Source organism: Zingiber officinale, chromosome 6B, assembly GCF_018446385.1.
Source record: "Zingiber officinale cultivar Zhangliang chromosome 6B, Zo_v1.1, whole genome shotgun sequence".
NCBI classification, from domain to species: domain Eukaryota; kingdom Viridiplantae; phylum Streptophyta; class Magnoliopsida; order Zingiberales; family Zingiberaceae; genus Zingiber; species Zingiber officinale.
The window spans coordinates 50,608,688-50,680,776 of record NC_055996.1 but is presented as its reverse complement, the minus strand read 5'-3'; the positions used below and the strand labels follow the sequence as shown (position 1 = coordinate 50,680,776).

At 38.3% G+C, this 72,089-nt stretch overlaps 1 protein-coding gene and 1 long non-coding RNA gene across 4 annotated transcripts; both read right to left on the bottom strand.

Moving 5' to 3' along the window:
- Window positions 1-22,311: 22,311 nt before the first annotated feature.
- Window positions 22,312-25,175, bottom strand: LOC121992420 (annexin-like protein RJ4). Of its 2 annotated transcripts, none has more exons than XM_042546774.1 (6): window positions 24,989-25,175; window positions 23,783-23,928; window positions 23,269-23,484; window positions 22,979-23,191; window positions 22,795-22,896; window positions 22,312-22,699 (listed from the first exon to the last, which is right to left on the bottom strand). In XM_042546774.1, the coding sequence occupies exons 1-6, from the start codon at window positions 25,062-25,064 to the stop codon at window positions 22,508-22,510; spliced, it is 945 nt and encodes a 314-aa protein (XP_042402708.1). In that variant the 5' UTR covers window positions 25,065-25,175; the 3' UTR covers window positions 22,312-22,507. The 2 variants fall into 2 exon arrangements, with proteins under 2 accessions (XP_042402708.1, XP_042402709.1); XM_042546775.1 differs by having other exon boundaries at window positions 22,795-22,884; window positions 24,989-25,174.
- A 34,368-nt stretch (window positions 25,176-59,543) lies between these two features.
- On the bottom strand, window positions 59,544-63,322 carry LOC121990152. Of its 2 annotated transcripts, none has more exons than XR_006114482.1 (4): window positions 63,093-63,322; window positions 62,920-63,024; window positions 62,485-62,545; window positions 59,544-59,692 (listed from the first exon to the last, which is right to left on the bottom strand). It is a non-coding gene; the product is annotated as an uncharacterized LOC121990152 (long non-coding RNA). The 2 variants fall into 2 exon arrangements; XR_006114483.1 differs by having other exon boundaries at window positions 62,920-63,009.
- Between the last annotated feature and the right edge of the window lie 8,767 nt (window positions 63,323-72,089).

Here is a 72,089-nt window from a genome sequence, read left to right as displayed (position 1 = left end):
TATTGTTGAGAACGTCGCTGGCTACATGACCTGCACACAACGTGACCACTGCATGGGTAGTGGCATAACACTCAGGGTGTGTATGGCAGTTTGCTCTGTCAGACTCCGTTGGTTCGCTCATGGGTAGTGTGACAGCGTGGTAGCGGGCAGGGATCCCTCCTCTGGATTGTCTCAGGGAGATGAGAGCATTGCGCTCCCTCACTATGTTTGAGGTAGGAGGATAGGTGTACTCTGACAGTATCCCATCCATTCGGTCACTCAGGATTAGTGATGACAGAGTGCACGGTTGTCATAGCCCTACCCACTTAGTCTCACCATCGCATGTGAGACGGTTGACTAGAGTCAGGGGTGACCATGTCATATTGCATCATATGCACAGATTGCATTTATTGTATCTGATTGTTGCATATTGGATGTTGATTTTGGTGACTACATATGATTGACATGCATACATGATACATTCTTATTTGGACTGACTAACTTTACCTGTTGTATGTTCACAATCATTTGCTCAGATAGGACTTGCTGGTGAGTACAGTTTATTCAGTTATGCATTTCTTATTAATATTGCAGAGGACTGTATTACATTGCTTATTGCTTGTTACTAAAGTTTATTCAGTTATGCATTCCTTTATATTGTTTAGGAGACTGTACTATAGGTTATTGCTGATAGTTATATGTTACTATACATATCTATAGGTTACCTGCAGAGTTCATTGAACTCACCCTGTGAGTTTATTTTTCTATTTCAGGTTGAGGCTGTAAGGAGATTCTGGTCGCTAGCCCCCTTGTCATGTTGGATTTTAGATTTTAGATTTTATAGTTCCTTGTTGAGATTTATTATACTATAGACTGTGTGGTTGTAATTGTGGACTTTATGTCAAGCATTTGGTTTTGCTACTCTTGTTTTCCGCTGCGGTATTTACATTACGTCATGGAGTTTATTTTCCTCGTTGTAGTGGAGTAGGTTATCTGTGATGATTTATATATTGTTGTGTTATTTTAGTAATATCTGTTGTCAGCCGAAGGCTGCATTATAAACTGCGTAGATTATTTTCTTATTATGTATTGTATTGTTCCGACCGTGTGGGCCGAGTGTATGGATATATGTATGTATCTCAAGATTCATATTGTCACTGGTACAGGGGAGATTTTGCCGGATTTTCATCTGGCGAGGACTTCTTGGGGCGTGACAATATTTTTGGTATCAGAGCTAGGTTTACGATACCTGTTTTCCGTGTTATGGATTTTTTGAGTTAATCTAATACCAATATTTTGGGGATCAGAGCCCAGTTTTACGAGTTTTGCGAGTTTAACTGGGTATTTTTGGATTGTATGGATTTTCGTCGATTTTTTTATTTGGAATTCCGAGGTATATTTGACGAGATTCTATTTGGGGACTAGGCGACAAGGCATCTTCAGACGACAAATAGGTAAATTAGGTAATTTTATAGTTCTCATACCTGTAATGATATTTGGGTAACATTTTTTTTTTAACAGATATGACACATACACGTGTTCTAGTACCGAGACGTGGACAACCACGTAAGAGGGCGATAGACTCCGATGACAGAGTTTCTAGAGATGTCTGCTCGGGTCGAGCCTGTCAGTCAGGGACAGACTCCTCAGGCTATTGTGGGCATATCGGGTTATCAGACCTCGACAGTTCTGACTTCAGAGGTACCTACCTCGATAGTACCACCAGTGGTACCACCGTCGGTATATCCGACGCCTCCCCATCAACAATATCTGCGGCATACCCAGCACCCCCTCTAGCCGTGTCTGCTACTGCGCACTCGGTACCATAAATACCTATGCAGTTACTACATACTCGGCACCCGTACTAGTAGTACCGGTTGTTTCTTACCCGGTACCGCCCATCGTACCTTCAATTGCCCCTACTTATGTCTATTCTGTAGTTCCACCAGTAGTACCTACCCCGATTTATGCAACAGCATCAGGGATACCTCTTCCGATCTATCTAGTAGTACCACCCATAGGATCAGTTTTAGTGGTTCTGCCCAGTTCCGCCGTGATCCCTACCGATATGGTTGTGGCATGAGCACAGATCCCGGCCTTGGCAGAGTCAGTGAAAAACCGATTCACATTGTTCCGCGGGGAGACTGATCTGAGCATAGCTTATTCTTGGATAGAGACTATGGAGCAGACATTCTTTTATATGGCTTGCTCCGAGTGGGAGAAGGCTGACTGGCTGCTTTTCACTTACAAGACGAGGCAAAAATCTGGTGGGACACGCAGCGCTCGATTATAGGCGAGCATCATATTACATGGGTGAGATTTAGGGAGGCATTTGAGAGTCAGTATTTTCCCCGTGCGTATCAGATGATACGTCGGTAAGATTTTCTGAGTCTTCGGTAGAATAACCGCTCAGTAATGGAATATAATGCCGAATTTAATCGGTTGGTCAGATTTTGTCTTGAGTTGGTTACCGAGGACAGATCTCGTATGCTTCAGTTTGTTCAGGGACTGGACGGGCATTTTCAGGTGAAGATTGCCGGTTTTGGTACTTCATCATACACAGAGCCATTGGATAGAGCTCTTATGATTGAGTCAGCTCAGCAAAGAGTGAATATTGATAAGAAAAGAAAGCAGACAGATTGGAATTCCGGACAGATCTAGCATCCATAGGCTACCGGACAACAACAGAGCATGAAGGGCGTTGGAATTCCGTTCTGTTTAAATTTCCCCGTACAAAAATTATACAAGTATAGAACTATTCCAAGCAACCCGCATGTTTGATCAGATATGTGTTTGATCAATCAAGCATGTTCTTGACAGATCAAAACACATCTTGATCGAAGTATAAGATCGCTGGCCTCTTGTGTTTGTATTCAAAATCGATACAAAGAAAACTTGACTAATTACGCAGCAGAATTAAAAAACTAATCCTACCTTTCTTCATAGCTAAAGACCTCTTGATCTTTTACCGTATTCCTCTCCTCTTCTTGGACGTCGTGTGGGCGACGATCTACCAAGACAACACCACCCTCCTTCTCTTCTCGATTTCCAAACCGTCGGCTACAAAAGGAGGCTCTAGGATGGGGCACCTTCTTCTCTTCTTCCTTCTCCTCTTCTCCTCTTCTTCTTCTTCTCCACTTCTTCCTCTTCTTCCTTTTCTTCAAGCCGCTGCCCACCAAGGTACAGGAGGGGGGCGCCGACCCTAGTTGTGGAGGAGGAGGGGCGCCAGCCACAAGGAAGAGATGTGGCCGACCCTAGGTGGAGATGTGGGGCGTCGACCCTAGGCAAGGGGGAAGGGGACACCGACCACAAGGAGGAGAAGAGGTGAGGGAAAAAAAAATAGGTTTTAGGAGCCACCACCTACTCTTTTTTATAGGCTTGCCGTCGGTTACAAAGAAAGAAAAATAACAGAATTCTGTTTAGAAAAAATCTCTCTTTCTATAACCGAATTCTGTTTAGAAAAAATCTCTCTTTCTATAACCAAGTTAAACCAAACCAAGTTAAGTTAAACCAAACCAAGTTAAACCAAATCCAGTTAAACCAAACCAAGTTATGGATGGGTGGATGCGAGGCTTTATATAGAGGCTACAACAGGGACCTAGAGGAGGAATTGGTTTAGGCCTCCTGATGGGCTTGGGCTTCCTGTGTTCAGCTCGAACACCCAACCCAAGTCCATCAATAATAACCCATACCACTAAAGGGTTATTATTGAACTATCGCATCAATCCCATATTATAATATGGGCTCCTTCTTATCATGAGTGCATTAATCTCTATGTGTTTAGGATATCGTATGTTCATTAATTAATTAAGTTACTGACAACCCAATTAATTAACGTATGATTCTAAGAGTAGTACCACTCAACTTTATTATCATGCCGGACTAAGTCCACCTGTAGTGTTTACATGATAATCCTCATGAACTCCTCAAGGGAATATGATCAACCTAAATAATTAGGACACAGATTCTTTCTATAATCAACAACACACCATATAAATAATATTATCTCTCAACTCATCGGGCCTATTGATTTAATGAATAAATCTCACTCATTGATAAGTTAAAAAAATAAATACTAAGTATACATGCTTGTTATTATATAGGGATTAAGAGGATGCACATCCATAATAACAGAGGTTCTGTTTTTTTATGTAGTCAGTACAAATCGAATAACCTCAAACGGTCCTGCTCAATACACACAAAGTGTACTAGTGTAATTTTATAATTAAGACAGATTAATATCAAATTACACTACAACTGTTCCAATGGTTTGTCCCAATCCATCTTGGTTGTGAGCTACTATTTATAATTTATAAGGAACCGATAACATGATCTTCTGTGTGACACCACACACCATGTTATCTACAATATAAATCAAATAGACAACTGCATTGACATATATAGAAATATAAAATGCAAACATTTGACCAAAGTGATTCTCATTTCAAAATATTTCTAAACAGATGTTCATACAAAAGCTAGGCTTATAGTATACATCCTAACAGAGCAATCACACTCAGTCGGGTCAGGGTATTTTTGGGTCATCTGGCCGACCTCAGAAGTCAGGACGATCTTCATCAAGACGTTCCCGGTCTTCTCAGCAAAATCGGAAACAATCCACCGGTGACCCTCACTACACCAGATGCGGATCCCGAGATTACATCACCTCTGCATGCTCCCTGGGACAGTCAGTTTGCTATTATTGCAAACTGCTTGGGCATATGAGCCGAGACTGTTCGCTGAAGACTCAGCATGTAACTTCTGGGGTTTCTGTTCCGGGAGGACAGTTTAGTCAGTCCGGAACTCAGCGAGGGGGCCGAAAGCCCAATCTTTGCATTGTCAACAGAGGACAGCTCCCCCTGTAGCAACTGCATATGGTATGCATGGACAGGAGCATTCCGGTGTCCTTATGGAGTCCCAGAGTTGATTCCAGAAACTGCGCCAACATCGAAAGCTCCTTATCGTATGACACCAAAAAAGTTAGACGAATTAAAGGTTCAACTCCAGGAGTTATTGGATTGGGGATTTATTCACCCTAGTGTATCTCCGTGGGGTTCTCTGGTATTGTTCGTCAAGAAGAAGGATGATACTCTGAGGTTGTTCATTGATTATAGGCAGCTGAATGCAGTGACTATCAGAAAAAAGTACCCCTTGCCATGGATTGATGATTTGTTTGATCAGCTCAAAGATACATCAGTGTATTCTAAGATTGATCTGCAGTCCGGATATCATCAGTTAAGAGTCAAAGATTTTGATATTCAGAAGACAACATTCCGCACCAAATACGGATATTACGAGTTTTTTGGTAATGCCATTTGGGCTTACCAATACTCCCACAGTATTTATGAATTTGATGAACCGTATTTTTTTGGAGTATCTAGATGAGTTTGTTATTGTGTTTATCGATGACATATTGATCTACTTGTGTTCCGAGGAGGAACATGCGCAGCATCTTCGCATAGTCTTGGAGACTCTTCGACGACATCATCTGTATGCGAAGTTCAGCAAGTGTGCTTTTTGGCTACCCTCAGTTGGTTTTCTGGGACACGTGGTTTCAAGATGAGGTATTTCGGTAGATCCTCAGAAGATCGAGGCTATCACTAGCTGGGAGCAGCCGAAGTCAGTTTTGGAGATTTGTAGTTTCTTAGGACTGGTCGGATATTACAGACGGTTCGTTGAGGGTTTCTCGCGCATTGCTATGCTCCTGACACCTTTGACCAAGAAAGGAGTGAAATTCACTTGGTCAGAAGTCTGTGAGACCAACTTTCAGGAGCTGAAGCGGAGATTAGTATCAGCACCAATTTTGGTTTTACCTTTTGGAGAGGACGGATTCATACTCTACACCGACGCATCTCTATAGGGGTTGGGCGTTGTTTTGATGCAGCACGGTAGGGTAGTCTCCTATGCTTCTCGTCAGTTGAAGGAGCGTGAGAAGAACTACCCAGTACATGATTTAGAGCTAGCCACTATTATCTTTGCTTTGAAGATTTGACGACATCATCTTTATGGTATTATTTTTGAGATTCTTATTGATCATAAGAGTCTCAAATATATTTTCACTCAGAAGAAACTTAATCTCCGATAAGAGATGGATGGAGTTCCTGAAGGATTATGATTATACTATTAGCTATCACCCGGGTAAAGCTAATGTGATTTTCGATGCACTTAGCAGGAAGTCTAGAGGGACTTTAGCTTGCTACCGAGTTTTAGTCATGGACTTGATTCAGGGGTTCTCCGAGTTGGGCCTTGAGGAGCAGGGATGGGCAGAGCAGAGTATTCTTGTTACCATGGCTACTTAGTCGTCGATTAGGATGAGGATTCGAGAGGCCCAGGTCAGAGATCAGCATTTACAGTTCATTAGCAGCTAGATAGCTTCCGGGTAGCAGACCAAGTTTACACAAGATGACGAGGGTATTGTTTATTTTCGAGGCAGATTATGTGTGCCTCAGTCTCACCTGGTCATGAAGGAGTTACTTCAGGAGGCTCATCGCTCTAGATTTGCTATCCACCCAGGTGGAACTCGTATGTATCGCGATTTGAGGAGTTCCTATTGGTGGAATGCTAGGAAGAAAGACATCACAGAATTTATGGTTAGATGTCTCGTCTATCAACAGGTGAAGGCTGAGCACCAGAGACCTGCTGGATTACTTCAGATGATTCCTATTCCAGAGTGGAAATGAGAGCACATTACTATGGATTTTGTGGTAGGATTGCCTAGGACTCAACAAGGCCATGATGCGATTTGGGTAATCATTGATCGATTAACCAAATCCGCACACTTTTTAGCGATCCGGAAGATTGATTCTCTGGATCGATTAGAAGAGCTATATTGTCAAGAGGTTATCAGATTGTATGGTATTCCTTTGAGCATTATATCGGATAGAGACTTACGGTTCACGTCCCGATTCTAGCAGAGTTTGCAGTAGACCTTGAGCACACAGCTCCATTTCAGTACGACATTTCATCCGTAGACAGATGGACAGTCAGAGCGGACCATTCAGACTTTGGAAGATTTGCTGAGATCTTGCGTTATGGATTTCGGAGGCAACTGGGAGGACCACCTACCATTAATGGAGTTTGCCTACAACAACAGCTATCATTCGACTATCCAGATAGCACCATTTGAAGCGTTGTATGGTAGACCTTGTCGGTATTATTCCATTTCACACAAACTTTTAAGCTTACTATATTTAAAAGTCTAAAATAGGTGACATACTAGGAAAATTTTTAATTATGCTTGGATTCTAAGTTTCATACTAATGCTTTTATTTTATCCCGTTTTTTATTCTTGCAGGTATTAATTTTAGTTACACAGTTTTTTTAAAAATATTTTCAAAAGTGGTTTCAAAATTTCCTATCCTTAAAATATTTTTATCTTGAAACACATTTTCAAAATTTTTATCCTTCAAAATCACTTCGAAGTTGTTGAATTTTCTTTAATATTAGTTTTAAAATTTTCAAGAGAAGTATCAATTAAGGGGGAGGAATTTCATATCATTATTTTTTTTTATAAAAAGTGTTTGAAAAAATACTCTTAAATTATTTAGGGGTTTACAAAGAACACTACTTATTTTTTATATATGTCAAAGGGGAAGAAAAAGAAGGTTAAAAGTTAAGTATTTTTAAAAAGTAAAGTTTTTTTAAAAAGTAAAGTTATATCTAAAAAGTATAGCTAAATTCCTTAAGTATTTAGCTAAGTATTTTTTTAAAGAAATTTTTTTTAAAGCTAAGTATTTAACTAAGTATTTTTCAAAGAAATTCTTTTCAAAGTTAAGTATTTAGCTAAGTATTGCTCAAAAAAATTCTCTTCAAAGCTAACTATTCAGCTAATTATGTTTTCAAAAAAAAGAGAAAAGCTAAGTAATTTTTTGAAAAGAAAATGAAGTGCTATTTTTCAGTGGGAATTTAAAGTCAAAGATTTTTGAAATCTTAACTTAGAAATATTTATAATTTTTGTTTCTATACTTAGAAAATTCTTACTTTGAAAAAGTAGTTTTCCATACTTTAAAAATATCTTACTTATGAAATTAGTTGTTTGGTACTTAACGTGTTAGAATATTATCTTTATGCTTAACTTAACTTTGAACCGTGTTACCATAATAAAAAAGAGAGAGATTATTAGTGCAGAGACCACCAGATGATCGAACTTGAGTTTTGATATTGGTAAAAGGTTTAAAGTTAAGTCTTATTATTGTACTGATAAGTTTGACTAAGTCTGCAGGAAAGTCCTAAGTGATCTTAGGCAAAGTGAAAGTCCTAGTTGAGGCTAGGAAAAGAAGTCCTAGACGACATTAGGTAGCTGGAAAGTCCTAGTTGCGGCTAGGCAAGGAAGTCTTAGTCTGAGAGATTGGGTAAAGTCTTGATAGGTCAAGGACATTGGACAAAAATCCTAGAGTTGAGGACACTAGGTGAAAGTCCTGGGGGTCATGACCACTAGGCAGAAGACTAGACGGGTTGGGGTTCGAAAGTACCGCAGAAAGTTCTAAGGACTCAGATGTTGATCAAAAGTCCAAATGGTTTGGAGGATCGGTTTGGCAAAAGGTAAACTCTCCTGAAAGGAGTAGGTGAGGACGTTCTCCCTATAGATGGAACAGTAGGCGTTGGTCTAACCTAGAGTTTCAGCAAAACTCAAAGTCAGGACTAGGAAGTTTGAAGATTGTCAAATATTACTTTGCTTTACATATTATTGCTTGTTAGACTAACTCTATATTGTAAAAAATCAAAGGCTAGAAAAAGAGCTCTAGGTGCCTGGAGGTGCTCCAGGTGCTCGGATAGGTGGATAGGCACCCAGAAGATGGGCTGCAGTGGTATGCTTCGATTGGACAACCCACGTCAGCAGTCCAAGTGCTCGAAAGTGGATTAAGTTTACGAGATAAACATTCAATAAGGTGCAGTCACGTCAGTACACTCTAGGTGCCCTAGGGTGGTTCTAGGTGCCCGGAGAGGTTCTTTATAAAGGCCTTTGAGCAGCAGCTTCAACACATCAATTTGAACAACTTCTGTTCTTGTACATTACTTTGAAAAGGTCTTGACAATGCCCGAATGCTGCCCTGATGATGAGTACGCACGAAGCTCTGATTTTAAAGTCGTCAGGAACTTTAATTTTAATTCTTGTAATCTTTACTTAAATAGTTCTTGTACTAAATTTGTAAATCTATTTAGATCTATTAATGGATTGCCAAAGAAAGCGAGAAACTATCGTGGGCATTAGAGAGTAGGAGTCATCACAGACTCCGAACCAAGTAAAACAAACTTGTTAGTATTGTTTTATTTTCTGTCTCTTTCTTTCCTCTACACTTTCTCTTTACTCGATTGTATTTTTGAAAAATGTGAAAAAGCCACGAGCCCTATTTACCCCCTCTAACGTTTTCGATCTGACAGACTTGTTTGGTCGCTTGGTTGATTCTCTAGCTTCTAGAGTTGAGCTTACCCAAGTCTAACTTTGATTTTCTCTTAAGTAGTCTTCCTCCCTGGTTTCTCATTCCTCAAAAGTGCCGCGTGCGTCATTCTCATTCGCGGTGTATTCTTCTGCAACTCTTTATCCCTTGGATGCATTAAACACATTGTCTCAGTTCCCATGTCCTCCTTCTTGCCAGTTGTGTCTTCCGCTCGACTTCTTGTGTTCCTAAGTCCCTACACACTTAGATATAAGGGATCAAAACGACAGAACCTAACTTAACTCGGTTGATCACATCAAAACTAACCTCAAGTACTTAAAATCTCCTCCTTTTTGATGTGCATTAACTCAAGTTAAGTTAAGGTAAAATAAATAATTTATTCAAAATGAAATAATTTTAAAATTTAGTAGAAATAGTAAATTTTTAATAAATATAAGAAAAATTATATACCTCCTTAGTAACTTAATCCTTAATTTCTGCCCCTTTGATCACATAAAAAATGTTAGGAAAAATATAAAAAATTTATAAAAATATTGAAAAAAATTTCTAGGGGTTTTAAACAAACTATGAGCATGACTTTTTTTTTTTTTAATTATTTTTCAAAGACAGTGATTTTTACCAATTAATTCTCTATTTTGATAAAAAATAATTTAAAAATTATTTATAAGCTTCAGAAAAATTTGTTTTTTTTTATCACGGTCAAATAGAAACAGTCAGATTAGGATAAAATTTTTCACAAAAACACTAATTTTAACAAAAATAAATATTTTTAATAGAAATAATCATTTTCAAAATTAAAAGAATAAAAATAGAGTTTTTATTTAAAAATCATATTGATTTTTCTAACCATCTAAAATATAACGATTTTTAGCTAAAAAAAAAATTAGGTTTTTTAAAATTAATTTTTGAAAAATTTAAATGTATATTTTTGATAAAAATTTCATAAGAAATTATATAATAGTAAATAAAATTTTAAATTGTTTTTTAGTAGATAATAACTTTGTTTTTTACAAATAAAATTTAAATAGAAAATATTAAGGGAAGGTTTACAGAATAATTAATTTTTCTAATAATATTAAAATTAAACCAAATTAACTTTAAACATGCAAATAAAATTAATTTAATTGTTTAGAACAGATTTAAGAACCCAAAATAAATTTCTACCTACTGAATTTATCAAAAAAAAATTTTGGAATATAATTTCTAGGTATGTTTACAATTTGACCCTATGAGTTCTAATATACCGATTTAGCCCTCTAGTATTTCTAAAATTTGAAATTGGTAAAGAATTGGAGCATGTATAATCCTTTTTCAATAAGTCTATTTGTTCTTTTAATTTTGAATTTCCTATTTGAATTTAATCAAAATGTTTTAATGAATATACATTAGCTAAGTTTATTTTTTAACTCATTGTTATCTTTTTTGTTTTCAGATTCATACATTTAGTTCATAGTAGATAGCATTTTCACTACTTCATAAAGATGATCTGAACCTCACTTACCATGTCAGACTCATAATTCGAAGATTCCCTTTTATCGATGCTCTCAATGTTTATCTCAGATGAGGTGTCATCCTCTTCTTCTTCTTGGTGACTTGCCATTAGTGCAAGTCCAGCGTATGCTTCAACTTCGGATTTTGATGATGTTTCGTCCTACATATCTTTCAAGTTTTTGTGCTTCGATTGTCTTGGCTCTTTGTCTTTTTCCTTGCTTTGAGTTTTGGGTAGTTGTTCTTGATATACCTTTCTTCTTGGTAGTTGTAGCATCTGACTTTCCTCTTTGCCCAAAGAATCTTGCTGGCTTTTCTCTTACTAAAGTTATTAGACTTAAAGAACTTTGAAAACTTCCTTACCATAAAAGCTGCCTCATCTTCGTCGATCAATGATTCAGAATCCAGCTCGATCTTGTTGGCTTGTAGTGCTAAACCATGATTTTGCTCTTTTTGTTGTTTTGTACATTGAGACTCATGTAACTCAAAGATATAGAATAAATTTTCTAAACTATTTACCTTGAGTTCCTTAGAAATATAGTAGGAATCTACTATAGATGTCTATTCTGGTATTCTTGGAAATGCATTTAACTCATACCTTAGTGAATCTCAATTTGTTACAGATTCTTCGAGTTTCATGAGTCTAATGATCAGCTCCTTAATACTTGTGTGTAGATGAGCTACTATTTATTCCTTTTCCATCAAAAGGTTGTTGACTCTGAGGTTCCTTCATGAAGATCCATGAATTTCTCCCAGAGTTTCTTAGCAGAGTCATAAGCATCGATTTAGTTGACTTCTTATGGCGGTAGAAAGCTCAACAAATGAAATTCCTCATTATCATTTGCCACAAATTAGCCTGCTCCTTCTTGCTCTATAGATGTTCCTCTTTTTCTTCTCCGTGCTAATCTTTGGGTACTACAAAATCATATTTTATTGTTAAAAGAATTTCAAAGTCTGTTTTGAAAAATATCTCTATTCTCTTTTTTCAAATTATGAAACTCTCCTTGAACTTTGGTGGGTGAATGCTTGATCTGGCCATTTCTTTGTTACTTTAGTTGGCAGTTAGTCCTTCTAAAGTGAACCTTGCTCTGATACCACTTGTAGGTCTGGTGAGACTAGCAAGAGGGGGGGTGAATAGTCTACAATTAAAATTAGAACAATTCTCTTACTATTTGAACTTAGTAAGGATAAAACACACATTAATTAAAATAAAAGAAATGCATAAAATAAAGTCAGAGAAAAGGAGTTTACTTGGTTACAATCAGTGTGATTGTTAATCCAAAGAAGTTGAAAAGATCCACTAAAAGATATCCTTTAATGAAGACGAAGTAGCCTCTTACAATTGTTGAAAGCGTAGACTTAAAAAAAGAAAATAATTCAAATACAGAGTGTATTGTTTTGAACTTTGAGTACCAGGACTCTACTTATAGCCCACTGGTCGAAGTTAACCATTGGCTAACGTGACACATCCCGGGAACCTGGACCTAGTCTGAGCGCCTGGATATGGTTGACTCGATCCACTCCGCAATGACTTCTTTCTGATGGATCTTCGCTTTCCAGGCACTTGGACGTAGTGCTTGGAGTTAACTGAAGTGTACTCCAGTGCTGATCATCGCCAGAGCGTCTCACTAACTTGGCTGAGACATCCCGGGCGTCTGGACCTAGTGTAGGCGCTTGGACCTGGTCCGGGTGCATGGACAAAGTCAACTTAGTAGTTGACTTATTTGGTCGTTTGGGTGATTTTCCTGCCTTTTAGAGTTGAGCTCATCCAAATCCAACTCCAACCTTTTATAAAATACAGAATCCAAATAATAATTAAATGATAAAGTTATTTGAGAAATAATCTTATGGTATTTTATAGAAATTTTTTAGGATTTAAATGGAGCACGTACGACACGTTTAAGTTGATGAATCTATTGGGTGGGAGAAAGTCTGTTTGGAATAACCATTAAGTGGGAGTTGGTTAAGGAGTGGACAACTTAATTAAGTTAACCTACGTATAAAGGCTAATGCTATAGTACCCTAGCCTTTAAACGCCATGCTCTCCCTTTCTTCTCCGCGATTTCCTTCCTTCCTCACTGTGCACCGTGATTGCCCGTTCCACTCGATTGCCAACTCCTTTCTTCTCTCCTTTGCATCGTTGGTGGGGAAGCTTCAGGAGGGAGCTAGCATCACCCGATCTTCTTCTTCTCTGATTACCATGTATTGTAGCACCGAGTCTCCCAACTTTTTCCCATCACTGCACTAACTTCTTCATAGGATCAAAATCATGACCACCAACGCCAGATCTAGACTATCGCCGGCTACTCAGGAGAAGTAATAGCCATTGTTCTCTCTTTTATATTCCCGATCTCCCTTTCCGTTTATCACCGAGAGTACTCTGTTGCCCTGCGGTGATCCTGGAGGTAATTTGATAATCCTAGTATTTTTATTTGGGCATTTGATGTGTACTTAGTTTTGATTTGGGGTTATTGTTTGGAAGGCAGTGGCTACACTGGGTACCGTCCACCACATCATCTATAGTTGGTAGCCAACTTCGCTGGATTCGTTGCCACCACAGGATGTTGAAGAAGATGTAATGAGAGAAATTTGTTAACTAAAATTGAGTTATTCTCATATTGGTTAGAGGATTTGTTCCTTTATGTGTTGGATTGGTTTTGGTTAGCTGGTGGATTCATTTTTCTCATAGTAGCATTCAGTTGCTTCATGGAAGGGCTGTGGATTTGAATTTGGGGTAAGTTGTAGTTAATATTGGATCAATACAGAATTGATTTCATTTTCTGTATTGGAATTGTTAGTTAAATTGGTGTTGTGATTAATAGAATCATCAAATTGATATTGTGATTGCTGGGATTAGGATAGATATTATCCGATTGATGAAATGGGATGGAATTGGGCAATTTAATTTGGATTAGTGAGCACCTTCCTTAATTAGTTGAGAAATCAATGGATTAGATTAATTGAAGTTAATCAATGATCGTATTCAATTGGAGTTATCCTAAATAGGTTTGAGGGATTGGATTTAGTTATTTAATTCATATGTGAATAGCTAAACTGTATAGTATGTGATTTGCAGAACATTGATTTGAAACGAGCGTCTCAACGTGAGATTGTTTAGTATGATCGACATATTATGGCGGATATTTCTTCCTTGGCCTCTTTAGTTCTTTGAACTTAGTGCATGGTTATTTTTGATTGATGGATTATGTTACTTTAGCTTAAATCTATCCGTATTGTTATCCTGCTTGATACTTGTCCTTGACCTTTGAGATGATTTATTTATTTCATATACAGTCTTAGCTTTTGGATATCTATACTCTATTATGTATATACATGTAGAGTATGTAGAATAGGAGGTATCTTGTTGACTTAGTTAACATGCTAATTATGCATTTGATGTTGAGTTACATATGTTGGGTATGAATTATGGGAGTCACCTTGTTGATTGTCTATTTGCATATTGTGTGTGTACACATGTCCGGTGTTTACTATTGGAGGAATCATATTGATTATATTTATATTGCATGTACATGTGTATGACTATTGGGGATATTATGTCGATAATAACTATTTTGGTGATTTTGTGTATGGTGTAATATTGGAGGTATCATGTTGATTATACCTATGTTGTAGGGTGCGTACGTATGTGGTGTATATTTGTCTAGTGTTGCATTAGATGGATCATTATACCGGAGATATTTATGATGGATTGAAGTGTCGCATTGATGATGACGGAGTCTGTATTATGATTATTACATCATGCCCATCATTTTCACTGCATGCTGACAATCAAATGTCTCCCTTGTGGGTAGTGGTAGCTAGAGCAGTTGTCGCTTGTCTTGTCATGCCACTCGATCACTAGGCGTTGTGGAATCTGACATTGTGAGCAGTCAAGGGCCCCATTGCTATGTAGTTAGATAACTACTTAGCGCATTGTATCCTCGGCCACTCGAGAGTAGTGTTTATTGGAGGGTTGTATAGTTGTCATTATCTCGACCCCTCAGTAACACATGGGTCGGGGCAGGTGGAGGGACGGGCGGGAGTGACACCATGTGACATGCATGCGCATTTACATATGATGCATGGTACATCTTGTGGAGATATATTTGCATACATGTCTAGTAGATACTAGTTACATGTGATTGTGATATGTTGCACTTGTATGAGCTATGATTGTTGCATAAGGTTGTAAGTATTTTTTTCTTAAAAAATAAGAAAAGAAAACTAAGAATGATGTTGGAGTAATCTTATACTTCAACAAAAGAAAAAAAAAGATAGATTGAGAAGAGAAAGAAGAGACTTACGTCTCATATTTTCCTTGATTAAGAACATCAAGGCAAAAAAGAAGCTCGTGTGTGATCTCCATTCTATAGATCTTGACGACTAGAAGTACGATCACATGACCTCAAGTCCTCGATGCGATTCTACCCTCATCTTTCTATCATCGGCTTGTTGCCTTCATCCTCCTTTGACTCATTGATATTTATAGTGAGAGTGTCGAAGGCTCAAAGCAAAGGTTGGGTTTGTAAATGTTAGGGCTAGATGGTTACTAAAAGTAGTAAATAGTAATGGATGGGTGATGTCTTAACCCTTTAACCCATTAACCCAATATTAAAATGTAACCCATTAACAAATTGGATTAATAAGTTATATATAAAAAATAAATGTATAATAAATTAAATAAAAGCTCATGAGCAACTCACGAACACTTGAACAAATTATTACAAATTTGAATTCGGCTCAAAAATTCTTTTGAACATGTTCAACTCGAGCTCAATAATGTCGAATACGAATCAAATATTATTCGATCCAGCTCACGAGCTGGCTAGATTCGTTTGCACCTCTAGGTAATACTAAATTCATTGAGAATGTTGGGAGCAATAAAGTTAGGAAAATATCATTTGAGGAGAGTATTGACGATCTTACTGTGGTAACTACTGATACAGTTGATAGTAAAATAATAACTATTTTACATATAGTTGAAACTGCACAATCGGTAGAGGTAGTGGACCTGATATTTTCATGTCATTTCCAATGCAAATGGGAGGTACATCAAATCAAATAGAGGTATTTGGCTTCCTACAATTAAGCATGTCCCACAACAACCTCAAGTATAAGTGTCACTAAGGAGATCCACTAGGGAAAGGAGATCTACAATATCATATGATTATCTATATCTTTAAGAGTATAAGTTTGACATTAGATTAGAAGATGATCTCACATCTTTCCAAGAAATCTAATAATGTCATAATCCAAAAATGTAGATTGAAGCCATAAAGGAAGAGATGAAGTTCATGGAAGACAATGGCATTTAGAAACTTGTCAAATTGCTTGAAAGAGTGAAACCTATTGGTTATAAATGGATTTTTAAAATCAAATGAGATTCATAAGACATTGTCTAAAAGTATAAGGTTTTCTTTGTCACCAAGGGATTCACTTAAAAGGAGGATATTGATTACAAGGAGACCTTTTCGTCGATTTTGACGAATATCTTCCTTAGGATAATCATAATACTTGTAACTTATTATGACTTAGATCAACCTACATCAAATGGATGTTTAGACAATATTTATCAATGGAAATATTGAGTAAACTATATATATGTAGTTGTAAAATTTTGAATTGGGAGATTCAAAGCACCTATTATATAGATCAAAAAAGTCTATTTCTTTTGCAAGTAAATAAAGAAAATGCACAATAAATTCGTTACCAACACTTAGAAGATTTGAAGTTGGTTAAGCTCGTATGTTGTGTTGGTCTGCCGCAGTAGCTGGAAGTCATCGAGTAGTATGGCAACAATGCGAAGTCGAGACAGTAAAATGATCACAGAAGCTCATGTGCAAGCATAGAGAATTGTTGTTGAAGGCTGCTGGTCGATTGCTCTTTTATGGGCATCCCCGGGCGCCTGGATTGAGGTATATCCGATCTTTCTTCATCGACAACTTATCCATGTCCGAGCGCCTGTACCCGGCATGGACGCCCGGATCATTGATGTGTATGTGCCTCGTCGAAGCTTTATCTCTGAAATTTCACCCATCTCTGGGCGCTCAGATCGGTTCGGGTGCTTGGACTCTGATGTGTGATGGACAATCAGCATGTGCCAACTCCTCTACTTGGGTTCAAGCGCTTGCACCCAGTCTGGGAGACCAAACTTCCGAGTGCCTGGAGACCTTTTTCCATCCAATTTACAACTTTAATTTCCTACAAAATATGTTAGTCTAAGCAACAAAAATTACCTTGCAGAATAGAGTTAGAACATTAAAAAATATGATCAATTTATGACTTAAATTCTGTCTTACTAAGGCCAGGATTTAGTTATGGTCTCAGTTTAGACTTTCAAAATGACTCTAAATTAGACCATACCTATAGTCACACTAAGACTTGTTCTCACTAGATCACTCTCCTCCAGTGACTTAACTTTACTTACCATTTGTAGTTAATTAACTTGCTTTTTGACCTATTAAGTTTTTCCGCCAGTTATTAGGTCTGCATACCCAACTGGACTTTGGCCAGTGTCAGGTCCTGCAGACTCAGCTGGACTTCCCGCCAAATATCGGGTCACTCCTTGACCTATCTGGACTTCATACAGTTATCAGGCCTCAGACCTAACTGGACTTCAACCTAGTGTCAGGTCCTCTAGACCCATCAATTTTTGCACACTTGATAACAAGATTAGATAACACAACATTTAACTTTAATTTATTTATCATTCATTAAAATATAAATTTAACTATTAGTCCTAACTGCACCAACATATTTTACTAGAAATCAATAATAAAGATCTACTAGAAGAAACTAAGTCATTAAATTTGAAATGAAAGATCTTGATGAAACATCCTTTGTCTTGATTTATCATAATCATTCAAGGTGAATACTTAGATTATCACAAAAGACTTATATCGAAAAGGTACTCATTTGATATGACATGTAGAATTATTCTCCCGACGACACACTAATGTCAAAGGGTAATAGAGTTAGCTTGTAGCAATGTCCACACTACGAACTTGAAATAAAAGAAATGCAATAATTCCCTTATGCATTGGCAGCAAGGAGTTTGATGTATGCTCAAGTATGTATTCAATCAGATCTTATATACATAGTGAGGATGTTAGGCAGATATTTGAGTAACCCCTGGATTAGAGCATTGAAAAGCTATAAAAAGGGTTATGTGGTATTTGTAAAAAATTAAGGACTATATGCTCACTTATCAATGATCAAGTCATCTTGAAGGGTTATTAAATATTCGAACTTCGATTTTTCTTGGGTGCTTGGATAAGAGGAGGTTCACCTCAAGTTATATCTTCATGCTGGTAGGAGAGGCTATATCATGGAAAAACGTCAAACAGACACTAATAATCACTTCTATGATAAAGGTAGAATTTATAGTCTACTATAAAGCATCTAATTATGGAATATGGATGCAAAATCTTATCACGGATTTACATATTATTAGGCATTATAGACTATTGAAGATCAACTATGATAATAAAGCTATATAATTATATTCCAAGAGTAACCATAGTTTATCGAAGTATAAACACATCGATATAAAATTTATGACAGTTAAAGAAAGAGTTCAGAATGATCCACTGATGATAGAGCATATAAGGACAGTTGATGAAGTAGCCATTTAGAGGGAATTTCATATTTTATAAGCATGTGTTGAATATATGAGTTCTTTCTTTTGATAAAGTAGCCATTTAGAGGGAATCTATATTTGTGGTAATGCTCTATATTAATGAATATATATGTATTTTTACCTTATTATATGTACCAAACTTTATGCATATGTATAAAGTTTTGACCCTATGAAATAAAGATATTATGATTTACTATTGTGATATTACATATGATACTTGTAAATATGATGCAAGACTCGACTTTGAGTCTTGAGGTTAAATCATGGTTTACTATTATGGTTTAGCATAAAGTATCAATAAATATGATTTAGACTATGTTTGGGTCATAAGGAGAACTAGTTGAGAATGTGCATTACAGATCATATTTCATGTCATTCTCATATTACATATCCACATTAGATCAATGTCATTCATGAAGTTGGTATTCTAATTACTGTTGTGTCATGTTACAATTTTGATAACTTTAACTTCTTTAGTCTTATATTGATGGACTTAATGAACTCGATTATTTAAGAGGTATTTAACCCATAAAAGTTTTGACATTGTTGAGCTCAACTAAAGTATTGTGTGGTATATACGATATCACATATAACTCAAGTAAGATATTGAAGTCTCCATTTGGTAGGATAATACGTGAATTAACACCACATACAATTACCATTAAGAATTAAATTCTATTAAGTGATATAATACATGTTGTATGAAGGGGTTTAAATTATTGATGTAGATTACATGTAAAAGATCTAATAACCCGGTTTATTAATATTGATGGGTTATTTTACGGGGTTGAGCTCTATAATTAGTGCTATCAAATGAGCTAATCTATGGGAGGGCAGGCCAACCTGTCAAAAATCTATCATATGGCAGGTCAAGGTGGGTTAACCCATCATCCTAGCAGATTGAAAAATCTCCAATCCAACACAACCAAAGATGGCTTGGGTTGTTAATGAGTTATGAGCTCTATAATTAGTGTTGTTGAACGAGTCAATCCGTGGCGGGACAGGTCGACCTATCAAAAATTCATCATATGGTGGGGCAGGGTGGCCCGGCCTGTCATTCTGACAGATTGAAAAATTCTCAACCTAACCCAACTCAAGACAGGTTTCGGGTTTGGTGGGATAGCCTATGAATACACCAATTTTTTAAAAATATAAAATAAAAAAATATATAGAAAAGGTTGAATTTTTTATGTTTGGATTATGGATTAGGTGGGTTAAGCCCACAAGTCCATTTAGTTTTCTACTTTAGTTTTAAATTTTAGAATTTTTTTCCTCAACCAGGGCTAACTTGAGCTGACTACGGGTAAACCCCCGTGGGTCACTGGCCCATTCAGGACAAGCCACTTAGATCTATCTTGAAATGAGTTGATAAAATTTAAATTCAATTCACTTATATTATTTAGTGAGACGATTAATTCAATAAATCCAATTTAAATTGAGGACTCTATATAATCTAAATTGACAACTCAATATACCTAGATGAATGATCTCTATATGAGGGACACATGTAAAAAGAGAAAGTCAAAATTTCATTGGACATAATCTTGAATTAATATTGTTGACTCTTCTTCCTCTTCTCCCTTCATTGAGATGTCATTGTCGCCTAGATCCTGCAGAAATCCTTCTGCTGAATCAACGACATGAAAAGGTTCATTGAGATGTCATTGATTTTCTTTAAATTCATGTCAGCCTTATGGTTCTGCTGTTGTTTTAATTTCAATATCAATTTAGCCGTATAGATGATGATAACAAAATCCGGTCGATGCATCCTTTTGGTTTCGTTTCTATGTATTGTAACCCTTTCAATTGAGAATATGGAATAAGCAAGTCGAAGAACATGATCACGAAGCTTGAAAAAGTGTTTGTAATATATTGAAAAGATAAATAAGACCGCAAATTAAACCCTTTTTTTGGCGGAAAAAAAAACAAAGAGGAATTTAAATTCTGAACAAAGATGTGGATAGTGCTACTACATCAGAGAGCTAACCAACAAGTTGCAGCGTCAATTGGTTTTGTTAAGATTGAAAACCAAAAAAAAAAAATACAGAAAGAAAAGAAAACTAGTCATCCGATGATCAAGTAATTAAATTGGGTATTAAAGTTGTTGATAGAGCATAGCCGTGATTCTACCTCCATCAAGTCTCGTCATCCCCTTCCTTAATTATTCGATGGACGATCGACCTTGCATGTATTTACTGACAGCAATCTTCGACAGCGCAAGTCCAGGAAACAGCGGCTGCATTCACATCGATAGGAAAATTCCATAAGTTTAATTTGTTTGTACCAAATAACAAGAAATCAAAAAAATTAAATTACCTCTAAAATTCTAAATCCTAAACCCTAAACCCTAAAAGAAGTGAGAAATCCTTACGTCAACCAGCTTCTGTGCTTTCTTTCTCGGCTTCCTGGGAGGCAACGCCCCTGTAAACGCCATGAAATCCTGCATGATTTCGTCGTGGGACAGAGCGATGGAGAAACCCAGGCATTGTTTCCCCTTCACTACCTCCTCCTCCTCCTCCTCCTCCAATTCCTCCATCAGGTGGGGCTGCTGCTCCCGGGTTTGCTTTGGCGGCGCCTTGTCGCGGCCGCTGCGGGGAATCCCCGGTTGGGTAGTGAAATTGTGGAGTTCGGAGTAGAAATTGGAGGGGGGTCGTGGACGGCGTGGAGTCGCTGAGGCTGGGCGGGGGCTTCCTCCATGCTGTTCGACGTCGGACATGGCGACGAGAGAATAATTAATGATCCTTGCTTAAGCTTAATTAATGCTGTGCAATGGGTTACGATCGATGGATGCAATATAATTACAGGGAATTAAAGAAAAGGAATGAATGAAAGGTGGAACAAGAACAAGATTTCGAATTTCTAATTCCTAATCACCAGCAATGGGCCGCCTCTTTTTCTGAGTAAAAGAATTAGTCTTCATAACATAAATTCCTAATCCTAATCCTAATCCTAAACATCATCATAAAAATTCTAACAGACTTTTTTTTTAAAAAAAAAAAAATACAATCTTTTAAAAGGTCTCCATTTATTTAAGAATGTACTCACCATCACCAACTAAAGTTACCCATTTTCACCTGGAGAAAAAAAATTAAAAATTTTATTAATTCAAAACTCTCTTAGCCTAATCCTTTTTATCTATTCATAATATAACTTATGCTTTATAAAATAATAACATTTTTAATAATAATTTTTTCCTCTTTCAAATTTTTTATTTTTTAAATTAAAGCCTGCTAAAGGAACCGATCAAATAGAATAATAAAAAATAGATATATATTGGCTTTGATATTTTTTTTAGTATGTACGTGAAAATGTTTCTAAAAAGAACACTTGAATTTAAATCTTTTTTTTTTATTAAATATAAGCCAACTTAAGAAAACCCCATTATGGTTGTAATTAAATATTATACGCTAGCTATTGAAATTCATTGTTGATGTATTTTGTGATCTTCAAATGATAAAATTTTGTATCAAAACTAAAAATAGAAAAAAATTTATAAAAAAACACGAGAGAGAGAACTACGCACATATTAATTATTAATTCATCACTTGTCCATTACCCGCGCCAACGGCACAAGCAAGCATATGCGAAAATAAGTATTCATGTGTTCGGGTATTGATCGATGTAAGTTCCTCATGCACAACTTGGACCTCTATGACTCAACGGTACATTTTGTTAAATTTCTAACTCTAACACAATAATTATTTATGTGTTTGGTAATACATTAGAACTAAAATTCAAGTGTACTGATAAATCTGAAGGGGATTACTTTTACAAATACTAATAACAAGGCAAAGAAAGAAAACAAGATGTAGCAATTTATACTTTTAATTATATCGAGATAAACCATGCAGCAAGACCTTAACAAATTTATTTTAGTAGCAAAACATGTCAAGTTCATCAAACACTAACACAAGACAGATGCAGATAAGCAAATTTGCCTCAAAACAGTGCAAGATCTCTAAGAAAAACTCGATCACAAGGTTGCGCATGAGGCATGAAGCGATCAATCACCCAATAAAGCAAGGAGAAAGGCCTTGTAGTCCCCAGAAGTCTTTTTAGCCACTGCATATTCAAGGGGAACATTCTTCCGCTTCTGAAACTTCTCTTTGATCTCCCCAAGATCCTTTTCAGCGTGCAGAACAATAATGCGAGTAACTGTGTCTTCGTCGGATTTCTCAAGAGCAGCATGAAGAACCTAAAACTCCAAAACAACTAAATTATCGCACAAGGAAAAAAAATTACGCTATGCCAAGTTCGAGCTCAAGTATAACTCGTGGTAAATCAGTTCACCTCAACAAAGTACAAGTGGGGATCAACGATGCAAGCAACTGCTGCTCGGAGTGCCAGTGCAAATTCATCTGCAGATTCACCAGCCAAAACCTGATCAAAGTGCTAAAAAAAAGTTAGTTCGGCCCTCATAAATTCAGCTACAAGTAAGAATTAGAGGAGTTGAAGTTGTAGATTTGGTTGATACCTCTTCGATTGGAGTACCATATTCTTCTCTGTAGCAATTGAAAGTAGCATAGATCTGTGCCTTGCTTCTAGTACCCAAGATTCGTATGATTTCATCATGGTTCAGTTTATTCTCCTCTATAAGCTCTTGCAGAACTTTGGCTTCTGATTTAGCTAACCTCACATCAATATCCTCTCCGTCGTAGCGGTATGCACTTACAAGTGCAAACAATAGCTGCAACGGAAGTGAAACTTCAAAACCCAGCAATTTAATTCGTAGTAGACATCAATAATGCTTGAAGGGTAACATGCCTTGTGCAAATCTCCAGCAGTGTGAGAAGCAACATCTTCTTCCAAAGAGTGTCGATATTTAGCTTGGTATGCTTGCTTCACAGCTAGAAGCTCATTTGGAGAATTGACGCATGCAATTTCTATGACCACATGGAAATTAAAACTCTTCTTCATAGCAATATAAGCCATCACAGCCTCTCTCTCGATTGGCTCAAAATTCCAGCGGTATACAGCTTTCTGAAGAATCAAACATAATCAGATATACTGTACATGCTACAATGTGATAGTTAACATAAGCACATCACCACAAAGCAAACCACATGTCCTAACAATCTGGCACTGGTTTATGTACTTAACTCACATTTATAACTTTCAAAATATTTAATTATGCCGAGAAAAATTTTCCCTTTGATGTCCCTCTACCTCTCCTCTGATTCTTTTTTGTTATTCTGTTTTCAAATATTAGCATCTATAAATGATGTTCCTTGTAGATGCACAAATTCACTAGAGAATAAAGGTGTAGAAAAATAACTACCTCAAAGTCTCCTTTCAGTTCTGACTCAAGTCTTTTGGTGAGATTCTCGTTGAACAATTCCTCATAAGCCAACTCAATCTCCTTTCTTTGAGTGGCATTTCTATGTGCTAAAATGTTGATCAGTGCCTTCTCGTCAGTTCCCCATCCTGCCACATGTAAGTGTTGCGGTAAGGCTATTTAGCCTAGAGAAAATGAACTCGTAGATGTTCTTCAGCTCTTGCCAAAGTACTATATGTGAGCAAGCATTGGACTAAATCATAGGCATGAACTTAATCACATCAAGCCATGAGTTGTATAAGAATGCTCATAAAAACAACAAACTCTTATTAGACCTGTACTTCTATTGCACAAAAATTTTTTGCACTGAAATCACACTTCACAACAGAGGAAATATTGAGCAAGGTTGAATACACTGTAGAAGAACTTGCATCTCTATGATACTCACTGATTTTAGGTGAGCCATTGACAATCACATTGTGAAATATTAGGCTTCAAAGGGACAAGGCTTCAGGGATGGACAAACAGAACACTTTTGCAAACTCTTACAAGGAGATTTCCAAAGAACATAACCATACTTGGAAACATAAAAAACACATGGAAATGGAGACAGTTCTCTAACTCTATCTTCCTTTTTATCTAAGTTTCTTCATGGAATATCACATTATTACAGGCTTGAAGAAATCAATCTTTTACCAAGTATTAGAGAAAAATAGACACATTTATAACAAGGGAAATCAATGTAAAGCAATTGTGCTAACTGCATCATGGTAAGAAATTCAGATATCCAAACAAACATTTGCTTGATCAGATGAAGGCTAACATCCATTAGAGAATTAAACGAAAAATAAACAGATCAAAAGTCATCCCATCTTTCAAAGGGACAAGGTTCCTCAGTTCTTCAAGAGTCCTTGTTCGGCAGTATGATAACAAAAACTATAACCTTTATCAAATCAACTTGCAGAGATGACAAGTTCATAACCCTTTAGAACGATCAAAGAGCTGTAACTTCTCTATTGTTGGAGAAATCTGTAGATTTCTGATCAGTGTGAAAAAAAAGTCATCTTAAAAAGTTATAGAGGAAATGATCCAAGTATCTGATTTGCAGACAACTGTGTGAGTACATTCACCCACGGAACACAACAGCAAGCAACCAAACCAAGAGAGATTGAAAGCAACAAACCCATCAAGTTGAGAGAAAGTGAATACCTTTGACGGCCGCGTGGATGCTCTCGGCGTCCTCAGCTGGGGAAGGAACTGGTTCCGGAACAGAAAGCGTCGCCATGGTCACACACCTTCTCTTCACCTTCTCTTGGTTTCAGAAAGCCGAAAACCTGAGGGGCATGTGATTGTGATTGTGATTGTGATTGTGATCAACTATGGCGAGCTTTTATAGAACTTTTTTATTTGGTTTCAAGAAAAAAAAAATAAGGATTTTGTTTTTGGTAAACCATTTAAAGAGCTTCAATATTCTTGTAATTTTTTTTTATAAAAGCCTTAGAAGGAAGGGCAATTGTCAAAGAAAAACGACAACCTTGTTTAATATTTAATTCTGAAGCAAGAAATGTTGGCTGGCAGAAGTTCCTCCAGTGTCTGTATTAGTCCATTTTCAGATAAATAATAAAATGATAAATTATAGATGATTATTAATTTTTAATAGTTAAATAATGTATAGGAAAAAATAGCATCCGATTATTTATTAGAATTTAACTTCTAAATCTCATGATGACCTACTAACCTGAGTAATTATAACATATGGAGAAGGGAAAGAACCTAATTACTACTGATTACTGCTAGATCTCGTGGTGATAATATCATTGTGTACTAGTCAATTGTATGTCCTGATTGAATTCTAAAAATAAAGAAATGGCGTTGATGGCGGTGGTGTTAGATTTTCAGTCTTCGGTGTCGGAACTGATGACTCATTTGTTGGTCATCATTTGTTTCTATATTGGTTGAGTACAGTGCATGTGGAGCCTAGTCTAAAATATAAAGGGTATATGATAAAAAAAAAGTAATAAAATATAGATAAATAAGAAAATTAGAGCACTTGTGATAGTGACTGTACGTACTAAAGAGAATAAGTTTATATATTTGATTTAGAGATTTAATTCCAACTAAAAAAACCTCATTTTTAGCATCATATTATATTATTTTTATTATATTTAAAATATTTTTTATTTTTTATAAAAATTATAGACGAAAGTGGCAGGTGGGAATACAAAAGTAATTGAAGTGTTTTATTGTATTGTTTAAAATTAATTGTATGGTTATTATATACTTATTTCGAGGATGATGCCATCTAAGCATTATATCAAGAATAAGAATATAAATAAAAGTTGATTCTTATAAACAATAGCTGATACATAAAGTTGAATTTGATATTTAGTTACAACACAATTCAATTCATAAATAAGCTTAGTTCTCAAATTAATATATTATGGTGTTTGGTTCTAAACTTTGCATTACAATATGAAAATAATAAAATAATCTTTATGCTATCTTGTGAATTAGAAATAATATAATTATAATTTCAAAAGTAGTTCAAAACCTAAAATTGTTATAGCATCCGCATCTATTACTTTATCTAATGATTTTATTTTAAATTTTAAATATCGTAGCTAAAAAATAACGAGAGCTTCGTGCACCGAGTTTAGTGATAAACTTTAATTGGTTACTTTGATGATTATTAATTATGAAATAATATATGATAAAGTATAAGTTTTAAAATAAAATTTATATTTGTAAGTGTTGAATTAATAAATTTGAACCGGCTAAAACATAAGTTGAACCGGTTAATATTTTTTTACCCAATCCTCACTTTGCTAAAACCCTAAGATGTGCGACCTCTTTTTCTCCAGATGGACTCTTTTGATGACCTCTTTTTCCTCGATCCTAATCGAGTGCACTAGCTAAGAACGAATCTACATATTGTTGGATCGAAAAGCGCTAGAGGGGGAGAAGGGATGAATAGTACTAGTACCTTTTTCACTTTTTCGCATAAAACACTCAGAGTGAATGCAACAAAAAGTAAAAGTAAAGAAAAGAAATCGCTAACAGTTTTCTTTTACTTAGTTCGAAGTTTGTGATGACTCATACTCCAAGGTCACGATCGACGATCGCTTTTATTGAGAAATTCACTATTAATTCAAAGTATTAAAAAAATATCTTGATTACAATGTAAATACAAATATAGAATGTATAAAAGTTACCGACAATCGTCAGAGTAATGTTGTAGAGTTGTTTTTGGAGCAGCGTGCAAAAGAGAAAGTCATTTGAATTGATGTTTTGAAGCTGATGGTTTGAAACCTTTTTATAGGACTTCTCAGGGTGCCGGGAACCTCCCCCGGGCGCTGGAGTGTGCTGACATGCCTGCACCTCTTCGAAAGTCTATCTCGTAAACTTTATCCACATCTGGGCACTCAGACCTGTTCGAGCACTCGGACTGCAAAAGAGGGCTGGCCAACCAGTGAGCGCCAACTCAGGTCATCATCCTAGTGATTATCCACTTGTCCGGGCACCTGGAGCATCTCCAGGCGCTCGGACATCCGGGCGGTTGGGACTCATTCGAGCGCCTGGACATCTTTTTTCTAGCAATTGATTTTCTGCAACATAAGGTTCGTACGACGAACAATAATATATAAAGTAGAGTAATTTCTGACATCCTCAGGACTGTTTGGTCCCGACTTTGAGTTTTATTGAAACTCTAATCGGATCGATACCTACTGTTCCTTTTACAGGGAGCGCGTCCTCGCCTACTACTCTAAAGAGAGTTTATCTTTTGCCAAACTCGTCCTTCAAACTGTTTGAACTTTTGCTCAACATCTGAGATCTCAGGACTTTCCGCTGGATGTCCTAATCCCGACCCATCCAATCTTCCGCCTGGTGTCTGCGATCCCCAGGACTTTCACCTAGTGCCCTCGACACTAGGATTTCTACTCAACATCCTCCACCTATCAATACTTTACCCAGTCTCATAGACCAGAACTTCCTTGCCTAGCTGCAACTAGAACTTTCCACCTGCCTAATGTCCACTAGGACTTCTTTTACCTAACCTCAACTAGGACTTTTACCTTCCCTAAGATCACTTAAAACTTTCTTGCACACTCAGTCAAACTTGTCAAGCTTCAGAGGAGTCCCTGCTTGACAAACGGACAATATCTCTCCTGTAATAGTGACAAATGAAACCTGGATACATAGCCACTAGGCCTACAACCCATATGGCTAGAAATAAAACACAACCGCGCGGTTTAATGTGCAGCTACACGACTAGATCACAACCACGTAGTTGTATATACACCACACACGACTGGAATAGAAAATAAAATAATAAATAACCCACATGGCTACAACAAAAATCATAGTGGAAGAAATAGGAAAGCCACATAAACTAAAATGATACAATGCGTACCAGCCCGGCTTAAACACAACAAAATACCAAAAATGGTAAATTAGTCATATGGATAAACACCAATTATAATGTCAAAACCATAAGGAAAACATGTAAGAAAACAAAAGCGAAGTAAATATCATCCTTTGATGTGACGTGGGACCAACAGACAAGATGCTCATAGTGACTCCACAATCATATATGTTGGTGCAACCTTAGGTCAAGGTTGACCTGGTTGACCCGACTCGAGTTGACGTGACTCGAGTTGTATTTTGATGTTTGACCTGGGAAGATTGTCGGTGCAACCTTAGGTCAAGGTTGACCTAGTTGTGTTGCATGTTGATGTTTGACACTCGTGAGAGAGTTCTATTCTTGATGTGGGACAAGAATAGATGTTTGGGAGATTATTGGTGCAACCGTAGGTCAAGGTTGACCTGATTCGGGAAAAGTCCAAGTATGGAGACTTGGCACGGAAAAGTCCAAGCAGGGAGCTTGGCACTGGAAAAGTCCAAGTATGGAGACTTGGCACGGAAAAGTCCAAGCAGGGAGCTTGGCACGCGAAAAGTCCAAGTATGGAGACTTGGCACGGAAAAGTCCAAGCAGGGAGCTTGGCACGCGAAAAGTCCAAGTATGAAGACTTGGCACTGGAAAAGTCCAAGTATGGAGACTTGGCACTAAGAAAGTCCTAACTGGGATGTTAGGCAGTGTGGAAGTCCTGGTAAGTGAAGCCAGGCAGTGGAAAGTCCTAACTGGGATGTTAGGCAGTGTGGAAAGTCCTAACTGGGATGTTAGGCAGTGTGGAAAGTCCTGGTGAGTGAAGCCAGGCAGTGGGAAAGTCCTGGTGAGTGAAGCCAGGCAGTGAGAAAGTCCTAACTGGGATGTTAGGCAGTGTGGAAATCCTGGTGAGTGAAGCCAGGTGAAAGTCCTGGTGAGTGAAGCCAGGCAAGGGAAAATCCAGATGGATCAGGGATGATCGGACTTCTGGTGTTGGAAAGTCCAAGTAGGTCTAAGGGATTGACCGGACACTTGGCAGGGAGTTCTAGCAGGTCAAGGGAGTGACCAGATGCTAGGGATGAAGTACCAATAGGTCAAGGTTGACCGGATATTGGTTTGGAAGTCTTGGGACTTGGTTTGGGCAAAAACCAAGCTCTGGATCGGTCACCAGACCGATCCAGTGATACCTTGTTTTCTCTGATCGGTCCGTGACCGATCGATCAAAAGCTCGGTTCTTGTCGATCGGTCCGTGACCGATCGAAAAAACAGGCGAAAGAGCGACTCGGTCCACGGACCGATCGAGTCTGATCGGGCTGGACCGATCGAGACGCAGCATCGCGAGAAGGAAGGAAGGATCGGCGTGGACCGATTCATTTCCCGATCGGCGTGGACCGATCGGTCTAGCGCTGACGCAACGGCCAGTTTCTTCGCTCTTCTTCGCAGGTATAAAGGATCGAGGGCATCTGCCGTGCGCTCTCTTTCTTCCTCTTCTTCCGAGCTCTGCTGAGTTCTTGAAGCGTTGAAGCTTTGCGTGAGCTTCCTTTTGGCTGGGTCACCTGCTGTTGTAGGCGCTTGGAGCTGCTGCTTCTTCCAGTCGAAGAGAAGGCAAGCAAGAGTTTTCTTACTGTTGTATTTCTTGCTGTCTTTCTTTGTATTTCTGTACTCTCCTTACTTGCTGCTGCAAGAGTGTGTTGTGGCGAGGTTTCTCCACCCATAAGGAGTTTGTATTAGCCGGTTCTCCGGGGACTCATCCACCGACGGATTGACTGGACTCGTCCACCTTACGGACACGCCGAGGAGTAGGAGCCCTAATCTCCGAACCTCGTTACATCGGTTTGTTTGAGGTTTGTATTCTTCCTTTCGTTTCTAGTTTATTTTTCCGCTGCGCTAACGAATCGTAGGAAGAAACGAGCGATTTGGGGCGGCTATTCACACCCCCCCTCTCTAGCCGAGTACGAAGGATCCTAACAATATACACACTATCTGAAAACATAAAAGTACAAATGGGGTGGTGAGTACGGGTGACTTAGCAGGTAATAGAAGAGATAGTGCATGACCTATATAAAACATGGAGATTAAGAAATACATTCCTAGTAGGGAAATAAGAACATTATCATACTAATAAAATCAATACACCTAAACATAACTGGCATAATGAATACACATAATTATAACCGACATAATGAATACACATAATTATAACCGATATAATGAATGCACATACCCAATTTGAAACCAATACATACGGTATAGTGATCAGTAAACTCACTAGAGATCAACAATAGATATGCTCGTAACACCTGACCAATATAACCGACAACATATACATGTATGATAAATGAATATGTATGAAGCATGACAACCATATGCAACAATTATATCCCAAGGAAATGTAACAATCACAAGCATATGCAAATATATCTCCAATAGATGCACCGCACATCATATGCAAAATGCACCTGCATGCAACATGGTCACCCCACCCACTCCTCAAGACACCACGACCCCTTTGTGGCCGAGAGGCCGGATAAATGACAACTGTACTACACTCCATATACCATTATAGAGCGGCTGAGACAGACAGTTTGCTAAGTGGCTATCTCACTATATAGTATAAGGGTTCCTGACTGCTTATAATACCATATATCACTACCCCTGAGTGGTCGGGTGGTACAATAGGACAAGCAACAACTGCTCTATCTACCACTACCCATGAGTGATCGAGTGTGCGGCACTAAAATAACTGACAACCCGCTCAATCACAAGGGAGACATTTGATTGTTAGCATGCAGTCCAATGATGGACATGATATAATAATCATAATACCGACACGATCATCATCAGTACAACATCACAATCATCATAAAATTACCTCCAATACCATGATCCATCTAACACATAAATATAAAGGTATGGATAAATTCAACAGGTGTCTACTAATCAACACATAAGGTATAAAGTAACATCTATCACACACCCCACTCAAGTGGTTATGCGATAATATAGGATTAATCAATCTGATACCTCTAAAAGCACACACCAAACCCGTGTACACACCCAATATAGGTTTAATTGACTTGATACCTCCAATAGCCACATCAAACACGCGTGCACACATAACATAGATATAATCAACATAATTCCTCCAATAGCAAACCCCAGACATGTGTCTATACACAACATGCAAATAGACAGTCAACAAGGTAACTCCTATAGCACATACCAATCATGTAGACACTCAACATTATATACATAATCAGTATGTTAACTTAGTTAACAAGACATCCCCCTATAATACATACTCTACATGTGTATGCACAATAGAGTATAGATAACCAAAGCTAAGACTGTATATGAAGTAACTAGATCATCTCTAAGGTCAAGCAGATAAGTATTAAGCATGATAACAAACAAATTGATTTAAGGTAACGCAACCTAATCCATCAATCAAATCAACCATGCACTAAGTTCAAAGAACTAAAGAGGTCAAGCAAGAAATATCCGCCTTTATCTATCGATCGTGCTAAATAATCCCACATTAAGAAGCTCAACTCGAATCAACATTCTGCAAATCACATGATGTAGAGTTTAGCTAATTACATATGTAACAACTAGCTAAACCCAAACCCAAACCCAAATTATTTATAGAAAATCCTAATCAAATGATCATTAATTATCTTAATTAATGATTAACTTTAATTATTCTCATCTATGAACCCTTTAATTATTCCAATCATAATCTACAGTCCATTAATCAATCCAATACAACTTAATCAACTTATAGAATCCATTATACCATCTACTAAATATCATGAATCAAATATACATAATTCATCTACCTCAATTAATCCAATAAACAATCAATCCAACCCACTTCACACTATTCACATCCAATGTAGACATGAAATCAACATCAAAACTCATCGAAATCTGGATGATCCATTGTTGACCTATAGCCGAAGATTCTTGCTGCTGGGAACTCATGGTCAAACTATAGTGAAGCCACTACAGTTAGAATGTATACTAAAAGTCTAGCTTTTGTATAAACATTTATTTAGAAATAAAGAATCACAGTGGTCAATATCTACATTTATTTGTTAAATGTAATTTGTTCAATTAATTTATATAGTAGATAACATGATGTGTGGTGTCACACACAGAAGATCATGTTGTCGGTTCTTTATAAATTATAAACAGTTGCTCGCGACTAAGATGGAAAGGAACAAACTTTTGAAGTAGTCGTAGTGTAATTAAATATTAGTTTATCTTAACTAATAAATTACACTGATACACTCCAAGTGTATTGAGTAGGACCATTTTAGGTAAATTCTTTTTGTACTGACTTTATAAAAGAACTAGACTTTAGTTATTATGGAAGTGTGTGCTCTTAATCCTAATATAATAACAAATACATATATTTAGTGTCACGCCCCAGAGGAGTCCCTGTCCGAGAAAATTTTGGCAGCATCTCCCCTGTACGGTGGACAATCTGAAACTTTTCTACAAGCACTAAATACCTCAGCCACATACGGCTGGAATAATAACAACAAAATAAACCATCACCACGCAGTTTATATAAGTAAACCGAAAGATAATACCCTGACTCGAAATCAACCCTACTCCACTACACTCGTAAAGCTCAAATCCGACGAACTCACCTCTTCTGCCGTCCAGGCAGGCATGTAGTAGAATAAAACCAACTCATACCAAAACCATCAACGATAAGAATCCATACACAATCCATAAGTAAAACCAACATAAGACTAAGTCCAAAACATAGTCAAATAAGAAACAAAACAAAACCAAAAGACAACTACAGCTGGTGGTCTGCAGGGGACTAGCAACTGGAACTCTCTCCTGACAGCATCATCCTGAAATATAACAACAATGGAGGCGGGGTGAGTCCAACACTCAGCAGGTACAACCGATATACAAAGTAGGGAAATAACACCTAGCACTAATCATGCATACAGTCTCCTGACAAGAAAGATAAAAAAATACATCTGAAGTAAACAGGAGAATACTGTACTAACCAGGTCCTGAGTATAAGGTCAAACAGTCAGAGGGATAAGGAAATCCTGTATGCATGTCAAACATAGGTATCCAAATAATATGCAGCATATAAATGCAGCAAACACAAGCACAAGCAATAAATGCATCATGCATATGATGCCCATGATGCGTCCTAGTCACCCCTCACGCCAGTCGATCATCTCACACAATAGTGAGGCCGAGTGGGTAGGGCTGTGACAACCGTGCACTCTGTCGTCACTACTCCTGATGAGTGACCGAGTGGACGGGATGCTGTCGGAGTACACCTATCCTCCTACCCCAAATCATAAATGGGGGAGCGCAATGCTCTCAACTCCCGGTACACAGTGACGGGGAGGAATCCCTGCCGGATAACACGTTGTGTCTCACTACCCATGAGTGGACCAACGGTGCCTAACAAAGTCCATGCTGCAACACACTCTGCCTGAATCGACCACTAACCCATGAGTGGTGGTGTGTGCAGATCCATGTAACTGGCGATGTGCTCAACAATAATGGAGCGAACTATCGCACAGCATGCAATCATGCAAATGGTGCATGGCAATAACCATAAAAACATCCTGACCTAATCCATATATATATAAAAGTGCACCCTAGGTCAACGGATCATATCGAATCAAAGGTACACAGAAGGTATAAAAACCTAGGTCCTGAACATGGTGAAGCATGGTATATCACTACCCCCTATAAGCATGTATAAACAAATAAAGTATACATGGGATGCAAATCAAGAAATCAATCAATCATGTATCAGATAATGGGTAGTGACTAACCGAAAGAAATAAAGGACATAATTAATGCAACTTGTTAAATTCACTACTATGTATATCAAATGACATAAGTCAAAAGTACCCGCCTCCAATAGGAAAAGTCCAATCAGTCCAAATCCGACGTCGAGATACTCGTCTCGCGTCAAGGTCCTGTATAGCAAACATAATGTCTAGTTTAGCTATTTCTATCATTCCAAAATTAGCCAAATTAAATTCTAATCCAATTTAAGAAGTTATAAATTGGATCCAACTAATCCATCCAACACAATTAACGAACCTTAACTAAATAAAATCAATTGGTCCACTAGGGTTAGTTCCTTAACCCTAATCATTTCTTATCGCCCCAATAACCCTATCCTTTTCACAGCTAGAATTAAATCTAGTTCGTATTCAAAATTACCTCCTCCACTTACCTAATTCTGAAACCTCAACCAGTAACGTTGCTGCCGGAACATAGGTAGTTGTTGGAACCCAAGAAATAACCTGCGGTTCACTATCTATATCAAAATAGAGCTTAAGAAATCATCACACTAATGATAACATAATTCTAGATAAATCTATGCACCTCACCTTCAATCACAGCCAAGGCAATTTACTGCCGGAGAGGATTAGCGCCGAGAAATCAGGTACTCCACAGCACAAAATCCTGGTAGAACAAACCCTTAGTGCTGGAATCAAAGGAATCAAGAAGAAAATCGAGACTAGGGCTCGGCAGAACCTGGTGGCCGGTGAAGGTGGGTCGGCGTCGGCACAGAGCTCCAAAGAGGAAAAGGGCCTCGACACTGGGTGGTCGGCTTCAGTGCCAGGATACGGGAGAACACAAGCAGTGGTACTCGGGTGCCGGCGATCGGGGGTGGCCGGCGCTACTCAAGTGACTGGCGACAGCACTCAGATAGCGACGCAGGAAGAGATGAAGAGTCGACACAGGAAAGGCAGCCGGCTGTAGTGGCTTGGTGGCGCACAAGAGGGCAGCGCCAGAGGAGGAAAGAATCAAGAGGGTGGCTCGACCGGCAGTGGCTCGCGCTCGTCGGCGCTTGGGCAGGGACGGAGGAGAAGAGAAGGGCGGCGACGGCGGAGATGCTAGGGCTGAGAGGAGAAATCGCCGAGCGAAGAGAAAGGTTAGGGCGCGCAGGAGGAATAAGAGAAAAAGAATAAGAAAATAAAAAGTTAAAGAAAATAAAACTTTTCCTCATTAAAACAGGGTAGCCTAAACAGGCTTTTCCGGACCCCGTTTTTATCCCCGTTAACTTATCCGTACGAGCTCCGAAAAATTCCCGAAAAATTTCCAAAAAATTCTGGAAAATTCCCTTATTAATATTCGCCTATTTTCCGGTATTTTACATTTAGTATTTATTTCTTTAACTTATCAATGGGTGAGATTTAACTCGATAAGTCAATAAGCCCGATAAGTTGGGAAATGATATTACTTATAGTGTGTGTTGTTGATTATAGAAGGAATATGTGTCCTAGTTATCTAGGTTGAGAATATCCCCAAGAGGAGCTCATAAAGATTGTCATGTTAAACCCTACAGGTGGACTTAGTCCGACATGACAATGAAGTTGAGTGATACTACTCTTGGAGCTAGATATTAATTAAGTGAGTTGTCAGTAACTTACTTAATTAGTGGACATTTGTTATCTTAAACACAGGGAGACTAACACACTCATGATAAGAAGGAGCCCATAATGTAATTTGGGATTGGTGCGGTAGTGCGATAATAACTCTATAGTGGAATGAGTTATTATCGATGAACTTGAGTTGTGTGTTCGGGGCGAACACGGGATACTCAAGTTCATCGGAAGGCCAAAACCAATTTCTCCTCTAGGTCCCTGTCGTAGCCTCATTATAGCCTCAAGTCCATCCAAATATAAGCTCATCTTGGTGTCCAAGAAGTGGGCCGGTCCAATGCTTGGTGACCAAGCAAGGGTCGGCCACATCCTCTTCTATAGGGGTTGGCCCTATTGCTTAGTGACCAAGCTAGTAGGGGCCGACCACAATAATTCAAACAAGGAGGGTTGTTTTGAATTTTTAAAATCTTCTCTTTGTAGAAAACTATAAGTTTTAAAAGAGAAATTTTAATTTTTAAAACTTTCCTTATTTGAATTAGGCCACATGTTTTAATAGAGAGTTTTAAAAGTTTTAAAACTTTCCTTTTTTAACCATCCTCATGGTTTAAGGAAAAAAAGGAAAATAAGTTTTAAATTTTAAATTTTCTATCATCATGTTAAAAAAAGGAAATTTTATAAGAGAAATTTTAAATTTTAAAACATGATTTTAATTTTTTAGAACTTTCCTTTTTAAACTCCTACTTTAAGAAAGAGAGCTTGTAAAATTTTATAAGAGTTTTTCTTCTTGTAAAATTTTATAAAAAAAATTAATATTCCTTTCCTCTTATGGGGGCCGGCCACCCTTGCTTGGTGCCCAAGCAAGGTGGCAGGCCATATTATAAAAAATAAAATCATCAAATTAATTTTTGGTGATTGATTCAATCAAGAGGAAAGAAAAGGGAAATAAGAAGGGAAAAGGAAAAACTAGAGGAAGATTTTAATTTTTGTAAAAATTCTTCCCTTATTTGCCTTGGGCAAGTATTATAAAAGAAGGGGTGGGGAGGCTTCATGAGAAACAACTCTTATTCTCTTGCTTAGAGATCTTGGTGTGGTCGGCCCCTTCTCTTTCTCCTTTCCCTTTGCTCTCTTCTCCTTGGTGGTGGTGGTGGCCAGATTTTAGAGGAAGAGGAAGAAAGCTTTTAGGTGGTGTTCATCTTGGAGGATCGTCGCCCACATGACATTCAAGGTGAGGCGAGGAATACGGCAGAAGATCTTGAGGTCATTAGTTTACAAAGAGAAGGTATAATTAGCAATTATTTTCCGCATCATGCTAGTTATTTCTTTTTGTAAGAATTCCTAACACAAGAGGCATTAGATCTAGTATTTTGAATTAGTTTTTCGAGTTTGTGTTTTCTTTGTTTTCGAATTTGTGATTCGATTATTCTTTTTGGTTAACCTAGAGTTATTTAAGGAAATTAAATATTAGCTTTCCTTAAAAGGCTTTGTCTAGGCGATGGTGGTTGCTCCCATATCCAAGAAGGTCATGTGCCTCGCCATGCAGTCCTGGAAGCCAATTTTGGAAATTAATATTTAATGGAATTAATAACATAGGTGGATTTGAATTAATAGTGTTAAGTTCTGCTTGCGATTCAAATCTAAACCATTAAGAACAGATAAGTTAAATTTGAAATCAATGATGTTAAGTTCCGTCTGTGATTCCTAATTTAACTTCTAAAGAACACAATAGGTTATTTAAGGAAAGGTTCGACACTTGTACAAAATTTTTATACAGTGGAACTGGTACGTTTTCCTAGGACTAACCTATAATTGGTATCAGAGCTAGGGTTTGCCTCTGTATGTTTTGGTTTTCAGATTAATTATGCACATGTCATACATAATTTAGGCAGGATAATAGTAGGATGTGCTAACTTTGTGGTTGTAAGCTCCAACTATTATGACATTTAGATATTGTGTGTGATTGGACCCTTCGACATGTCAAGGGCATTATTTTGTGTGCATGATTGTATGTATTAAATACAGCAGGAGCTGTATTATTTTTAGAATTTTATTTTTTGTTCGATCTAGAATACATGTACATTCCTTTATGGAATATAGGATCGATATATGTAAAATTCTATATTTGTCGCGGATCGTATCTTTACAAGGCATGGTGCTATTGGAGGACCAGAGGCGCAGCGGAATAAGAAGTAAGATAGATGCGATAACTCGACCCGATGGTGGTGGCTAAAGATGGCAGCAACTAGGGTTGGAGCACACGGAGGACAGTGATGGAAAAGATCATAATAGTTGGAAAAATAATTTCCATATTTATTGTTTTTATTTACTGTGATGTCTATGTATGCATGTGATGTATGCTAGGATAGTTTAAAATTCCTCACTTTAAATAACTAAGTGGGAGAGGGATTTATTTTAATAAATTCCACGGTCTCCATTACTGGTTTGTAAGTGATGCGAACAAACTTGTGCATTGGCTCTGAGTGTTTTCCTCCATATCGGATGAGTTTGTTTGCGGATCACCAGATCAAACTTCCATTTAGGATGACTATAGGAAATTAATTAAGAGCGTGTAATCTTCCCCATCGGAAGGAGCACAATCTTATTAATGGACTTAGTGTCAAGTAATGGTATAGAGTTAGGCACGTCTAATAGTATCCTCCCCATCGGAGTCACTGCTATTATTTGTGTGACCAAAGGAAAACCAACTATTAATTTGTCAAAAAGATAAGTTGACAAGATAATAAAATTAAAACCCCCTCTTACAAATATCAAGTTTTTGTATACGTCCACACTATCGTGACATACAAAATTCACAGTGTATGAGGTAATTTTATTTGTCAGGATGACAAGAAAATAAAATTAATGGGGAAAACGCCTCTTGTTTGGTTTTGTATACGTCCACACTATCGTGGCATACAAAATTCACGGTATTTGAGGTAATTTTATTTGTCATAAAGATTTATTGACAAGATAATTAATGGGCAAAACCCTCCTCTTACAAATGTTCGAATTTGTATACGTCCACATTATCGTGGCATGCAAAATTCCCGGTGTTTGAGGTTTTGGTGAATTTAAATAATATTATTTGAGGAATCAATGTTATTTTAAATTCAAAGTTTTGACCAAAATATTTGATCAAAGATAGACCAACTATTAATTTTATTTGTCATGAAGTTAGGATGACGAGATAATAAAATTAATAGACAAAATTTCTTTTTTAAATTTGTATACGTCCACACTATCGTGGCATACAAAATTCACGGGGATTTTAAAGTGTTGGTCTTGACCAAATATTTTTGTGATTCTTAGGATTTAAATGTTTGTCAATCCCCTAGTTGTTATACTATAGAAAAGACTTAGTAGTCCCAATTATAATGATAGGACTCGGACATTAAGGTAGACTGTCCTCTTAGAACTGAGAATAATATAGGTGTATTTAATTCATTAGTTGTTGAAACATGTTTAGTGGTGTTATCTACCAGTACATGGAGTGTAGATACAGATGCCACTAATCATGTCTGCAATTCATTGCAGGGTTCCAGGAAATCCGACAGCTATATGAAAAGGAAAACACCGTTTACATGGGCACTACTACAAAAGTAGCAGCTGTTGCAGTGGGAGATGTTTATCCTCTAATAGGAATAAAATATGAATTTTCAGAAATTATCTTTACGTACTAAGTTTAGAAAGAATCTGATTTCGGTTTCTAAACTATTAAAGAATAGATATTCTGTCTATTTTGATAACAACTTGTTATTAAGAAAAATAGGGAAGTTATCTGTTCTGGTACGTTGGTTGACAATTTATAATCCAATAATTCCCACGATGTAATAAATAGAAATTAATAACACATTTTCTAACTTTAATAAGAGAAAGCAACCTTCGGAAATGAACCAATCATAATTTTGGCATCTAAGGCTAGGTTATATTAACTTGAGTAGGATTCAAAGGATAATAACCAATGAACTCTTGGGTTCATTGGCAGTGGAAATCTTTTCAACCTACGAGTCTTACTTGGAAGGAAAAATAACCAAGAAGCTTTTAAGTTTAAGGGGTATGGAGCCAAAGATATGTTGGAATTAGTTCATTCTGATTTGTGTAGACCTTTGACTATCCAGGAAAGAGGTTGTTTCGAATATTTCGTCTCTTTTATAGATGACTATTCGAGATAAGGATACATTTACTTGACGCGCCACAAGTCCAAGTTTTTTGATTAGTTCTAAGAGTACTAGGTTGATGTGGAGTAATGTCAAAGTAAAAGTATCAAGACACTATGGTGAAATTGTAGTAACAAGTACCTCTTAGGAGAGTTTAGGAGTCACTTATCAGAAGTCAAGATTTAATCCCAACTAACTGCACCTGGTACACCCCAACAGAATAGTGTAGTAGAAAGAAGGTATAAGGCTCTTATAGAATAATTAGATTGATGATGAGTTATTTAGAAAATTACCAAATTCGTTTTAAGGATATACACTGGAAACGGAAGTGAATATAGTACCTTCTAAGTCAGAACTCTCTACTCCCATAGAATTGCAGAATGAGCGTAAGCCTAGTCTGAAGCATATTCGGATTTGGGTGGTCTAGCACATGAGAGACACTGATAAGTTGGACATGAGTTCACTTGTTTGTGAGTTATCCTAGAAAAACAAAAAGAGGTTTATAGTCCTTAAAAATCAGAAGGTCATTGTTAGCACCAATGCACGATTTTTAGAAGATGACTATAATAAACCATAAGCCCATAAGTAAATTTGTTCTTAAGGAAATAATAAAGGACACATCTAATCTAGTACCAACTGTACAAGATAAAATATCATAAGAAACTGCAACACGTATCACAGATGATACACAATTACAGAAAGTGCCTCGTCGCAGTGGAAGGGTTGTTAGACAACCTAAAATATTCATGTTTTGGGAGAGTCTCTGGACTTGATTCCAGGTGAACATGAATCTAATTCCCGGACATATGACAAAGCGCTCCAAGATAAAGATGCAGCATTTTTGTAAAGAGAAATGAATACAAAATTAGAATATATGTATTCTAATAAAGTTTGGGAGCTTGTAGAACCACCAAATGGTGTAAAAGTCATTGGGTGAAAATAAGTCTACAATAGGAAAAGAGGGAAAGACAGGAAGGTGGAAACTTTCAAAGCAAGGCTTGTTGAAAAAGGAAACTTTTTCACCGGTAGTCATGCTTAAGTATATCCGAATTCTTTTATCTATCATTTCTCATATGGACTATGAGATTTAGCAAGTGGATGTCAAGACAGCTTTCCTTAATGGAAGTCTTGAAGAAAACATCCATATATAGCAACTAGAAGGGTTCATTGCAAAAAGCAAAGAGCATCTTGTGTATAAGTTCAATCAGTCTATGGACTGAAGTAAAGCTTCAAGGTCTTGGAACATCCGGTTTAATAAAGTAATCCAGACCTATGGATTTATTTAACAACTGAATGAGTCTTGTGTATATAAGAAGTGTGATGGAAACGTGGTGGTATTTCTTGTACTATACGTAGATAACATTTTTAGTAGTTGGAAACAATATCAAAGTGTTGTCAGAAGTAAGGGTATAGTTGTCCAAACAATTCAATATGAAGGACTTGGGAGAATGCATATATTCTTGGGATCAAAGTAATAAGGGATCGCAAGAAAAGAATATTTTACTTATCCCAAGCTTCATATATCGAAACAATCCTTGCTCGTTTTAAGCATGCAAAACTCCAAGAAAGGTTTCTTACCTTTTCTGCATGGAGTAGCTTTATCTAAAGAGATGTCTCCGAAGACATCAAAGGAGATAGAGGAAATGAAGGCGCAGTTCCTTATGCTTCGGCTGTCGGAAGCCTAATGTATGCTATGCACGAGATCAGAAATCTGTTTTGCCGAGGACATAGTTAGTAGATATCAAAGTAACCCTGGACAAGGATATTGGACTGCAGTAAAGCATATATTGAAGTACCTTAGAGGCACTAGAGATTATATACTAGCTAACAAGGCAGATAATTTGGTCCCTATAGGTTGCATAGATTTTGACTTCTAATCGGATAGGGACAATTGTAAGTCGACCTCGGGGTTTTGTGTTTACTTTAGGAGGTGAAGTCATAACTATGGAAGATTGATAAGCAAAGGTGCTTTTTCGGACTCCACCATAGAAGCTAAGTAAGTGGCGGCCTCTGTGGCAGTCATAGAAGTTGTATGGCTCAGATACTTTATGATGGACTTAGACATGTTTTCTGGTTTGCCTAAAATTATTATAATTTATTGTAATAATAGTGGTGCAGTAACAAACTCGAAGAAACCATAAGTCCATAAGGCAAGTAAACACAATAGAGCGCAAGTACTACCCAATACGAGAAATCGTATAAACGAGGAGAAGTTGTTGCCGCCTAGATTGCATCAGGTGATGACCTGTAGATCCTTTCACTAAGGTCCTTAAGGCAAGAGCTTTTGATAGGCATGTTGAAGGGTTGGGAATCAGATGTATGGCAGTATTTATGGCAGCATAGTCTTTTAGTATAAGTGGGAGAGTGTTAGAGTGTATACTAAAAGTCTAGCTTTTGTATAAATATTTATTTAGAAATAAAGAATCACAGTGGTCAATATCTACATTTATTTGTTAAATGTAATTTGTTCAATTAATTTATATAGTAGACAACATGATGTGTGGTGTCACACATAAAAGATCATGTTGTCGGTTCTTTATAAATTATAAATAGTTGCTCGCGACTAAGATGGAAAGGAACAAACCGTTGAAGTAGTCGTAGTGTAATTAAGTATTAGTTTATCTTAACTAATAAATTACACTGATACACTCCAAGTGTATTGAGTAGGACCATTTTAGGTAAATTCTTTTTGTACTGACTTTATAAAAGAACTAGACCTTAGTTATTATGGAAGTGTGTGCTCTTAATCCTAATATAATAACAAATACATATATTTAGTATTTATTTCTTTGACTTATCAATGGGTGAGATTTAAATCGATACGTCAATAAGCCCGATAAGTTGGGAAATGATATTACTTATAGTGTGTGTTGTTGATTATAGAAGAAATCTGTGTCCTAGTTATCTAGGTTGAGAATGTCCCCAAAAGGAGCTCATAAAGATTGTCATGTTAAACCCTGTAGGTGGACTTAGTCCGACATGACAATGAAGTTGAGTGATACTACTCTTGGAGCTAGATATTAATTAAGTGAGTTGTTAGTAACTTACTTAATTAGTGGACATTTGTTACCTTAAACATAGGGAGACTAACACACTCATGATAAGAAGGAGCCCATAATGTAATTTGGGATTGGTGCGATAGTGCGATAATAACTCTTTAGTGGAATGAGTTATTATCGATGAACTTGAGTTGTGCGTTCAGGGCGAACACGGGATACACAAGCTCATCGGAAGACCAAAACTAATTTCTCCTCTAGGTCCCTGTCGTAGCCTCATTATAGCCTCAAGTCCATCCAAATATAAGCCCATCTTGGTGTCCAAGAAGGGGGCCGGTCCAATGCTTGGTGACCAAGCAAGGGTCGGTCACATCCTCTTCTATAGGGGTCGGCCCTATTGCTTGGTGACCAAGCTAGTAGGGGCCGACCACAATAATTCAAACAAGGAGGGTTGTTTTGAATTTTTAAAATCTTCTCTTTGTAGAAAACTATAAGTTTTAAAAGAGAAATTTTAATTTTTAAAACTTTCCTTATTTGAATTAGGTCACATGTTTTAATAGAGAGTTTTAAAAGTTTTAAAACTTTCCTTTTTTAACCAACCTCATGGTTTAAGAAAAAAAAAGGAAAATAAGTTTTAAAATTTAAATTTTCTATCATTATGTTAAAAAAGGAAATTTTATAAGAGAAATTTTAAATTTTAAAACATGATTTTAATTTTTTAGAACTTTCCTTTTTAAACTCCTACTTTAAGAAAGAGAGCTTGTAAAATTTTATAAGAGTTTTTCTTCTTGTAAATTTTATTAAAAAAAATAATATTCCTTTCCTCTTATGGGGGCCGACCACCCTTGCTTGGTGCCCAAGCAAGGTGACCGGCCATATTATAAAAAATAAAATCATCAAATTAATTTTTGGTGATTGATTCAATCAAGAAGAAAGAAAAGGAAAAACTAGAGGAAGATTTTAATTTTTGTTAAAATTCTTCCCTTATTTGCCTTGAGCAAGTATTATAAAAGAAGGGGTGGGGAGGCTTCATGAGAAACAACTCTTATTCTCTTGCTTAGAAATCTTGGTGTGGTTGGCCCCTTCTCTTTCTCCTTTCCCTTTGCTCTCTTCTCCTTGGTGGTGGTGGTGGCCGAATTTTAGAGGAAGAGGAAGAAAGCTTTTGGGTGGTGTTCATCTTGGAGGATCGTCGCCCACACGACGTCCAAGGCGAGGCGAGGAATACGGCAGAAGATCTCGAGGTCATTAGTTTACAAAGGAAGGTATAATTAGCAATTATTTTCCGCATCATGCTAGTTATTTCTTTTTGTAAGAATTCCAAACACAAGAGGCATTAGATCTAATATTTTGAATTAATTTTTCGAGTTTGTGTTTTCTTTGTTTTCGAATTTGTGATTCGATTGTTCTTTTTGGTTAACCTAGAGTTATTTAAGGAAATTAAATATTAGCTTTTCTTAAAAGACTTTGTCTAGGCGGTAGTGGTTGCTCCCATATCCAAGAAGGCCATGTGCCTCGCCATGTAGTCCTGGAAGCCAATTTTAGAAATTAATATTTAATGGAATTAATAACATAGGTGGATTTGAATCAATAGTGTTAAGTTCCGCTTGCGATTCAAATCTAAACCATTAAGAACAGATAAGTTAAATTTGGAATCAATGATATTAAGTTCCATCTGCGATTCCTAATTTAATTTCTAAAGAACACAATAGGTTATTTAAGGAAAGGTTTGACACTTGTATAAAATTTTTGTACAGTGGAACCGGTACGTTTTCCTAGGACTAACCAACAATTGCCCCTTCATTTCCAACATCCCAATTCACAATTAATACAACCACATCCAAGAATTCAACCCTAATTCTTAATTCACAACATTTAGCTAACAACTTGCCCCATAAAAAATCCTCAAATTTGGTCAAAACAATGATGTTTGGTCGGTACATGGATTCTGGCCGAGAGCTTTACTTTGGAGTAGAGGGAGAGGTCCAACGCTAACCCTAGAGGTAGAGAGTTAGCTGGAGTGAAGTATCTGATGGTTACAGCTAGCCATCGATGACCAAGACTCAACTGAAATTAAGTGCCCAATGGAGGAGAAGTTTTGGAGTGAGGGAGCTCTATCTCTGGTGAGGGTTGACTGGAACAAGAGATTCTGGTGGTCAAAGCTATGTCGCGTAGGTGTGGCGATAGGGGAATCAAAGCTAGGTTTGAATCCCTATTCTTGGCCCAAGACCAGCCCGTGTAAGGGTGTCGACATGAAGAGGATAATAGCTAGATGGAACTCAGGCAATCGGTATAGGAGAAGGAAGGCTCAGCAGATGGTGGCCACACGGTGTCGGCATGATCGGAGATTTATGGCAATCAGATGTCGGTGATAGATCTACAACATCACTGAGTGGTCTTTGCACAACGAAGACGTTGCTTTGAGAGACAACACACGGGTGACACTTGGAGGGCTCTTGAGGATCGGCGTTAGGAAGACGTCGATTAGGCATCGGGCCATGATGGTTGGCGGCTACACGGAGAGGAGAAGGGAATCAGCGAAGATGAGTTCTAGAGGAGAAAGAGGGATCGAGAATGAGTAGTAAGGAATGTAGGTTTTAATAACCTAACTGAGGTTTAATTAATTAAACCTTATATTAATAATTTTAATGAACTCTCATCTTAATTGGGTATTCCAAATAGGCTTTCACCAAGCCCAATACCTCGATCCCCTTAAACTTATCATACAAACTCCAATTAAATTCCAAAAAATTTATAAAAAATCTTAAAAAGTCTAATAAGTTTATTTCTCCAATAACACATATTATTTAATTTGTCATATCTTACAAAACTTGTTAGAACAACAATAAGACTTAAGTTAGAACCCTTTACTAATATCAAAATTTAGGTTCGATCATCTAGCGCTCCTTGTACCAACAATCTATCCTTTTTTTATTATGGTAACAAGGTTCAAAGTTAAGTTAAGCATAAAGATAACATATTAATAAGTTAAGTACAATAAAAATTTCACAAGCAAGAATTTTCAAAGTATGAAAAAACTACTTTTTCAAAGTAAGAATTTTTTAAATATAGAAACAGAACTTAGAAATATTTCTAAGTTACGATTTTAAACTCACATGAACAATAGCACTTAATTTTATTTTCGAAAAAAAATACTTAATTTTTCTTCTTTTCTTAAAACAATATTTAGAATTTCTTTAAACAATACTTAGCTAAATATTTAACTTTAAAAAGGGATTTAGTTATACTTAGCTAAATATTTAGTTATACTTTTGAAAAAATACTTAGCTTTAAAAAGAATCTCTTTTAAGAATACTTAGCTTTAAAAAGAATCTCTTTTAAAAATACTTAGTTTTAACAAAACTTGGCTTTTAAAAATACATAACTTTTAACCCCTTTTTGAACTCAATACTTGTGAAAATACTTAACTTGCAAACCATTTTTTGAGATATACTTTTGAAAAATACTTAACTTTTGAAAAAATATACTTAACTTTTAACTCCCTTTTTCTCCCCCTTTGACATATATAAAAAAATCTTTGCAAAACTCTAAATAATGTAAGAGTGTTTTTCAACAATTTTTTTTGAAAAAAATATTTCAATTATTTGAAATTCCTCCCTCTTGAACAAGTAATTGTTCTAAGGAATTGCTTTAATTTTAAGGGGAAAGTAAACTTTAAAATTAAAATTAGATAATGATTATGACCCTAGAGTCCAAACATAGAAAAATCAAAGTAAAATTTTTATTTAAAAAAATATTCAAAATAATAATCTACTTTCCTTAGAAGAAATGTCAAATCTTTAGGTTGAATCTATATGATAATTTTTTCTAGGGGGATAACCTAGTCTAAGTCCACAGCTCAATTTTGAAAATATTGATTTTGGGAAGAGGGTTTAAAATTTAAAACATATTAATTTTAAAAATAAAAATGTTGAAAACAAATTTTTAAAGTACAAATTAAAGATTTGTCTTCATGTTTTTTGTACCTACAATTTTGGATAAATTGAACTTCCTAATTTTCCATCCTACATATTTTATGTTATAAAATAAGAGTTTGTGTGAGATGGAGTTAAGTTAATCTTAACTTCTAAGTTGATTTAAAGTTTAAATTTTTAAAAATGTTAGGATTAAATTTTTGGAAAATAATTATGTTTTGAAAATTAAATAAGGTTTTCAAAATTAATTAATTAATTTTTTGAAAATTATTTAGGGGTTTTAAAAATTAATTAAAATTTTGAAAATTAATCAAGGTTTTGAAAATTAATTAACGTTTTGAAAATTAATTAAGGTTTTGAAAATTAATTAAATTTTTGAAAATTAATTAAATTTTTGAAAATTAATTAAATTTTTTAAAATTAATTAGGTTTTGAAAATTAATTAAGCTTTTTAAAATTAATTATGTTTTGAAAATTAATTAAGGTTTTTGAAAATTAATTATGTTTTGAAAATTAATTAAGGTTTTGAAAAGTAATTAAGGTTTTAAAAATTAATTAAGGTTTTGAAAATTAATTAAAATTTTTAAAATTAAGTAAAGTGTTGAAATTAATTAAGACTTTGAATATTAATTAATGTTTTGAAAATTTATTAAGGTGTTGAAAATTAATTAAATTTATGAAAATTAATTAATTTTGAAAATATTTATTCAAATTTTAAAAATTAATTAATTTTGAAAAATAATAAATATTTAAGCTAAATTTATATTTGATTTTATTTTAATTTAAGATTAATTTAAATTTAATTTAGGTTTGATTTAAATTTAATTTAAGTATAATTTAGGTTTGATTTAAGTTTAATTTAACTTTCATTTAAGTTAAATTTAAGTGATTTAAGTTTAATATAAGTTTAATATATTTTAATATAAGTTTAATTTAACTTTAATTTTAGTTAAATCTAAATTTTAATATAAATTCATCTCACTCTTTTCTAAATTTTTAAATAGGGAACCTTATGGGTTTTGTAAGATAGTTATTAATTTTATCTTCAATATAAATTGAAATCTAAAAATTGATTTATATTTGAGTTAGACTTAGGTTTAACAGTTAGTCGATTAAATATCCATTTCGATAATTAGCTTTCAGGCTGTGGCGAGACACAGGAGATTTCTTGGGTATCAGAGCAATGACCACTTCTAGTGTCACGCCCCAAAGGAGTCCTTGTCCGACAAACGGACAACATCTTCCCTGTAACACTGACAAATGGAACATGAATATAATACCACAACACTACTCACAAGCTATAATCAATAGCTCACACGGTTGGAACATACACAACCACGTGGTTATATACACAGCCCACTCGGCTGGAATAAAATGATCATAACCACACAATTATATAATAAACAACCTACACAGTTGTACTAAAACCACAGCGAAAAATCAAAGGAAACCCTATAAACCAAAATGTCACACTGCTAGCCGGCTAGGCTTTACACAACCATAGCAAGACAAATACAAGATACCAACATAGCAAAACTCCAAACAAAATCGAAGTTATACAGTGTCAAATCCATAAAACATAATGCAAGTAAAATAGGAAATAAAACCAGAAACTGTCCTCAAATGTGACGTGGGACTAGTAGACAGAATACTCCAAGGGACTCCATAATCATCTACCTGCTATCTGAGGAAAAAAGACAATACACAAATGCGGTGGTGAGTTCGGGTCACTCAGCGGGTAATAGACAATATAGTGCATGGTCTATATAAAACATGGAGATTAAAGTATACAGTCTCAGAAGGAAAATAAGAACATAATCATACTAACATAATCAATGCATCTAAATATAACTGCATAATGAATGCACATACCCAATCTGAATCTGACACATAAGATCAAGATCAAAAATTACATAATAATGAACATACCAAATCTAGGATTGACACGTACGGTATAATGATCAGTAAACTCATCGGGGCTTAGCAATAGATCTACTCGTAACACCTGAGCAATATAACTGACAACATATACATGTACAATAGATGATATGTATAAAGCATGACAATCATATGCAACAATCATAGCTCAAGCAAGTGCAACATATCACAATCACATATAACTAGTATCTACTAAACATGTATGCAAATATATCTCCACAAGATGCACTGCGCATTATATGCAAATGCGCATGCATGCCACATGGTCACCCCTGCTACTTCTCAAGACATCACGACCCCTATATGGCTGAGAGGCTTGGGTATGTAACAACTGTACTACCCTTAAGTTACTATATAGTGGCCAAGGCAGACAGTTCGCTAAGTAGTTATCTAACTATATAGCATCAGGGTCCCTAACTGCTCACAACGTCTGATATCACCCCCCCCCCCTGAGTGTCCGGGTGGTACGACAGGACTAGCTCCACTCCAAGCTACCACTCTCCTATAGTGGCTAAATGGGCAGCTAACATGACTTACAGCTAGCTCATACCGCAAGGGAGCAATGGTCAAAGAATCATCTCATACCAGATGGGAGCAATGGTCATCAACATGCATATGTATATATGACTGTCAATTAGCTCATACCACAAGGGAGCAATGATCGTTAGCATGCAGTGCAATGATAAACATGATGTAGTAATCATGATACCGACACGATCATTATCAAAGCAACCTCCTAATCATCATAAATACCTCTAGTACAATGATCCATCTAACACCTATATCTATAGATATGGGTAGATCCAACCGGTGTCTACTAAACAATAAATATAATAAGTAGCAACACCAGACACGTACATAACATACACGTATTGTAACGACCCGACCCCTCAGCCCCTTGGGCGGCCACACTAGCGGCCCAACTGGCGGCCCAACCTTGGTCCCTTGGGCGGCCACAATGGCGGCCCAACTGGCGATCCCTTATGTCGTCAACCGACGACCCTTCGGCTGTGCCATTACCCACAAGGACTTCCCACCCTTGGCCAGTGGATTTTTGCCTTCCCAGGATTCGAACGCTAGATCTCCAGGATAAATACTAGAGTTTATGAATCCGGGTAGCCAAGTGAGTGGCGCTCACTTGGCTACCAGGATTCATAAACTCTAGTATTTATCCCGGAGATCTAGAGTTCGAATCCTGGGCAAGGCAAAAATCCACTGGCCAGGGGTGGGCACCTTTTTATTGTAACGACCCGGCCCCTCGGCCCCTTGGGCGGCCACACTAGCGGTGTAACGCCCGAAAATTCTCAAATTATTTTTAGAAATATTCTATGATTTTTCTGGAATTATTAGATATTTTTCCGGAATTTTTCGAGTAGCGGAAGTAGCAAAAATTATTAGAAAAGTAAAATGGCTTAAGCGGGAATCGAACCCGGGACCTCTCGGGTCCGTTAAACCTTTAATTAGCCTTAGTAACCGGTGAACCCAGCAGGGCCGTGCTGAAAGGAAAGGGAATCAATTATATTTATAATTGGTTTAGCCGAATTAATTACTTAGTATAAATAGGAAATTTAAGTTGGGGTTTGGTTTATTTTTAAAAACTTGGTTCGGCAACCTTCTTCTCCTCACCCTAACTCACTGACGCCACCTCTCCCCTCTCCTTCTCTCGGCACCACAACAAGGGAAGACCTAGGGTTCTCTCCCTAGGGCCCCAAGGACATCTTCCGGCGACGATTTCAGCACAAGGACGTTTCCCTCCGCGAGTCAAGCACGTGGACGCGAGCGAATCGTCGAGAAGTCGTCTCCACCGGAATTTCTAGCGATTAGATTTGTAAGAAATCTAGCACACAAGGTAAGAAACCCCTCACCTGCAGTATAAGTAGCTTCCGTTTGGTTTTCTATGCATTAGTTTAGTTATATGCAGATTTTTCGGACACATAGGGTGTATTTAACCCTCCTCGCAGGTTTAGGGATTTAGTGAGTACCTTTGGATGGGTCGGACACGTCTTTCCCCCTTCAGTTGGAGGTTTTAGATGTTGTCGGGTGCCTAGAGGTAGTCTCCCTAATAGAGGGGAGAGTTTAAGCACACTAGATGTTCGATTAAATGATTAGCTCAGTAAAATGCAACTTAGGTATTTTTAATAACTCAGTAAATGCAATAGAAGCATTTAAAATAGCTTAGTTAGCCTTACTACAGCTTACATGGGACTACGGTCCAATGGGTGGGCTCCCACAGTCGCCTCTGGGTTCAGACAACCTAGTTCTAGATTCAGATAACCTAGACTCAGCAAAATAGTATTAGCTATTTCAGTATTTTATTTTCAGTGGCACTGTACTGGATCAGATATCCATTGGGTTGGACTCCCACATTCGTCCCTAGGTTTAGATAACCTAGTTAACCCTACTAAATTCGGGACTTGCAAACCCGGGTCTAGTTAGGGATGCGCGCACAGCAAGTACAGTTGTCGGGCCCAAACAGCATGTTTATGTATTTTCACTTATTATGAAATAGTTTTCAAAGCTCAAATTAGTTATGTTAGTTGAGTTGGAATTCAGTATCAGTTTAGCTACAGTTTAGCTTATTATATGTTCAGTTCAGTTATCTTTATTGATTCATATGATTAGTTGTCAAGCCATTATTGTATGCTTATATGTCATGCCATGTTTAGTTTATTCAGTATACTTAGCACATCTTTTCAAACAGCATGATTTAAAATCATATTTGCATCGTATGCATGTTTTAGTGAGGTAGATGATTTCTTACTAAGCTTTTTAGCTTACAGATACTATTTTCCTTATACTGCAGATACAGGTAAAAGGAAAATGGACTAGCAGAGGAAGCTGGAGGCCAATGCAGAGATGGTGTGTGTGGCAGGAACTGGAATAAAAGATTCTTAGGGGTCTTAGCAAGTTTAAACCGTAAAACTCTTTAGTGTTTTACTTTCATGCTCGTTTAATTGTGTATTGCTATGAACCAGTGAACTATGTGTCATGTTAAGTTTAGAATACTAGTTTTATGTTATTAGAATATTTCTCATGTAGTGTATAACTCATATGTGAGATTTGGCACGCCAGTGCCGAAATCAGAGTTTCAGTCAAATCGAGTTTCAGGGTCAACTCGATCGGTCTGACCGATCGGGAAGTGGTTGGCCACCGGATCGGTCGGTGACCGATATGCTCTGATGCATGAGTTGAGGTTATGTGGGGTTTCGGCACGCCATAGTGCTGAAGTCTGATCTTCCGGGTGAAATCAGACTCTGATTGGTCTCCAGACCGATCAGAGCCTGATTGAGCCACGGATCGGTCCGCCGACCGATCCATGCAGATGCGTAACAAGCTGGATCGATCACGGGATCGATCCGACAGCCCAATCGATCTATGGATCGATTGAAGTGCCTGATTACAGCTAGCAGTCCATCCGGGAGGCATAGATTGTCTTCCCTAACATGTGTACAACTCCTAGGTACACCCAGAACACTAAGTTACACTTTACAGCAATTTAGTTCAGCTAAATTTTAAATTAGCCAGTTTTCATTCCGCATTAATAGTCTAGCACAGCATAATGTGACGGTCCGGCCTCGCAGCCTAGCTAGTAGGAGGCGGGTCGTTACAGAGTGGTATCAGAGCAGTGTTCCATACTTCCTACACACACATCAGCATTGAACCTACAGCTTCCAAGTAAGAATACCTCTACTTTATTTATGTTTCTTGCTTTCTTGTTATAGCTCATGTCTATAAATAATTGATGCCTGTTAGTATGTGATAGTATATAACATGATAGCAATAGTTATACAATTATGATTGTAATAGTTATTCATGTTCTGTCCTCTATGTCTTTAGCAATGGCACGAGGACGCCGAGCTAGAAGGGCACTAGCTCGAGCCCCAAAGAAGAGGCAGGCGCCTGCCTCCTCCCGACCTTACGTTAGTGGCTCGCCATTCAGCAGCCAGTCAATGACGAAATAGCCACCTTAAAGGCTAATCGCAGAGTACCCCCACCCCGGAACCGAACCTGACGACTCCGAAGTCTTAGAGGTTCCACCAGCCCAGCCTACAGCACCCAGCATCTGAGCCAAGAAAGGAAGCCTATCCGATGCAGCGAGTCAAGCAGAGAACTTCGGGCACTAGTGAACCATGGGATGCACAAGCCCGGTTCAAAACTCGGAGAGCACGATGGAGCTTCGGACCGCCGTAACACGAAGGTGAAGTGTGCCTCGCTCGACAGAGAGGCGACGCATGTGGTGGAAAGAATCGAACGGTGCCAGTGAACGGGATGTCATGGGCTGACTTGAGAAGGAATTCTTCGAGGAGTTCTTTCACATACGGGTTACAAACCGCCACTACGACGAGTTCACTGAGTTTCGTCAAGGCAACCTTTCGGTTGAGGAAGCCGTGAAGAAATTCAACAGTTGGCTCGTCTATGCCGAGCTAGTCAGCACTGAGAAGGAACGAATCCGGTTGATGCTCAAGATGCCGAGGCCGGAGATAGCAATGAGCGTGGATGGTGGCATACATAGGACACAAACCACGGAGGAGTTAGTGAGCAGTGCCTTGACCACGAGCATTATCAAGCAGCAAAAGCAAGTCTCCTCGAGTCCAAAGGCCAAGGAAACTCTCACACTCAAAAACAGCAAGGCCACAGCTCTAACTGGAAAGGGAACCCCAACAACAAGCGCAAATCAGGGAGTGACCCAAAAGGAGGACCATCTAGCAAGCGACCTAGTTATCCAAAGTGTGCTACTTGTGGGAAATTCCACCCAGGGATTTGTCGCAAGGGCACACGAGGATGCTTTGAATGTGGACAAGAAGGGCACATGTGCCCGAACAAGACCGGTCTTCCTCACCACAGCAGATTCAGTATGCAGGCCACCATTAGTTATATCAGATGCAGGCCGCCTAGAAGGTCTACTTATCAGCCAGGGCGATTAGAAGTCCCTCCAGCTACGACCGAGGATCTACTCACTCACCGGAGATGACATAGCCAATGCCTCGACAGTCGTAAGATTAGCATTTTACAGATAGTGCTACTGTTCTATTTGATATTGGGGCAACCCATTCATATATAGCCGGGATGTTCTCCGAAAAATTAGAAATACCCTCGGAGGTACTCAGTGGTCACGGCACTACCTTCAGGAGAGATCATGGCATCCACGCACTAGGCCGGTCGTTATAGCAGACAGAGAGCTCTTTTGTGATCCGATAGTGCTAGAGATGACCGACTATGACGTTATCTTTGGAATGGACTTTCGATCGATACGGTGCTACCATAGAGTGCCGTAAAGAAAGTCATTTTCCAACCTGAAGCGGCAGTGCAATTTGAATACATGGGGAACCAAAGAGAAAGGCCAAGAAGTTTCTCTCACTATGAAAGCACGAAGCTCTTGGATTCAGGATGTCTGATTCCTAGCACACGTAGTCAACGCCAGCCAGGACAAGAACCAACAGCTAGCATAGGTTCGAGTCATAGGTGACTACCCAGCAGTCTTCCCTGAAGAGTTACCAGGCTTAGCACCAGACAGGGAGATTGACTTTGAGATAGAGCTCATTCCCGGTACAAATCCTATCTCCAAAGCGCCTTATCGCATGGCTCCAGCAGAACTGAAGGAACTTCAGGAGCAACTACAGGAGCTGCTTGACAAGGGTTTCATACGCCCGAGTCATTCACCATGGGGAGCGCCTGTATTGTTCGTGAAGAAGAAGGATGGAAGCATGCGACTGTGCATAGACTACAGATCACTGAATCAAGTCACGATCAAGAACAGATATCCCCTTCCCAGAATCGATGACCTGTTCGACCAGCTGAAGGGAGCAGCAGTGTTCTCTAAGATAGATCTCAGATCAGGTTATCATCAGGTGAAGGTCAAAGAAGGGGATATACCCAAGACAGCATTCAGAACCAGATACGGACACTACGAGTTCGTAGTCATGCCCTTTGGCGTGACCAATGCTCCAGCTACATTCATGGATCTCATGAACAGAGTATTCAGGGAGTATTTAGATAAGTTTGTTATTGTGTTTATCGATGACATTCTTATCTACTCAGGAACTCAGGAAGAACACTCAAAGCACCTGAAACTAGTGTTGCAGACCCTTCAGCAGAACCAGCTATACGCCAAGTTCACGAAATGTGAATTTTGGCTAGATCAGGTGTCCTTCCTGGGTCACATCATCTCAAAGGATGGTATTATGGTAGATCCCAGCAAGATAGAAGCAGTAAGTAACTGGAAGAGACCTAAGAACGCCAGCGAAATCAGGAGCTTTCTGGGATTAGCAGGATATTACAGAAAGTTTGTAGAGGACTTCTCCAGGATAGCCTCCCCACTGACAGCTCTTATAAGAAAGAACAGGAAATTTCAGTGGACAGAGGACTGTGAGAACAGCTTCAGCGAGCTAAAAAGGAGATTGACCAGTGCTCCCATTTTGGCTCTACCAGACAACACCGACAGCTTTGACATCTATAGTGATGCCTCTAAGTTGGGACTAGGAGCAGTACTGATGCAAAACGGCAAGGTGATCACCTATGCCTCCAGACAACTCAAGGATTATGAGAAGAATTACCCTACTCATGACCTTGAGCTTGCAGCAGTAGTGTTCGCTCTCAAAATTTGGAGACATTACTTATATGGAGCTCAGTGCAGAGTGTATACAGATCATCAGTATTCTTCACTCAGAAGGATCTGAACATGTGACAGCGCAGATGGCTTGAGCTGGTCAAAGACTACGATATAGACATCCTCTACCATTCAGGGAAAGCCAATAAGGTAGCCGACGCACTTAGCAGAAAATCCAATGCTACCTTATTATCTCTTACAGCCATGTCACCGCCACTACAGAAGGAGATCATAGATTTCGGTCTCGAACTTATCGTTGGACAGCTCTCTACTATGACCTTAGAGTCTACCTTGCTTGGTGATATTCAGTCAGCTCAGGAGCAGGACCCTGGAATTCAGAAAATCAAGCAAGGGCTAGCAGAATCAGAAAGTAGAGAATTCAGAGTGTCCGATAGCGGGGTGTTGTATTTTGGTGACAGACTCTGTGTTCTATATCAGGAGGAGCTACGGAGACGGATTTTAGATGAGGCTCACAAGACTCCCTATGCGATGCATCCAGGTTCCACCAAAATGTATCAAGACCTGAAGAACCATTTTTGGTGGCCCGGGATGAAGCGAGACATCGCCAGATATGTTAGCATCTGCCTCACCTGTCAGAGGGTCAAGGCAGAACATCAGAGACCTGGAGGATTACTGATACGAGAATGGAAGTGGGAGGATATCTCTATGGATTTCATAGTGGAACCACCAATGGTTTCGACGCCATCTGGGTAATAGTCGACGGTTGACTAAATCAGCCCACTTCTTAGCTATCAAGATATCCTACTCCATGGAGAAGCTAGCTCGGTTGTATCTCCGGAGATCGTCCGACTACATGGAGTCCCACGAACCATCATTTCGGACAGTAGATTCACATCACACTTTGGGAGTGTATACCACTAAGTTAAAGTTGACATTCCATCCTCGTGATGGTCGACGGAGCGAGTGAATCGTACTCAAGATATGCTGGCGTGCCCTAGACTTCAAGTTGGTGCAAATATCGAGCTTAGCGATTTGCATACTATCGAGCCACTATCGGCATGGCACCTCGAGGCTCTCTATGGGCGGAGGTGTAGATCTCCAATCTGCTGGTAGGAGAGTGGTGAACAGAAAGAACTTCAGACAGATCTAGTAGCAGATACCACAGCCTATACTGAGATCCGGAGGATAGAGGCAGCTCGAGCCAAAAGCTATCTTGATACAGTGCACCCTTAGAGTTTTCGATCGGGGATCAGGTGTTCCTCGAGTAGCTCCCATGAAGGGAGTGATGCGTTTTGGGAAGAAGGGCAAACTTAGTCCCGGATATGTGGGACCATACCATCAGCGGAAGAGTGGGCAAGGTAGCATATGAGCTAGAGCTACGAGAAATGTCACCGTCCACAACGTATTTCATGTCTCTATCTTTGAAGAAGCATACCCGATGCCACCGGTGATTGAGCCCCAGTGCCGCCAAGACCTCGGCTATGATAGTCGGCCTATTCGGATAATAGTTAAGAAATTGTGGAACAAGGAAGTACCATTAGTCAAAGTCATTTGGCACATCACACAATGAAGAGGCAACTTGGGAGAAGAAGCCAGTATGAGACACGAGATTATTCTAAGTTCGAGGACTAACTTTTATAAGGTATGGGAAATTGCGAAAATTCTCAAATTATTTTTAGAAATATTCTATGATTTTTCTGGAATTATTAGATATTTTTTCGGAACTTTCCGAGTAGCGGAAGTAGCAAAAATTATTAGAAAAGTAAAATGGCTTAAGCGGGAATCGAACCCGGGACCTCTCGGGTCCGTTAAACCTTTAATTAGCCTTAGTAACCGGTGAACCCAGCAGGGCCGTGCTGAAAGGAAAGGGAATCAATTATATTTATAATTGGTTTAGCCGAATTAATTACTTAGTATAAATAGGAAATTTAAGTTGGGGTTTGGTTTATTTTTAAAAACTTAGTTCGGCAACTTTCTTCTCCTCACCCTAACTCACCGACGCCACCTCTCCCCTCTCCTTCTCTCGGCGCCACAACAAGGGAAGACCTAGGGTTCTCTCCCTAGGGCCCCAAGGGCATCTTCCGGCGACGATTTCAGCACAAGGACGTTTCCCTCCGCGAGTAGAGCACGTGGACGCGAGCGAATCGTCGAGAAGTCGTCTCCACCGGAATTTCTAGCGATTAGATTTGTAAGAAATCTAGCACACAAGGTAAGAAACCCCTGACCTGCAGTATAAGTAGCTTCCGTTTGGTTTTCTATGCATTAGTTTAGTTATATGCAGATTTTTCGGACACATAGGGTGTATTTAACCCTCCTCGCAGGTTTAGGGATTTAGTGAGTACCTTTGGATGGGCCGGACACGTCTTTCCCCCTTCAGTTGGAGGTTTTAGATGTTGTCGAGTGCCTAGAGGTAGTCTCCCTAATAGAGGGGAGAGTTTAAGCACACTAGATGTTCGATTAAATGATTAGCTCAGTAAAATGCAACTTAGGTATTTTTAATAACTCAGTAAATGTAATAGAAGCATTTAAAATAGCATAGTTAGCCTTACTACAGCTTACATGGGACTACGGTCCAATGGGTGGGCTCCCACAGTCGCCTCTGGGTTCAGACAACCTAGTTCTAGGTTCAGATAACCTAGACTCAGCAAAATAGTATTAGCTATTTCAGTATTTTATTTTCAGTGGCACTGTACTGGATCAGATATCCATTGGGTTGGACTCCCACAGTCGTCCCTTCTAGTTAGGGATGCGCGCACAGCAAGTACAGTTGCCGGGCCCAAACAGCATGTTTATGTATTTTCACTTATTATGAAATAGTTTTCAAAGCTCAAATTAGTTATGTTAGTTGAGTTGGAATTCAGTATCAGTTTAGCTACAGTTTAGCTTATTATATGTTCAGTTCAGTTATCTTTATTGATTCATATGATTAGTTGCCATGCCATGATTGTATGCTTATATGTCATGCCATGTTTAGTTTATTCAGTATACTTAGCACATCTTTTCAAACAGCATGATTTAAAATCATATTTGCATCGTATGCATGTTTTAGTGAGGTAGATGATTTCTTACTAAGCTTTTTATCTTACAGATACTATTTTCCTTATACTGCAGATACAGGTAAAAGGAAAATGGACTAGCAGAGGAAGCTGGAGGCCAATGCAGAGATGGTGTGTGTGGCAGGAACTGGAATAAAAGATTCTTAGGGGTCTTAGCAAGTTTAAACCGTAAAACTCTTTAGTGTTTTACTTTCATGCTCGTTTAATTGTGTATTGCTATGAACCAGTGAACTATGTGTCATGTTAAGTTTAGAATACTAGTTTTATGTTATTAGAATATTTCTCATGTAGTGTATAACTCATATGTGAGATTTTGGCATGCCCAAGTGCTGAAATCAGAGTTTCAGGCTGAAATCAGAGTTTCAGGCCGAAATCAGAACTCTGATCGGTCCGATCGATCAGTGAGCTACTGATCGGTCAAGCCGACCGATCAGGGTACTCCTGGATCGGTCGATAGACCGATCCAGCCACATACAGAGGCGAGGGAGCATACGGATCGGTCTGCCGACCGATCCAGAGAGTTGTTCCGTGCCAGTAACAAGCTGGATCGATCCGACAGCCCAATCGATCTATGAATCGATTGAAGTGCCTGATTACTGCTAGTAGTCCATCCGGGAGGCATAGATTGTCTTCCCTAACATGTGTACAACTCCTAGGTACACCCAGAACACTAAGTTACACTTTACAGCAATTTAGTTCAGCTAAATTTTAAATTAGCCAGTTTTCATTCCTTATTAATAGTCTAGCACAGCATAATGTGACGGTCCGGCCTCGCAGCCTAGCTAGTAGGAGGTGGGTCGTTACAGGCGGCCCAACCTTGGTCCCTTGGGCGGCCACAATGGTGGCCCAACTGGCGATCCCTTATGTCGTCAACCAACGACCCTTCTGCCGTGTCGTTACCCACAAGGATTTCCCACCCCTAGCCAGTGGATTTTTCCCTTCCCAAGGATTCAAACTCTAGATCTCCAGGATAAATACTAGAGTTTATAAATCCTGGTAGCCAAGTGAGTGGCAAATAAATTGTCACACCCCGGGGGAGTCCCTGTCCGAAGAAATTTCGGCAGCACCTCCCCTGTACGGGTGACAATTTGAAACTTTCTATAATGCCCTCTGGGCTACATATACCTCGGCCAACACGGTCGGAACAATAATAGTAATAAAAATATAACACAGAGTCATCCACACATTATAATAGTTGATAACTAGAATAGTAATAAGAAGACTCAAAAACAACCCTACTCAACTACACCCATAAAGCTTAAAACCGATATCCTACTCCACTACACTCATAAAACCCAAATCACAACGAACTTAACTCTTCTGCCATCCAGGCAGGCGTGTAGCAAAACACATCCAATCCAAATCCATCGACAAATAAGAATCCATAAGGTAAACTAATACAAGCCAGATAGTGCAATAAGAAACATAACAAAAGACCAAATAACTCTGGATCTTCAAGGGACTAGCGACTCGAACTCTCCGGACAGCATCAACCTGAAAATAACAACAGAGGAGGGTGTGAGTCCAACACTCAGCGGGTGACAACTGATATGCATAATAAAGAAAATAACAACCAGCACTAATCATGCGTACAGTCTCCTGGTACAAGAAGGATAAATGCAACTGAAATAAGCAGGAGAAAACTGTACTAACCAGGACTAGGGTATAAGTACAACAGGGCCGTCAGACCGAGAGTGTCATAAATCTTGTATGCATGTCAATCATATGCATCCATATAAATGCAGCAAGTAAATGCAGCAAACACAAGCAATAAATGCATCATGCATATGATGTCAATGTCATGGTCAGCCATCTCACACACAATGGTGAGACCGAGTAGGTAGGGCTGTGACAACCGTGCACTCTATCACTCCTGATGAGTGACCGAGTGGACGGGATGCTCGCAGTACACCTATCCTCCTACCCCAAATCATAAATGGGGGCTCAATGCTCTCATCTCGATACGATGTGGGAGGAATCTGCCACCATGTTTCGTCACACTACCGAGCGGACCAGAGACAGTCTAATCGCCTACTACTGGTACACAAAACCGAGCGAACAGCGAGCGTCATCGGCTACCACGCAGTCACCGGACCAGCGGAAGCAATGAGCACACACTCGATATACCACTAACCCATGAGTGGTGGTGTGTACAGATACATGTAACTGGCGATGTGTTCGACAATAATGGAGCAAACTATCGCACAACATGTAATCATGCGGGATGATGCATGACACTAAACATAGCAATATCCTGAACAGCATAGCAATATCCATACATAAATATAAAATGTATACCATAGGACAATCAATCAAATCAAAAGTACACAGATCAGATAAGATATCAAAAACCCTAGGTCCTGAATATAATAAATAACATGGTTGTGTCACTACCTCTATAAGTATGTATAGTCAGGTAAATACTAACATGATGTGCATAACAAGTAAACAAACAAGCATGTAACAGATCGGGTAGTGACCAACCGAAGCAGATAAGAAACACAATCATTGCTATTTGTTAAAAACTATGCATATCAAATGACATAAAGTCAAAGTACCCGCCTCTAATAGAAAAGATCGTATCCGGTCCAAACTCGACGTCGAGATACTCGTCTCGCGTCAAAGTCATGTATCAAACATATAGATATATTTTATTTAGCTACAATTCTTATAAATAGCTAAATAAAATATCTAACCCTATATTAGGGCAAAAACCCTAATCATATTACCATCGTCCTTCCTATAAGAACTAATCTACACATGATCATCGACTATAATACGTATTCGAATTCCTAATCAAATTAAGAATTCCAAATCCTTACTCCTTACCTCAAATCACAGCCAGGGATATTGCTGGAAATTGTGGCCGAAAATCACAACTGCTGCCGGGGACACCTGCTGTCGTTCCAAACCCAAATACCTCAAGTTAACATAACGTATGGATCTTAAATCAGAAATACACCAGTATAAATTGATTACCTCATACCAAGATGGTTCGGACCAAAAACTCCCCACAGAGCACAATCTCCCTGGATTCCAATACACTGTTTGAATCAAGGTGAGGTCAGGAGTGGAGATCACGGATCAGATTAGGGATTCAACCATAGCATATAATCAAATCCCTATTAACCTAACACCGACCATACTTACCTCCAAGATCCGGCTAGGGCACAGCTCTGTGTCGTTTTCGGCACTGTCGAGCAGAAACACAAGAAAGCCTCGGCACTGCTTGCTCCTGTCCGAAACCAAACCCGAAAAGGCGAAGGCTCAAGTGATACTCAGACGTCGGCGGCGATGAAGACGCGAGGAAGGAAGAAGAAGGGTTCGACCGGCGGTGAGCGATTGGATTGTGGCAGTCGGCTAGGGAAAATTCGTCGTGAGGGCAGAGGGTGAACTAGAGCACAGTCGGACGGAGGAGAAGTGGCGCAATCGAGGGAAGAAGAAGAGGGGGAATCGGCTCGAGGAAGATGTAGGGAACTGCTGAGTGGCAGTTAGGGCACGGGAGGAGATGGCGACTCGGCACGAGGAAGAAGAACTCGGCGTGCACGGTTTCAGCGAGGAAGAGAAGAAATAAAATAAAGAAAAGAAAATAAAAAAGTAAATTAAGAAAATAAACATTTCCTTGCTTAAGTGGGAAGCCTGAACAGGCTTTCCCGGACCCCGTTTTTATCCCCGTAAACTCGTCCATACGGTCTCCGAAAAATTCCCGAAAAATTTTCAAAAATTTCGAAAAAATCCCTTATCATTATCTGCCCTTTTTGGTATTTTACATGTATGTACCCTACAACATAGGTATAATCAACATAATACCTCCAAATCACACCAGTCACATAAGATCAACAACATAGATACTATTAACATGATTCCTCCAATAGTATATATCAAATACATGTACACACAATCACATAGGTATAATTAACAAGAAACCTCCAATAGTCATACCAGATGTGTGACTCACCCAACATGCAAATGGATAGTCAACAAGGTAAATCCTATAGCACATACTAAACATGTGTACACTCAACAATATATGCATAATCAACATGTTGACTTAGTCAACAAGTCGTCCCCTACGGTTATACTCTAATTGTCTATACATAATAGAGTATAGATATTCAAAAGTCAAGACTATATATGAAATAAATAGATCATCTCTAAGGTTAAGCAAAAGTATCAAGTAGGATAATAATACAGATACATTTAAGGTAAAGCAACTTAATCCATCAATCAAAAATAACCATGCACTAAGTTCAAAGAAATAAACAGGCCAAGAAAGAAATACCCACCTTAATCTGTCGATCGTGATAACCGAATCCCACGTCGAGATGCTCGTCCTGAATCAAAGTCCTGTAATTACATGATATACAAATTTAGCTAATTACACATGAATTAAATAGCTAAATTAAATCCCCGATTGATGATTAACTCCAACTAATATCAATTCCTTGATTGAATTAGATTTAATCCAACATTATCGACTCCTTAATTCATCCATGTAACAACCCACTTACTAACAAGTCAACTCAACATGAATCCAAATCCATATCCACCACTCCATCACAAAAATGTAACCAAATCTCCATACTCAATCGAATAACAAATCCGTTTTTTAATCCAACCTCATATAGATATAATCATGCTGTAATTAACTTCATTTAATCAACCTTTATGTGCAATCGAATAACACATGAGAAGTTTAAGAAATAAGGAACAAAACTTACTCCCAAACTCGGCAACAATATGGCACTGGAAGTGGCTTACGGTCAATGGCAGTGATCTACCATTATCCACCACTTCCTTCCTTTGCTAACCTAACAATCCAAACACTAAATCTATTAATTAGCCTTGTAATCCAAATCAAGCCTGAATTCAACAACCTTTAACTGGCACTTACCCAAACTCCCTTCATATCCAGTAATCACAGTAGGCAATAGAGAGACGGTGGCTACAGTTGATAGCTCATGCCCACAATGAGGCAAGCTGCTACTCATGGTTGGTGGTTGGTCACGGGTGAAGAGGGCAACAACAGGGAAGGTTGGAGATGCTAGGGCTCAGTTCTTTCCTCCTCTCGGCTAACAGACAACCCACGTAGATGCGGCAACTCAAGAAGATGGATGCCCCCCAAATGAACTTGATTGATTTAGGGGGGAAGCTGGGCCAGAGGTGGGTAGAAAGGCGCTGGCGAAATCGGATAGGGGGGGAGTTGGGCCAGAGGTGGGTCGAAAGGCGCTAGCGAAATCGAACAGTGATACCAAGCTGGGATTTAGGGTGATTGAGCAATGATGGGGAGTGGAGGAGGATGAGGTCGGTCAGAATGGGGCCGAGGGCGATAAATCTCCCAAGGTCAGCGACGTCGATGGCTGGCAGCGCTGACGTTAGAATATGGAGCTAGGGCACAACAAACACACCCCCAACACAACAATGCTGCACTACTGCCTAGTCTCGACAAAGATCAACTTCATCTAGCACCAGCATTGAAGTAGAGATGCACGATCGATGCCGACGATGAAGGTGAAGCAGAGAGGAGGAGAGCTATTGGATCGGGAGGGGAAAGAGGGGGATCAGAGAGGAAGCTCAAGTAAGTAATATTTATACTTAGGTTAAATGATTTCAACCATAGGTTAATTAAATCAATCAACTCCCACTTAAATTGGGTATTCTAAATAGGCTTTCTCTTAGCCTATTAATTCATCCCCTTAAACATGTCATACGGACTCTGTTTAAATCTTGAAAAAATTCTAAAAATTCTCAAAAAAAATACAATAAAGCTATTTCTCCAATAACACCTATTATTTAATTTATCATATCATTCATTCTCCCCTATTAATAAAAAATTGGTCCCCAAATTTACTGCTCAACCTAATGATCCACATCGAAGGGTAACACTTAAGAAGCATACCCATATACTACTCCATCCATGAAACATGAACAAATCCCTAATCATGAGGGATCAAGGTTCCCTTTTAAAACTACATGATGATACACTTCCATGTAGATAGTGATAACTCTGTGGATTATGAGTTCATCGTGCTTCCGCTACTCCCACCTTACTGTCTAGCCAACTGTGGATAAAATCTACTATCCCAAAATTTATAACACACACTATTAGTAGATCCCCTAACATCTGTATAGTGCGCTCAAACTATCCATCAGTCTGAGGGTGAAAATCTATATTATAATAGAGCTCTATACTCATGGTCTGCTACAAACTCTACCAGAACTGGAATGTGAATCGCGGATCTCCATCCGATATAAATACTCAAAGATCTACCATAAGGTCTGATAATCTCTGTATAGTTTACCCCTGCATGATCTATATAAAACATGGAGATCAATGTATACAGTTTTAGTAGAAAAATAAGAACATGATCATATTGACATAATCAATGCATCTAAACATAATTACATAATGAATATACATATCCAATCTGGATCTGACGCATAAGATCAAGATTAAAAATGGCATAATAAATGCACATACCAAATCTGGGATAGACACATATGGTATAATGATTAGTAAACTCATCGGGGATTAGTAATAGATCTGCTCGTAACACCTGACCAAGATAACAGACAGCATATACTGTAGGACCGTTGGGCCGGCTAGAAGGGGGGTTGAATAGCCCTGCAGAAATCAAAACACAAACCAACCCTTCTCGAACTCTTAAACTGACACTTGTAAAATAATCAAAGCAATAAACTAAGATCAGAACAGAAAACGAGGCACCAGGTTTTGACTTGGTTACAACCGGGGAGGTTGTTAATCCAAGAAAGATGATCACACTAGAATTTCTCCTTCAGGCGGAGAAGCCTCTTACAAAGTTGAAGCGCACAATAGAAGCTAACTACAGAAAGCGTACAAGTGTTTGAAAGAAAAGCGTGAGTTCTGAATTAATGAAAAGCTTCTGGACCAAGGCTATATTTATAGCCTTGGTAGGGGCGCCTGGAAGGGTTCCGGGCGCCCCGGGGGGGATAAATTTTATCCCCCAACGGTCAGATCGAGTCAAAACTCGATCCTGTTGAAAAGTCGATTCTGGGCGCCCGGAAGGGTTCCGGGCGCCCCGGTCGGTTCCGGGCACCCGGAGCCCTAAGGTCAACATAAGTTGACTTTTCGACTCCGGTTCAACTCTCTCGATTCGGCTCGTCTTAGTCCGGGTCTTTCGCTCCGGCTCAGCTAGCTTGGGTGATCTCGGCCTTTGGAATAGGGCTCACCCAACCCATCTTCCGGTCTTCTCGGCGTGCTTCCTCGGCTTCTCATCCTCGGAATTGCGTGTTCCTTCTCGTCCACGTGGTACTCATCATGAGACTTGGTCCCTCGGTGCACCCCGTCTGGACTTCGTCTAGCTGCATCTCTTGCTCCCCGAGCAATCTTCCGCTCCGGCTTTCGTACCTAGGAACCACCGCGCGCTTCCTTCTCGTCCGCCGGTGTACTCTTCCGCAGCACCTCGTCCCTCGGACTGCCGTCCTTCTCGCTAGCTGCGTCTTCCGCTCGACTACCTGTGTTCCTAAGCTCCTGCACACTTAGACACAAGGTTAGAAACACACAGGACCTAACTTAACATGTTGATCACACCAAAACAACCTTGGGGTTCCAACAATCTCCCCCTTTTTGGTGTGATCAACCCAAGTTAAGATAGGGTAAAATAGACTTTTAAATAAAATTAAGTAACTTAACTTAATTTGCAATTTAAGTACAAAAAGATAGAAAAAAATTATACTTTCCCTTCTCCCCCTTTGATCACAAAAAAATGGGGTTCCAAGGAAAAAAAAATCTAAGGGTTAAAGATTTAGTAAATTTGAAAAAATATTTAAAATAAATTCATAAAAATAATTTTAAGGTTTTGCAAGAATTATTTTGAAAAAATATTTCTAACTTAAAAAAAAATTCTAAGTTTCTGACTTAGAAAAAAAAAATTCTAAGTAATTTGAGCATAAATTTATAATTTCAGAAAATCTTTTAACTTAAGAAGGAATGATTTTTGAGAATTTTTAAGCACATTTTTTTTTAAAACAAATGACTAAGTCAAAAAAAAAAAATTCTAAGTAAATTTCTAAATTGAAATAAAATTTTTTTAATAACCCTTTTTAAAGCACTAATTAATTCTTGTATTAATGCTTTATTAGTAAGTTAATTAAACATTTATTTCAATATTTTGGCTTCCAGGGCGTGGCGAGGCACTAGGCCTTCTTGGTTATTAGTGCCTTCTTGGTTATTGGAGCAACAACCACTTCCTTGACAAAACCTCATAAAGAAATTCTTTGTTTAATTTTCTCACTTAAAGCGCGAATTTTAATTTTAAAATTAATTTAAGCATGACTTCGGAACCCAATATAGGTTCCAACCTACTGGATTAACCAAAAAATTTTTAGAGACATATTTTCTTGAAATATTCTTAATTTGTCCCGGGTGATATTTAAAGTACCAATTTAAATTATTAAATCTTCTAAAATTAGTTTTAGATGAACATGCATAGTTTTTCAAGTTATCTACTTGAATTTTCAAACCATCATTTTCAAGTTTCAATTGTTCATTTGCTAGTTTTAATTTATCTAATTCTTCTAAGGAACAAGATTTAGCTAGAATTACTTTTAAATTTTTATTTTCACTTTCTAACTTGCAACAATCTTTTGTTAAAAGTTTAACGAATTTAAACATTTTATCGGGAGGAAGAGATCGTACCTGACTTACCTTGTCGATCTCGTTGTCCATTTCTCCCCCTGAGCTGCTGCTTCCTTCTAACGTGTCTCCCCCTTCATCGATGCTCTCGATGCTCATTTCGGAAGAGCTTGAATCGCAGTCGTCGTCTTGATGACTCGCCATCAGTGCGAGTCCGGAGAAAGCTTCGACTTCTGATTCGGACGATGTATCGTCCCACGTTGCCTTTAGGGCCTTTCGCTTTTGGATAGGCTTCTTACCCTTCTCCTTGTCCTTGTTCTTCAGCTTGGGGCAGTTGTCCTTGACGTGCCCTTCTTCGTCGCAGTGGTAGCAGCGGATCATTCTTCTCTTCTTTCCCTGCGGATGGTTAGTAGATCTGGATTTACAAAGTTTCTTGAATCTTCTTACCATCATTACCATTTCCTCGTCGTCGAGAGAGGATTCAGATTCTGGTTCGTCTCTCGAGGCTTTGAGGGCGACGTTGTTTTTAGGCTCCTTCATTCCTGCACATCTTGACTCATGCACTTCAAATGTTGAAAAGAATTCTTCTAATGAAGTCTTTTCTAAATCTTTAGAAATGTAAAATGCATCTACTAGTGATGCCCATTTTGAATTTCTAGGGAAGGAATTTAAAGCGTACCTGAGCGAATCTCGGTTACTTACCTCTTCTCCGAGATTCCTGAGTCTGGTGATGATTTCTTTTATTCTGGAGTGCAGATGTACGACTGTCTCGTCTTCCCCAAGTCGCAGGCTGGTGAGCTGATTGCGAAGCAGATCTCGTCTAGCGAGCTTGGCTTCGGACGTACCTTCATGCAGCTTGAGGAACTTCTCCCAAAGTTCCTTTGTGGAGTTATATTTACCGATCCTGTTGACTTCTTGAGGCGGAAGGACACTTAGCAGATGGTACTCTGCTTTGCCGTTCGCCACGAAGTCGGCCTGCTCCTTTTTTGTCCATTTATCTATTTCCTTGTCCTCTGGAGCTTCAAAGCCAAATTTCATTGTTAAAAAAAATTAAAAAATGTAGCGAAAAAGCAACCAGAAAATCCCCCTACTCGAATGGTGGTTACACTATTTTAGAGCGAACCTGACTCGATACCACTTGTAGGACCGATGGCATGTGAGAGGGTGTGAATCATGTGTTTTTAAAAAATGTTTCTATTTTGAATTTGAAAAACAAGTGGACATCGGAAATCAAAACAGTTAAGTAAGAAAGAAGAGAGAGCAAGACACATGATTTATTTAGTTTGGAGCTTTTGACGATTCCTACTTCAAGACCCCCTTTGGACCTTTCTGATGGGTAATCCACTAACTTTGAAGCTCAAATACAAAATACAAGGAGAGTGTAACAATCTAAACTTGGCTTTGGCAAGTATATTTATAGCCTGTAGAGACACTGGAAGGTTCCGGCGCCTGGGGATAAATTTTATCCCCAGCGGTCGGATCAGTCAAACTCGATCCTATTGAAAAGTCGATTCCGGGCGCCCGGGTTCAGGGCCGCTCGGGGGTTCCGGGCGCCCAGAGCCCTAAGGTCAACATAAGTTGACTTTTCGACTCCGATTCACTTGTCTCGGTCCAGGTCTTGTTCGCTCCGGCTCGCTAGCTTGGGTGATCTCGGCCTTGGAATAGGGCTCACCTAACCCATCTTCCGGTCTTCTCGAGCTTCCCTCTCGTCCCTCGGAATTGCCGCGTGTTCCTTCTCATCCACCAGGGTACTCATCCGCAGACTTCGTCCCTCGGTCGCACCCCGTGCCGACCTTCGTGCTAGCTGCGTCTCTTGCTCCCCGAGCAATCTTCCGCTCCGGCTTTCGTACCTCGGAACCACCGCGCGCTTCCTTCTCGTCCGCCGGTGTACTCTTCCGCAGCACCTCGTCCCTCGGACTACCGTCCTTCTCGCTAGCTGCGACTTCCGCTCGACTACCTATGTTCCTAAGCTCCTGCACACTTAGACACAAGGTTAGAAACACACAGAACCTAACTTAACATGTTGATCACACCAAAACAACCTTGGGGTTCCAACATATACAGTACAATAGATGACATGTATGAAGCATGACAACCATATGTAACAATCAGAGCTCAAGCAAGTGCAACATATCACAATCACATATAGCTAGTATTGTTAAAGTGTATACTAAAAGTCTAGCTTTTGTAAATATTTATTTTTGAAATAAAAGAATCACGTTGGTCAAATGTCTACATTTATTTGTTAAGTGTAGTTGTTCAGTGAATTTATATTGTAGATAACATGGTGTGTGGTGTCACACACAGAAGATCATGTTATTAGTTCTTTATAAATTATAAACAGTTGCTCACGACTAAGATGGAAAGGAACAAACCATTGGAATAGTCGTAGTGTAATTAGGTATTAGTTTATCTTGACTAATAAATTACACTAGTACACTTTGAGTGTATTGAGTAGGATCATTTTGGGTAAGCTCTTTTTATATTGACTTAATAAAAGAATAAGACCTTAGTTATTATGGAAGTGTGTGCTCTTAATCCTAATATAATAATAAGCACATATATTTAATATTTATTTCTTTAACTTATTAAAGGGTGAGATTTAGCTCGACAAATCAAAAGACCCGATAAGTTGGGAAATGATATTACTTATAGTGTGTGTTGTTGATTATAGAGGGAAACTGTGTCCTAGTTATCTAAGTTGAGAATGTCCCCAAGAGAAGCTCATAAGGATTGTCAAGTTAAACCCTGCAGGTGGACTTAGTCTGACATAACGATAAGGTTGAGTGGTACTACTTTTGGACTAAGACATTAATTAAAGTGATTTGTCAGTAACTCAATTAAATTAATGGACATTTGATATCTTAAACACAGGGAGACTAATACACTCATGATAAGAAGGAGCCCATAATGTAATTTGGGATTAGTGCGGTACTGAAATAATAACTCTCTAGTGGAATGAGTTATTATTGATGAACTTGAGTTGTGTGTTCGGGGTGAACACGGGATACTCAAGCTCATCGAAAGGCCAAAACCAATTTCTCCTCTAGGTCCCTATCGTAGCCTCATTAAAGCCTCAAGTCCATCCATGAAAAGCCCATCTTGGTGTCCAAGAAGGGGCCGGCCCTTAGCTTGGTGACCAACCAAAGGGGGCCGACCATGTTCTCCTTAAGGTGGTCGGCCATATGTTTCATTAAGGGGGCCGACCACATAATTCAAACTAGAAGGGGTGTTTTGAATTTTACAAAATCTTCTCTTTGTAGATATCTACAAGTTTTAAAAGAGAGATTTTAAAATATAAAACTTTCCTTATTTGAATTAGGTCACATGGTTTAAAAGAAAGTTTAAAATTTTTAAAACTTTCCTTTTTTAAAACTAACCTCATGGTTTTTAAAAAAAAGGAAGAGAAGTTTTAAATTTGAAACTTTCTATTTTTGTAACCATGTTAAAAAAAGGAAATTTTAGAAGAGAAATTTTAAATTTTAAAACTTGGTTTTAATTTTTAAAACTTTCCTTTTTTAACATTCACTTTAGGAAATTAAAAGAGAGGTTGTAAAATTTTATAAGAGCTTTTCTTCATTGCTTATAAATATTTTACAAGAATTATTTTTCCTTTTTATGTGGCCGACCACCCTTGCTTGGTGCCTAAGTAAGGGGCCGACCAATCATCCAATCAATTGATCCAATCAATGATTGAATCAATCAAGGGAAATAAAAGGAAAAATAAAAAGGGAAAAGGAAAAACAAGAGGAAGATTTTAATTTTTGTAAAAATCTTTTCCTTATTTGCCTTGGGCAAGTAATATAAAAGAAGGGGAGGGGAGGCCTCATGAGAAATCAATTCTTATTCTCTTGTTGGAGCTCTTCATTGTGGCCGACCCTCTCTCCCTCTCTTTTCCTTTTGCTCTCTTTTGTTTATTGGTGGTGGTGGTGGTCGAATACTAGAGAAGGAGGAGGAGTTTTGGGTGGTGTTCATATTGGAGGATCGTCGCCCACACGACGTCCAAGAGGAGGCGAGGAATACTGCAAAAGATCTCGAGATTTTTTAGCATACAAAGAAGAGGTATAACTAGTAATTATTTTCTGCATCATACTAGTTCTTCTTTGTTAGAATTCCAAACACAAGAGACATATGATTCTAGAGTTTTCGGATACGTTTCAAAGATGTGTTTTTGTTTGTTTTTCGAATTTGTGATTCGATTGTTCCTTTTGGTTAAACCTAATGTTATTTTAGGAAATTAAATATTTAATTTTTTTAAGAGGTTTTGTCGAGGTAGTGGTGGATGTTCCCATACCTAAGAAAGTCATGTGCCTCGCCATGTTTGTCCTGGGAACCGATTTTTGAAATAGATATTTAATTGAATTTGTAACATAGGTTGATTTGGATCAATAGTGTTAAGTTCTTCTTGCGATCCAAATCTAAACCATTAAGAACAGATAAGTTAAATTTAGAATCAATAATGTTAAGTTCCGTTTGCGATTCCTAATTTAATTTCTAAAGAACACAATAGGTTGTTTAGGAAAGGTTCAACACTTGTACAAAATTTTTATACAATGGAACTGGTACGATCTTCCTAGGACCAACTAACAATTGGTATCAGAGCTAGGGTTTGCCTCTGTGTGTTTTGGTTTTCAGTTAATTATGCACATGTCATACATAATTTAGGCAGGATAATAGTAGGATGTGCTAACTTTGTGGTTGCAGGCTCCAACTATTATGACATATAGATATTGTGTGTGATTGGACCTTTGGACATGTCAAGGGCATTATTTTTGTGTGTGCATGATTGTATGTAACTAATACAGCAGGAGCTGTATTAGCCCTAGGTTTTTAGAATTTTATTTTCGATCTAGATTACATGTACATTCCTTCGTGGAATATAGGATTGATATATGTAAAAATCTATTTTTGTCACGGATCGTATCCTTGCGAGGCGTGGTGCTATTGGAAGACCAGAGGCGCAACGGAATAAGAGGCAAGATAGATGCGACGACTAGACCCGGTGACGGTGGCTAAAGATGACAGCAGCTAGGGTTGGAGCACACAGGGGGCAGTGATGGAAAAAGCCATAATAGTTGGGAAATTAATTTCCAAATTTATTGCTTTTATTTACTGTGATGTGTGTTTGTGCATGTGATGTATGCTTGCATAGGTTAAAATTCCTCACCTTAAATAACTAAGTGGGAGAGGGATTTTTTAATAAATTTCACGGTCTCCTTTACTGGTTTGTAAGTGATGCAAATAAACTTGCGCGTTGGCTCTGAGTGCCTTCCT

Coding starts and splice junctions, on each gene's coding strand:
- LOC121992420 (XM_042546774.1), bottom strand. CDS start 25,064: ATGGCGACGCTTTCTGTTCCGGAACCAGTTCCTTCCCCAGCTGAGGAC. Junction 23,485..23,782: donor AACTGAAAGGAGACTTTGAG/GTAGTTATTTTT, acceptor TTGATTCTTCAG/AAAGCTGTATACCGCTGGAA. Junction 23,192..23,268: donor CTGCTGGAGATTTGCACAAG/GCATGTTACCCT, acceptor CTTCCGTTGCAG/CTATTGTTTGCACTTGTAAG.